This window comes from Diachasmimorpha longicaudata, chromosome 5 (assembly GCF_034640455.1).
Source record: "Diachasmimorpha longicaudata isolate KC_UGA_2023 chromosome 5, iyDiaLong2, whole genome shotgun sequence".
Taxonomy (NCBI): domain Eukaryota; kingdom Metazoa; phylum Arthropoda; class Insecta; order Hymenoptera; family Braconidae; genus Diachasmimorpha; species Diachasmimorpha longicaudata.
Window position 1 is genome coordinate 4,748,929 of NC_087229.1, and position 72,089 is coordinate 4,821,017.

The window sequence follows — 72,089 nt, forward strand, 5'->3', positions numbered from 1 at the left end:
TCGCTGGGGGAGATGGTGGAGGAAGTGCTGGGGAATCGGGAAAACTTGGTTGGGGAAAATTGTTTTACAGCACTTGTGCTGGAGACGGGAGATTACGCAGGATGGAGGGTGGGTTATTCACTCTTTGCTGCAGGGAAGGGAGAAAGAGGGGGAGGGATGGATTGACTAGGGTAACAGCAAATCGGGAAAAATTTTATTGAGGAAGAAATACTTTTGCGATACTCGTGTGGTAAAGATTTGATTGGTGGTTTTTACTGCAGGGGTGGAGGGAATTCTGTACGAAAAAGGGCGGTATTGGGTTTTTGATAAGTGTGATTTAAAATCTCCACACTTGTTGCGTAATTTGATATTTACGTTTGAAATACAAATGATGAGGAGGTGATAATCACTGATTCCTGTGCAGCAAAATTTTCCAAGCGGTGGGGTATTTTTGAGTGGGATGTAGAGGACACTGGGACGATCGAAAGTAAAATTTCAGTTCATTCTTTTGATTATAAAAAATTTTTTGCACTTTTGAATAGTGTAAATAGTGAAGGGTTTCCGGATAGATTTACCCTACCGTTCTAAAAATTAATTTTGTAATGTTATGAGACCAATACAATGCGATGACTTAAAAAACCTTTCTGTGAAGGTGAACTCTCCCATTTAGTAAATTATCCAAAAATATTTTCTCCTTCTCATGGTGGGGTTTGAAAAATTCTAAAATTTTTTAATTTCGCCAGATCAGCACTGCACAGACCATTGAGATATCGACATTGTTTACACCATCAGAATCTCAACATTTCCTGTGGCCAGGATAAAAAAGCTCTCCAGAGACACGTGAAAGATGTCACCCAATGGTCTTCTCTGTTTCTCAAATCGTTTGGCGGTTACGCAGATTCTTTTTTCTTCGCCTTGTCCTCTCCTTCGTGCATTTCGCCCTAGCGACGACAAACGTCAACGAAAATAATTTGCATAGAATAGGACCCGGTGAGTCCACATTAGGAGGAGAGAAAAGACTTTACGTTGTGTCTGTGTATTACTCCTGGTGCCTCCCTCGTAAGTCAGTTAATGCGGAGCGCAGACGCCGAGCAGACGCTGAAAACATCCATCACCCGGGGTTGAGCTGCCCTGGCTCCCTATCTTGCGACGCGGATCGCTGCCTCATAATTACACTCTCTCGCCAGGTTTCTATACTGTTGTTTATACTCTTTTATGGGCCTTTTGTTAATTTTTTTCTGCCTCGATTTTTTTTTTCAGAGGAGGAACGGTTCCACCTCTTCGATGTCTTTTGCGCTCTTGAAATGTCGATGCTGATCCGCACACGATAATGATTGTCACTCGATTCCTACATCATTTGCCTCTACTTGCCTTGTTTTCTTCACTCATCAGTGTTTGTTATTCCAGGGGAGGAGGAGCCAATGCAGGGGGTGGAGGGATGAGGTTTCAAAATTATTTATTGTGGGAAGGGGGAGGACGGGCTCTGCACCGAAGGGGACTGTCAATTTTCTGGTCAAATATTTGGCGAAGATGGAAGAATTATTTTCGGGGTCTTTTATGTTTTGGGGATTTTATAATTCTTTTTAAAAAATTCGTAAATAAATGGGGACTGAATAATCAGTTAATAATTCAATGCAGAAGGCGGGGGCATGAGACTGCAGAATTATTTATTTTGTACTGCGGACCGGAGGGGGAGGGGTGTATCCTTTATCGAAGGGGCATGGCAATTTTCTATGCAAATATTTGGGGATAATGTAAAAGTTATTTTCGGAACGGTTTTGGCGGATGACGTTTTGTTAAATGTTTAAATATTTCTTCAATGGATACGTGTAAACAGCAAAACCTTTGTTATTCTTTGCAATCAACTCGATATAGTCGCACAGTCGAATAACAAAAATCGGTACCATAGTGATCGATTATAAATCGATTAGATCACCATTGTTGATCCCCGTGCAGAATCATCCATCACTCTACGATGTACAAGAGCTTACGATCCATAATCCCCGAGTCATGGTGATTCAACTGCTCACGAATTACCACAGATTGTTATCCCGAATCATTGACTGAAATATCCCCATGATTTCTGAATTTTCCAGACGGTAAAAAATTTCAATATAAATTACCCTAGCGTTCTAGCAATATTTTTTATTGTATTCTAGGTTAGGAACATTTTATTTTAGGTTAGAGAAATTATATCCCCATAAACAAGAAAATGACGGTACCACGAGAGCTGAAATTATTGTACGGATACGAGAAAATTTTCAAGTCATTGGAGAATTTAGTTATCTGGATAAAAATTACTAGGGTGGAAGGGTAAATGTACTGTTCGTTGGAACAATAAATTAATAAAAACAACGAATATAAAATATATCACAGGTAAAGAATAAAAAATCTAAATAAAATTTTTCCAATTTAGAAAAAAAGTTTATCATCATTTATTAATTTTTACTGAGATTTCGAATCGATTATTTTTATCGGAAATTTCTCCTCGTGCGGAATGATTGGACAGATCAAATTGCCACTTGACACCGAGAGAAATATTCAGTAAAAATGACTGAAATCGCAGTTCGTTCAGTGATTACGAACGAAATTACACCTTAGCAGTTTAATTTCAGTTTCGATTTTCAGAAGGTGAGACGTCAGCCATTGCAAAAAGCCAAATATTTCTCGATGGCGGTCTCTACGTTCGAGGCGAACGCCAAATGGCGAGGGGTGCAATTTTTGTATTTACTGGATTATTTATTGCACCGGGGTGGATTACCATAAACAACGCCCCGCGAAAGAAACTCAAAGATTACAGTATTTAAAGCGCGCGAGAGAGCTACATGAAGGGAAGAAGAAGGGGGAGGGGGGGGGAGAATAATTACCAACGCCACGGCTACCAGAACCACCGTAGCCCAAACACTGTTACTGGGCCGGTTGCATTTCACTTCACCATGTTTCTTAAGAAACAGGGATATGAGAGAAAGAAATAAAAATTCATTTTCTGAGTATCAGAATATTTTTCTATTTAACAACATAATTTTAAATTATTTTAAGAGTCAGGACACCATTTAAAGAAATGAAAAAATTGTCATAAACATTCTCATTAATTAGTAAAGCATTGTTGCAATTTTTGTTGTCACTTCGTGGTTAGTTTTGTTTGAATTTAAAAAAGATGGAATGAGCCATTTCAATTGAGCAAAATTATTACTTCAACTATTTCAGTCATGGATGTTAGTGAGTGTAGAGAATTATTCCATGTTTAGAAATTAGAACTAGTGAAGTGGTTCGAAATCAGTTTTCATGAGAAATGTGATTGAAATAAGGGAAAAATATTGACGAAAAGTTTAATTCAATTGAAAACTGTCAGCTCTCGAAATATTCCGAGGATTTAAAATTCATTACTGCTCAATAAAGTTAGTCCCAGTGAATGAAAAATAATTAAAAGGAATTTCCAATGAAATTCGAAATGATGAAAATTATCCCCTAACAATGTAATTTTAATTAAAACTCGTCATACCTCAACAAAACCCTGGTATATCAAGATTAAACATTCACCCTCTCTCCAACATAAATTGAATGCATCAGTGTAAAATTGGAAATGTAGAGCAGCAGCAGCAGAATATAGAATAAAAGAGGCTGTATGTGGGTGGTAGATTTTTTTTTATTCATAAAAGCACTTCTCCATTTCCCATTAGTGTAGACCTATTGTACGGCAAATTGGTCGTAGCGAAAATTTAATTAAAAAAGACAATGGTCAGTGTTGAGTACGATTATTCACGGGCGTTGGGAAAAAATTCAAACGCCCCCTACCATCCAACCGACTGTTATACCATGAACGATACCAATGCCGAGTGCCACATTCGATACAAATACACGAACAATACTGGGGTATGAGTATGTGTTGCACGCGTGCTCGAAATAACTTGATTGTTTATTTTTTGCTCTGGTTGTACGGTATATTCAAATGGAGAAGAGGCTGCAATAAAATGGTAAGTTGAATTGCTTCAAAATTATGAATAATTTTTCAATGTATGGACTGGTGAATTACTCTCAATTTACCATTGTATTTTTCATGATTCATTGGGAAACAACCGAGAGGAAAAATATCTGTATCAGAGTATATAAATATATATATATATATACTTCAGAAATCTTTAAAAGATTATTTCGGAGCTTTTGGCGATTCATCCAGAGAACATTGAATTTTACCGAACTGCTTTTTAATATGTGGAAGCAAAAACATTCTGAAGAGGTTTGTTTAAGGGGGATGAACCTCAAATAATTCAATATAATAAGTAAATTTTGAAACATCAATTATTTTATTGAAATAGTAATTATTTTAGTAAAATACTTTTTTGTTAAAAATGCTTTTCGGTCCATAATTGCTCTACTTGTTCAAAAATACGTGGAGAGATTTCAATGAATTATTTTGGATCGTTACAGAGATCTTCTGACAATTTTTCAGAAGATTTTTAAATGATCTTCGGTGGAGAAAAATTTTCTTACACCGTACAATAACCATTCGAAAGTACGCGAAAACTATTCGAGTATAGACTGTATAAAACGTGTTGGCACTCGAAGAGTTGTTGTAGATGGGTGCACAGTTTGTATAGTAGACGGATTTCGATGCTATGAGAGGCAGGGGAATGGGACCCCAAGTCTCTGGAATGTAATCATAGGGCTCCTCCAGCCATCTCCAACCCACCCACCTCATTCCCCTTTTCCCATTCACTGATGTGCAATCCTTCGGGATATTCTAGTTGGCTACGTTGAATTCTTAGGGACTACAGCAAACTCCCACCCCCTGGCCTGTCTTCGTTCCTTCTCACCGTTCTTATGTATATTGTTCATTAAGAGTTGACAGTGACACTGCACTTTAGCTCGTGAGCCGACCTGAAGCACGATGAGTTGGAGAACTCCAGAACTGGAGATGCAGCATTTCCTTGTTTCCTCGGAATTATTAAATTCTCACGTACCGGAAATGAAAGGCTAGGATTCATGGATGCCCGGGTTGACAGGCTCATTCTTGATTATTATTTGGTAAATACTAAATGTTGACAACACACTGTTAAAATTAAACCACCTCAACAACGACATTTTTTTCTCTCAAAATTTGAGACCTTTTTGGTGTCGCAAGTTAGAACTGAGCAATTTACTCTGGGATCTAGCGTAGAATATTTTTCCACCAGCATTTTTTCATAATTGACGCCACGTCAACTATTTCTCTAAGTCAATGAAAAAACAATCGGTACTCGATATCCCAAAATTCGATATCTCGAGAATACTGGATATTTCTCTTAGCAATAAAACGAGCATAATAAGGCAAACACTCCGGATATGATGTTCATCGATATTTATATATCGATTATTCCCATTAATCGATTAAAAAACAATCGATTCTTCAATCTCGAAATTCAATAATGCGAGAATACCGCACCTTCTCTCTTAGTAATATGGAAAAAAACTGAGCAGGAAGTAACAATAACTAGAATTTTTATTTTTTACGTTCTAGTGGGATTTTTAAAATTATTCAACGAATGGATACGTCATACTGTGAAAAACTTGTAATTACAAAAATTATGCAAATGCATAAACATTCCAATAACAAACAGGAGTGAAAAATCGAGGGAGCTGGGGCAGCACAGACATCCGCACAGTTGAGGGTCCCGGGTTATCCACCAGAAGCAGGCGATTTATAACGTTAATAAGATTACTCAGTCCTCCCACCCCGGCGTATCTGACTCTTATTGTTTACACTCGGCTTCTTACAGCCCATTGCCTGGACCCCAAGCCAATTCCTCTCACCTCTCTTACAAGTGGGTATACCTTTGCCTTGAAGCACTCCTTGGACCTCCCTTCCCCGCACAGGAAGAAAACCTTCGCTCGACCCGCTCGATCCCTTTCGGTGCATGCCTAGCGTTAATTAGTTTCGCCCAAGTTAATGACTTTTTCCCTCCTAATCAGGTAATTCCCTATCTCTTTAAAATAATCTGCGCACACCGCCCTGCTTGGTTTAATGAAATCCCGAAGTCGTTACTTACATCTAGCGCCTCAGTGCTTTTCCCAGATCTTGGGCTCGACGTATTTTATTCGTTTCCGTATTCCTCATGCTTTTTGATTCATGAGTAATTACTTGCATCACAAAATTAGCAATTTCAACGCCAAGAAATAATTCTTTTCCTGCGGTTTATTTCAGTGACTCATCCTGCAGTGGGAAATTATTGTCAGATGTCTTAATTTAAACCATCAGTACAATTGTATTATATTTCAATGACGTAAGAATAAAATGAAAAATATTTTTTCAAGATTCGGAGGTCATTTTTATTCATTTAAATAGAAAACCCTAATCAAAGCAGGTGACAATATTTATCGTCAAATTTTGTCGTTCTGGCTGACGTATTTTATTCATTATTGCATTTCTCATGATTGAAAAATCCAATTCAGGAATAAAATTTCCTGAGTAATTACTCACGTTGGAAATTAACAATTTCAGGCTGCGATTTATTTCAGCAGCTCATCACGCGGGTGGAAATTGATGTCTTTGCGACGTCTGAATTTTAAGAAATGACAATAGTCTTTCAATATCGATAGGATAAAATGAAAATTTTCTCATTGTTTCTGGTCACATCAGTCAGTAATTTGCGATGAAAATTTTCAGGGAAAAAAAAATTCAACGAAATTGACACTATTTATCGCAGAATTTTTCAAATGATTGGATGATTTTTATTATCTCCATTATTCACTGGACTGACCCGTTGGTGTCTTCGTTATCCGAGAAATTTTAAACTCTCTCCATAAACCAGATCCCCGGGCAAAAGGCTTGGGACAAAAATCCCCAAAGTTATGACACACCGAGTCCAGTGAATTTTTCGGTGGGTCGCGCGTGCAGACATGCCGCTGTGCTGTATACCAAAGTGATGTATAGAGACTTTGTACATGTTATTTTGCAGCAAGTAGTGAAAAGGAAAATATAAATGATAACATACGGCCAATTCCCATGCGTATTTTGAATTCTTTACGAGTGTTAATGGCTTTCCTCCCTCTTGTGAAAGAAAAAATAAACTTTTATACTCAGTATTTTTGATGATAATTGCTCAGTTTACTGTAAAGTTAAGTATTACTTACAGGAATACCTTACAACATTTTACGTTGATCGTGTTCTCAATCCTCCCACCAGTGCACATAAGACGAATAGAAACTGAGAAATTTCTACAATTTAACTCAGTAAACACTTTATATTTATCTTTCAATGCAATAATTCGTCAGCATAAATTTTCTAAATTGTTTTCCCTTTATTTGCTGTCCCTTGGCCTTAAATTAAATTATCAATAAAATTCTAAGTTCATTCTATCCCCTATAATCTACTATAATTCTAAGTTTACTTCAGGGAAAATGGATCTTTAATGAAAAAGGTTCCACTGCCTCCTTAGAAAGATTAATTAAAAAAAAGTGTTCCGCGAATTCTCCAGATATTTCCAATAATTTTGTTCATCAATACACTTCTTGAAACAATTACTCATTAATACTTCACTCTTGAGAGACTTCCAGAGCAGTTGCAATAATTAAAATGTAACTGCAAAAATCAGAAACGTTCTGCAATAGAATTAATGCCCATATTCACTCCTCCCCGCGCTTCAAATTCATTCATTCCCTCACACATCCCGACAAACACAATTACCGTCATTTACACTATCTACCCACCTTCACTGAACTAAATTTAATGAGCCCCCTCCCCCGCCGGTCTATGACCAAAGAAAACACGAGAATGTGAATGAAAAGCCGGAAAAAAGTCAGGATAAATAAGCACTTCTGCGCAGTAGGTGTGTCCTCTCCTCGTAATTATTTAACACTAATTGAGCACTGTCTGATAATTACTCCCATTACTCATTACCCTAGTCACCGGGCGGTTGAACTTGAAATAATCAGTTGACTGACATTCACTTATCATCTTGGCAAATTGCACTGATTTATCGGAATTATGTACCGTTAAATCTCCGGTTTTCCCTGTTTTATTGCCATTTCCATGATTTTTTTTTTCATGCGTGCATCACGAAGTAGATATGATAATCTCGGTTGTAAACAGTTGAATTTATCGTGACATTGAATATTTTGTAGCTCATTTGTCGTTGATGGGTGATTATGATGGAGTATGAAAAGACGCGAGGGGAATTCTATTACCATTGGGTTTTTTTTTCGCTGAATGTTACATCGAGATGTGAAGAAAATCGTGGTTCACGCATATCTGCGATTGCAATCGCATAATGAGAATTAATATTGCGTATTGAATAAACATCATTGGAAATATTCTTTAATTGAGGGTGTCCCATTACTCATTGATTTATATTCAATGAATATTCAACGCGATGTTGAATGTCTAATGGATACCGCAACAAAATTTGAATCGGAGGAAAATTGTCATTCAACGTGTACTTTGGTTCCCAGGGAGAATGACAATTTCGTTGCGTTAAAACCTCGGAAGATCTCAAAAAAATTCTGTACAAAATTTTTCAGAGGCAAAAGTCTTCGGCAATTGTCCTCGGAAAATGCGATCCCAAAAATCGTGTCGGTTTGAAAGGGCAAAAAGAAGTTTGATTTCAGTCATTTGATGTCAGGACCCCGAAAAGTGTCTAAAATTGTATTTGTAATCCCTCATTACAAAATCCCCAGACCACTTGTCCAGGAACTTCTGCCAGGATTGGACAGATTTGAAAATATTCCAAAACTGGAAATATTCGCTGTTCTCTCACCGATTACGGTATCGACTGGGGAATTTTCCGCGACAGTATCGTAATTTTTCACAGTCGATTCAGTCAAAACTTAGGAATCTTTCAGGAAAAATTCCGTGACAGTTCCATAAAATTCCCGACAACCGTATTTCTCTCCAGAATTACAGAAAAGATCCGTAATTTTTCCTGAATGTTTCTCTTCGTGGATCCAAGTTCCTTATTGACAAGAATTAACTGAGGAAAATTTAAAAAAAAAATTCTGGCACAACCACGGAAAAGAGGCACGAGAACCAGGCAAAACTATAAAAATAAATTCGAGAAAATAGAAAATAAAAATAAATCTCCAGGGAATGAAAAAAAACGAATCTGGGAGAAACCGGATTGTGCGGACACCGCACGCCGGAAGTCGTCATCAACAAATTGTTCCGTCACTCACGCTTTCGTGAAGATTTTCTGACACCGCATGGTTTCTTTATCCCCCTGAAATACATACGTACATGTCACCAAAGACGTTTACAACCCACTGCACTCCTCATCCCATTTTGCATTTCACCATCACCCTGACACATCCACAGACTGCCACTCCAATCCATCTGCAGTGCAGAGAACCAAAATATTCGTGTCCCTTTCTCTGTTGCTCCTCATTCTTTTCCCCCTGGTCGAGAGGAAAAAAATAACACGAGAGAGAACGGAAAAAAATGAATGGAATAGAGGAAAAAACACACGCCAGGCCGCAAAACGAGCGGTAATAAATACGCGTCCGTCCGGAAAGTGGGTCGTGAAAAAATGAGATTTATACCCACCCGAAACGCTCCGACGAGCGCGGATTCTTCTGTGATGCATGGACAGACGTGAAATCGGCCGAGTTCGGAGAGAAAATGTTGTCATTTTCCCCGCGACTCTCCTATTATTCACATTAACATATTCCTTTGTTTCAACATTGTTCAGGTACAAACGAACTTATATCGGTGCGACGACGAATAAATTTCCGACCAATGACGCCACACCGACGTCGCAAATTCAAAATTCATGATTTAATACGAGATGGTTTAACGAGGGTAAATTCATTAGTAACATTGCCGGGGAATTAACCAAAATTTTCTATTACTTTGAACATTGATCTACGCTGAGAGAAAAATATCACCCACTCACTCACTTTCAATCGCTAATTACAAATTTTAATAATTAATGGATCAGAACGGAAAAATTCTCAATTAGATTTCAGTCAATCACAAGATTGACTACAGAACTACAGAACTACAGAACTTCTGCGTTATTTTTACTGAATCTTTCCCAGCGTGCGATACGTATTCCCAGAAATTCCGGAAAATTTCAGATTTAAGTCACTATAATTTCGCGTGTCAGGGCTGAAATTTTCCACGTGCCATCATTTTCCACAGCTTTTCCTGAGCATAATCAAAAATTATCTGCGAAATTTTTCTCCGCATATTCGGCGGTAAAAGATGCCTGAAGTTGCCCAGAGACAAAGACAGACAGGGAGTGACTCAGTTCCACATGTTGAAAAATGTCCCTGGCGTATGCGTTCGTTAGCGTGCTTCCGACTTGTCAAAGGTATAAGCTTCGGACTCTTAGGTCCTCCGATACAATGGGAGTACCGCGGATATCTTGTCCCCCTGCCCATCCCCCCCGCCACCCCTATTTCACTCCTCACTTCTCCACCCACCCGTTTACTCCAGAGGAGAGGGAGACGACACGCGGACTTTGTGACCGTGTGAAAGATGGCCCACAGTGTCTCGTAAATTTATTGATGTCGGTGAATAGAGAGAAGAGGGGATGCTAAGACGCTTGAAACATTTGCTACAGTTATTCTGGCTTTGTCAAGGTTTGTTTTGACCAAATGGATTTTAACAGAGGGGGCATCGCATTATTTGTTGATCAATTTTGATTTTTAATGACTTAAATTTGATTTTACTTCACAATTTCCCATTTGTCCTTTAATCCATTAAAGGAGAGAAAAATTCCTGAAAAGTTTCGTCCGTAACCTGCCAGTCAAAACAGTATTCAGTAAAATTTATGGAACAACTACGCACTTTTTAGTGAACTTTCAGCAAAACCTAGCGAACCTTCAGTGAAAAAAAGCGGACCTGTTCCGTAATTTTTACTGAAGACTGTTTTGACTGGCAGATTACGGAATCGGCACGTAATTTATAACCAATTAATAATTTATAAACAAATGCTAGAAATTTCCATTCAAAAATACGCTTCAAATTCTCAGAAAAAATCAGAAGAATATTTAATTGCCAAAATTATATTTTTCTCTCAGTGTAGATCGATAATGATAAACGTTATATTGCGTTCGTACTAGAGTATCTTATTTTAAGCCTGGAAGACCAATTTTTACGGCGCTCCAATTGTTCCCAATTGTTTTACGCCATTACCAACTGTATGAATTGTTGGAATAATTAAAAAAATTATTTGCACTTTAAATCGCTGATTTGTACGTTTCCTCCCTTTTCTTGCGTACATTTGTGGCCAGAGGTAAACGACATGCAAGCCCAAGGAGCCACCGTCATTGGACATAAACACAAACCCCTGGGTAGCACCAATCCTCCCCCTTAGCCCTCCTTTCAACCACTTCAAGTGTGTGTGTCGTTTATTTAAACCCAAGGGAGTCTCCTAAACATCGCGTCCCCGTTGAGGGACTGCCTCTTTTCGCTTCGATCCTCTCTTCGAACGACCGAAACCGCCGTTTGCCGGCGTTTCATTTATTCAAAGTAAGTTATTGCGATCAGCCCAAGTACTATATTACATTCTGGAGCGATATAATCCGTACACAAACGCTGGATACGATACTTCGGTGAGTCGAGAGTTTTACTCTCCTGTGAAGATAGATATCAGAATTCCAGGGGCTGCGGTGAAGATAAGCTTTGATGCTCAATATACGGTAAGTTTATTGATTTTCCTGAATAGTCGAACGATTTTATGCAGTGCTTGAATTTATTTATTTAGTGTTTTCTCGAGGTGACGGATCGTCTTGAAAATTTTCGTAGAACCAATTCAAGTCCCAATATATACGTTAAATAATTTTTTTTAACTGACAAACAATTACAAGATGTTATGAAAATAATTGAATTTAACTGGGAATCGCAGATATCGAAAAAAAATTATGATTTTCATTAAATATGCGATGGGGTGAAGAAGTACCAAATTTTATTTTATGAACTGTTGGAATTTATTTATTTGGGGTTTTTCCGAGATAAAGAGTAATTCCGTTAGTTTGGGTTGATAATCAATTCGTCGCAACATTGAAATTAAAACATTTTTTTATCGGGGAAAAAAATGAAAAACATGTCTTCATCATTTGTCTGTAAAGCAGTGGATGGAGGTAATTTGTTATTACAAATTGTTCACTGCCGTTGGTTATTTTGTGTTCAATGGTGCGTCAGCCATTTCACCCGATGATTTTCGTTAATCACGTCTGCATAGAATCACACAGGGGACAGATAAAATTCCCACTAAAGGGGATAAAACTGCGAATATTCAATTTCAATTGCTCCAGGATTTATCGATGGCATCAGCAAAACCGTAAAAAGCTGAATAACAAATGGAGTAATTATCCTGGCCCCATACCAACGTGTACGAATGCCCATATTTTTTTTATCGTCACTCGTATTACCACTGAAAGCGGTTAGTATTCCCACGCGAGGGATTAAGTCACAAATGTTCAGTCGAATTATCGAAAAACTCAGCTAATAAAATGTTCTGCTCACATGAGTCCTTCTGGAGTTGTGCATTTTATTGGTGGCAGGGACACGCTGCGATCGTAAAAATAAATATTGAAGGACTTTTTTCCACGTGATTATTCACTTTAAAAATATGTCATTTAAGGATATCTAAGTATTATTTTGTCACTCTATTTTCAAAGTATTGCCTCCACTTGGGAATTGCTTTAAATGAGTTTACTTTAAACATAACAAGAGGAGAATCAAATTAATATGCCATCAGAAATCTGGAAAGATCAAAAGTAGCAACAGAGTGATACTAACTTGAGAAAGGACATTCCAGGACAAGGAAAAGAAACTTTGAATGATTGAATAAAATTGGCACAAATTAATTATGCCCCAGATTTTTTTAATTGCGTAATTATTAAATATGTAGACATACAAAGCTCGTCAACTTGTTGTAATCAGTCAAATGATGGTGTTAATATTCTCAAGTCACAGATTAGATAATTTAAATGTCGTTAAACGCTTCGTAGGATTTATCCCTTTTGTCTTAGAACTGCAATCGAAACAATATTATAAAAAAAATAATTGTTGCTTTAATAATTGTTACATTGCACAGTAAAAACAATAGCGATTGACTTCTTGGCAGATGAACTTGACACATCGGTGTCGTAAGAACAGGAAATTTTTTACGCCATGGACGACAAAAATTTTCAATGACAATTTTAATACAAGAAATAATCCCAATCCACGTGTAAAATGACCGAATTGCAGAATAATTTGCGAAAAAATTTCCCTCCGTGTGATATTGATCTGTCCATAAACAGTGTTATTCATACATGCGCCATTTTTTTTCTATCTGTAATCGCATTTTTCTCGTTTCGCTCGGTCGCTAATTATTTTAATTGGCCGGCGCACATTCAAAAGAGTATTCCTGAACATAGAATATACTTGAGACTGAGGGAGGGAATGTACAAGCTGGAGTCAGAGAGGGCTAAACGGCTGCCGGCTATATACGATCGCCGATCATATCCCTCGACTTGTTCCCTCTTTTTGTTCTCCACTCGATTCTACCTCCTTTATTTTTATCTCTTTGTAATTTTTCGCCGACTTAAATCGCTCGTTAGCATATTGATTGGCGATGACGGGACCGCACTGGCGTTGGACCTGTTGAGAAAATTAAAACAGACCTTGTGATTTAATATTCTTTTTCAATTCTCATTTCTTGTTCTTTCGCATCTTATCAGCATGAGAATCATTATGCAACTCTCACACTCGTGTTTTCCATTTTAATTCTTTGATTTTTATTGCTGATGTAGGAAGTGAGAAGAATAATCATGTGGATGTTGAATTTAATGAAACGTGCAGTTCGAATTCAGAGGAAAAATAAAAATAATAAGAGCGAAATTAAATAAATGAAGATGGAGGGGCGTTTCTGGGCAAAGACCTCCAACCGAGGAAAACCACAAAAACCACAAATGTGGAGTTTTATCCACTTGGTTTCATAAAAATGCCACTGAATGAGGGGAAACGGACGAATCACCGTCATTAACCTCCATCCTTTAAACTCCCCCTCTCTCTCTCAGAAGAATGTTCTACTGGCGTTATTACAGAGCAATTTAACAGTAGTAAAGGTGAATTAAAAGAGACGTGTTATTTCGTGTCTTAAAAGACTCGTAATTCATCCCTCAATTTTTTTTGCTACAATTTTTTTCAGGGGGAAATAATAGTTCGGAACTTAGGATTTAATGTGGACAGTTGGTTTATTGGTTTATGAGTGCGGAGGATACTGGATTTTTTGTCAATAAACATGATGACTGTCATTGCAAAATTCCCAGACAATGTTCCTCTGAATCACCCCATCTAGATTCATATTTTCCACTCAAATTTTACGATTAACTTTGAGCGAAATTGTGAACGAACGTCTGCTGGAAAAAGTTGGTTCCAACTGCCGCGAGTGTCAACTGGAGCTGATGTTCACAAATTGATTGAGAAGTTACCATCAATATGACTTTCATTGTTTTTTAATATCAACTTAACTAAATTTTTAATTTACACTAACAGACACTGAAATACATCGGTCACAGCGTCTCACGTCGAAAGGTCGTGTATGAAGTGCTTTTAAGCCGAATATGTCATGCTGTTATAATAAATCACCAAAAGCTTGAGATTCAGAGCTTTCTACTTCTCGTGCTACCGCTCATAATGAAAAAATGACGAGAGAAATTTGAAAACAAAGTTTTTGACCACCTCGTATCGCATTCAATCTCTCGTAACGTCTCAACCCCAGTATGAGACACCATAAATCGTGTCCATGGGACTTGGGAGGGCAAGGAAACTTCTCTAAGACCAGTGGACAAACAAAGCGAAATGCATTCACCTTAGGGTCTCTCTTTTGCTGGCACAAAACGATAGGGTTAAGGTAAGTACGAATGACGGAAAGGGACACGAGAGTGAGTGGGGCCCGGGGATTTGAACCAATGACAACGAGGGTGGTGAGGTGGTTGTACCATGGTTAAAGGCTTCTGAGCTCCGCCTTCTGCACTACTCCAGACCATCGTAGTCATCGTCTTCAGGGGCTATCTCATTTTTATTTCCCGTTTCTTGTCAGATATATATATATATATTTATACGTATTACAAAGCTACCACACTTTACCTGAGTTACCTGGGACTTTTTCTCGTCGTATCTGCGCCTTGTTTTGTGCACCGCTCGACGTTCCACACGACTGTGTCAATTAATGTCTCTCTGAATGCTGGCGAGTCGGACCAGTTGGATTGATCGATGGGTTTGGAAACCGACGAATTGGTTCCACGCGTTTATTTTGCCATTTTTTATTTTGCTTTCCAAAGGTAAATTGATTTCATTTCAGTCTTAATAATTATTGAGTATATCGTCGCGTTGATCTGTTGGGGGAATTGATGGTCCAGTATCGATTTAGGAATTGAGGGCTTTTTTCGTTGCTCCCGGATGAAAGCTCTGTGGATATTTAGAATTAGGTTTCTCAATTCCTGTGTTCACTTGTTTTAACACTGTCAATAACAGACAAAATGTAATTTAAAGTTTGGTCAAATAAACGCAGGTACTCTGCTGCTCAATATCGAGGCTCTTTTATCTGGGTGAACTATCAAAACAGTGAAATATGTACACGATTTTATTTAAATAAACACAAGGTAAGAATTCATGGGACGAGTGTGTAGAACATCGATGCTGCCAATAGGGGGAATAGACCCCAATTGCGGTTAAATAAAAAAATGGTGTATCCGAGTGAACGACAATTAACAATTTGAACAAATTTTTAAAGGGTTTGTATGTGGGAATTTTCTTTATGGAAACTTGATGAAATTTCAAGAATTGTTTCCTCCAAAAGGGGTAAAAAGTTTAAGGGTATTCACCTTTAAGAGTTCACCCTCATGACCCTTATCCCACCGAAAAGACCCTGCGAACTCCTTACCAGCGCCAGCTCTAAAGCCAGTCTTATAAATACCATTATGCACCTGTTCTCAGTTAAGGGTCGAATAGCTCGAGGTCCCAAGGCGTAAAACCTTTAAGGGTCATTTGCCCTTCAACAGTTACTGCAACAATACACTTTGGCCTTCAAGGAAACAAATTACCATAAAAACAAACTGAAATTTTTCCGAATTGCTTTACGTCTTTGCTTTTCTTTCTTTTCATTTTATGCCAACAAAAAAAATCAAATAAATTTAGAAAAGTAATAGAAATTCAACCATTTTCCTCCATCACTCACCCTTAAGTGATCTCACCTCTGATACGCATCCATCATCACTTCACCTCCCCAAAAATCTTCATAAATTACGAAAAATACCTTAAACATTGATCAGCCTGCGGCGATTTATCCTCCACGTTACCATCGGGAGATGACGCATTGGTGGCAGGCGGTCCGCACGATTAGCTTCCTCACTTTCTGTCGGAAGTTGAGAGATGAACGAGCGCTATTTTTTTTTTCCAAACTCTTTTCTCTTCCCGTTAAAGTGGGTGGGTGAGAAGAGGATCTCGAAAGTCTCAATTCACAGTCCCACCACCATTCCCAATCTCCATCTCACTCTTACCTCAGCACAGCTTTATTTTATTTTTTTTTTTGCACCTCTCACTCCCTTTTTTCTTGTCCACAACCCGGTGTTCTTCGTGTCGTACTGATTTATATCTCGCTTCGTCCATAAATTCGCTACTTGTGGAAACTCGAGAACTATATACTTCCCCCAGGTATATAATCATAATTCATAGTATTCGTTTAGGTGTCACTATAAATAATTCAAACTTCCCTCAATCCACCGGCATTATTAGGCGCCATCTTGAGGTGAGCATGTGGGGCACTTGTTCAACTCATCACCATTCACTTTTGATGAGTTTTTTGGTACATGGCCGCGCAGTATTATATTTAAATAATTAGAGCGGTACTGCATGATTTGTTTATTACCCCAAACCTTTCCCGGTTTTTTTATTCTGTTATACCCCACCCAAAACGCCTTCTTTTTCATAAATTTACACCGACGAACATTTCAAAACAAGTCACGCCATTGGAGGGCTGTATGAAATTTTTTTTGCGTTGGACATGAATGTCGAACGGAATAAACTACATTTATTTTTTTTAAACATAAAAAATGAACCAACTATGAACAATATAAACAATTAAAAACGTCTCACTCATGACTTCAAATGTAGACATTTTTTTCAATCTCAGTTAGAACTTCCTAATTTTTTAAAAATTTTCGTACTCCTCACTGTTCTACAAAAACTTATGCAGTCCCCACTCACACATTTTGGAGTAGAATACCGATAAAGAATTTTGTACAAAGTCCTAGTACTCAAGCGTTGTATCAAACCGTCTGATGGCGCCACACGAAAATGTCGGATTGCGGTGAGTTGACGTCACAAGTGTTGTGAGCACGTTTAAGAAATTCAATGTTTTAAGATGAATAAACCATTATTAGACAATATTTCAGATGATTCTTCACCGAATATGTAGTTTTGGGAGGTATACTTGAGGGGGGAGGGAGGGAGGGGATAACATCCTCGATAAATCGCGAAGTTAAAAAAGAACATGCGAGTTCCCTATTGATGGGACCAGAGGACAAAAGGGAAGAAGAGAAGAAGAGTTACATGAGCGAATAGCCGTGAGCTAATGAGGCAGCTCGCCCCACGTCACTGACAGTTATATTTCTCTTTGACGCATCCCTCCTGCGTCTGTCACCGGTCTGTCTCCCCATCCGTCGAGTCACCCCTCTCTTTAAGCAGTGGATTTCGAATACAAGTTGAAAAGTTGTAGGTAGTACTGGTGGATTCAGGAGGCGCGCTGGGAACCAGTGGCACATATCACTGGACGGGAGCGTCGGGGAGATTGACGTGGCACGCTGCTTGTGTTGACAAGATTGTGACGAGAAACTAACTGACCTTTCTATCAACTTATTCAACGTTGAGACGAGTGGATCAATAAAGAGAAAAAAAAATGGAAGAAAAAAAAATCTCAAAAATTGAAAAAATCACTAATGCGAGTCAAAAGTACCGTTTTTTAGGTTTTTATTACGATGACTTTTGTTGTGAAGATGTTATAGCTCAGGACGAATACTATAGGCAATTTTAATCGTGTCACATGTCGGTCCGACACGCCCGACATGCCACACGACTAAAAATCCCTAGGGTCACTAATGATAATCGAGACTTTGACGTGGTGATTTTCACTTTTCAAATTCGAGAAAGGGCCAATACCAATCCTTGGGTGAGGAAAAGTCTAGAACGGGGAAAATGTCTGCAGGAATTTTGCAATGCGGGTTTTTCCCCAAAAAAATATCTGGTGACCAGAGAGGGTGAAGAGGGAAAGGAACAAGGGTTAGGGCACACGGAAAAAATACTTTGATCAAGTATATTTGATAATTATTTCAAGTATATACGTTAGCCTTGAAATAAGTATATTAATGTACTTAAAATAAATATATTCTTATAGTAATGTTAAAAGAAAATGAAGGTTTTATCGGTCCAAGGCTGGAAAATACATTTCAGTTCGATATTCTCAGACAATTGATCCTCGTCAAAGATTGGGTATGAAGATCCTTTAAATGATTTGACACTTCTTAACAACGAGAATACCTTCGTCATCGTCCCTGACGGCAACAGGAATTCCAACGAAGGTAACATCTCGATTTCAAAGCTCATTTATCTCCGAAATGGGCATTATGGGTCCACACATGGGGGAGTTCATTGACTTTCTTAAAAAAAACAATTAATCTTTTCCGTAAGAAGACCGAAGTGAAAAATACAAATTATGTAATTTCGGATTGAACGGAAAGTGTCGATGGTTCTGGGATACGATGTGGATTGATCGCCTAGGGTCAGAGTATAAATTCGTATCATCTCAGGGCTCCGGGAATCGCCGGGAAACGTGTTCCGAACAAGCAGGCTGTCACTTCGTCTTCTGTCAGACGTCAAACTACCCATTACGTTTCACTGCGTTGATATGCTCAGCTACTATGTGAATCTTTGTTGCCTGTAATTTTCAAAAATGAGGTAATAGGAATAAAAAAACCCGTTAAATATTAATCGATTATGTTTCAATCATCGGGAGCCCTTCATTCATATTCTTCACTAAAACCCCGAAGTACATTATTAGGGCGTCGGCGAAAATCTTTAAAAAAATGTCAAAAATCAACGAAGAAATGAATGAAAGTTGTATATTCAATATGTTGGAATTGACAAAAATTCGAAATTAAAAATCAATGTTATAAACAACTTTCCGTACGAACTCGAAGAAGAAAAAATGTTTCCCGGTCAAAGTGAACAAAATGAAAGACTGAATTGGACTGCAACGAATGTTTTCTTCACGTGACTTGAGAAAGTTAATGAAACTCAACAATTCCGAAGCTGTTCATAATTGTTCACAAATTACGAACGAAATTGAAGAATCATGAGGAGCATAAATCGACTGGCCAATGAGAGGCGAAACGGCAGGATTGGTGGGATCGCATTCAGTACTCAACAGCCATCCAATCTTGATGGGCCACACAGCTATTACCCTGAGGAACTCGTCCGATCGCTCATGCTAATTTTCGTAACAACAGCCCTTGCGCCAATAGGCGCCTTCGTATTCCTGCCGTGCGAGCCTTACAAAACAGCCCGTCCGGAGATGAGATTTTGGAATAAAAATCGAGAAAAAAAAATGACAAAAGGATAAAAAAGAAAATGATGGAAACGGGCGTCCAGCCATGTTTGTATCCAAAACGATATGGGGAGGGGAAAAAAATAACCAGTCGTAAAAGTTGAGGCGTAATATTTTTTTTCCTTCGATTTTTTTTTGCTTCTAGAGAATGAGAGGCACGCGGGAGAGAGAAATGACCCGATGCGATTCGGAAACAATTATCCACAATTTATAACGATTATGTATCTATTTATTTATAAGACGAGGAAAAAATGAAGCGGATAAAAACAAGTTTAATAATGGGATTAATTAATCGCAGAATTCATTCCTTCGATTTAACTGATGAGTAAAAAGCATTGAAGCGTCTTATTGGAAAACATTATTAGAATTTAGTCCATTGTAATTCAATCGTAATTTTTTTATTTTGAAAAAGCGGCGTGAATATCCCCTAGAGTGCAGCACATCCTCGAGAGAAGGGGTGCTGACATCTTGAAGGATTTATTGGGAGTGAGGGGGAAATAGTCGAGGAGAGGTCGGTACATAACTGCTTAAGGGGAATCGGACGGTGAGGGTCAGACAACAGAAAAAGTGAAAATTTCTGAGGTTAAGTTATCGACGAGGTTATTACCTACAGCAATTCTGGGGGCCCGGAATAATTCTTAAACCTGGAGGCCTGCCTACAGTGGAAATTCTGTTATGGAGGCCATGTCTTAGTTGGAGGAACAAAAAAAAATCATTAATAATTTCAATTGATAAGCTTTCATTAGGTTCTGTGCTATAAATAACAGATATATATGGTAAGTATATAGTATGGGTAGTATTTAGTTATATAAAATTATAACTAGTGTGGCACATGTAATCGATAATATTTCATCAATTAAAGTAAAGCTGTCAACTACATAATTAAATAAATAGCTACAGTCTGATCCTAAAAAATGAAAGAGGAAGGATTCTTTTTTTGTGAACAAAAACTTTTATTCCTAATAATCCCACTGATTTCCGTCATTGACTTTATTCATAAACCTCAGTCATCTCACTGTCCGCAATCACAAGATCCTCCAGCATTTCCTCGAGTGTAACCTGTGGTACACTCGGATCCAAATCATTTGAATCCACCGGTATTTGTTTACTGCTGTCCCTGAAGATATTGATATTCTGGCGCATTTCGGGGTCTTCCTCAAGATCTTCCAAGAAGTCATTGTACTCACTAGAATACAAATGTGCAAATTTCATTCGTAAATTGTAAAATTAGCGATGAATTAAAAAAAATAGGACACAAAAAGGACTCACTTGTTATCAGTGCCCATGGATACCACTTCATCGTGTAAATGCTTCAATTTCCACATTCTCGCCCTTCGCCTCGCAGTCCTTTCTGTTCCGTAGAACTTCTTCACCAGAATTATATCTGGAATGCTGTCCTGTGCCAGTTTATCGTAGTTGGGATCATTGATGTTGCTGTCTCCAACTGCATATCTACAAAGAATACATAATCGGTAGAGCAAATATTATCAATAAAGTCACCTTCATTGAAGGAAATTCCACGCAGATCTATATAGTCTTGCAACATTTTTAACAGCAATAAGTACTCTAATTAAAATTAGAAGAGAAGTTACATTGAGGCACAAAAATGCATAGATTGCAATTCATATTTTTATGAAGAATGAAATATTATTACATTGAGGCTCGGACGTGCTCTTTTTCAAAAGCTATCTACATTGTTTTCAGTTTGATTGTTCAAAACATTGATTACCTCGGCAAATGAACACTGTCAAGTACATTAAGAGATTAATTAATTGAACACAAAGTTCTTACCCCAAGGCCGAGTCTCCGGGCTTCAAAACGTGACCCAAATGCGTTCGTGAATGAATGGGGTTATCATTAACACCCAGGTCCGATGCTTTCACCAACCACACATCAGCCACAACATGCTGAAAATGCAACAATACATTCTGAAAAACTTGAAAAATAAATTCATAGTATTTTTCACAATTATATCACCTTGTACGAAAGGGCCCCCTGGCCAGGGAATATTTTTCTCTCGTGTTCTCTCATGGGCTCTATGTCCATCACGATGTACTCTGTCAACTGCTTTGGATTGCAGATGCTGTTGAAGGGGTGCCTCCAATAAACAGTTGCACTTACCTCAGCAACTGTAATAAAATGAGTGAATGCCGTTCTGGGATTTCTTAAATTTTTAAATCAGAGAATATTAGAAGTGATTCATACTTTGACCCGAAGCGACGTCAATCAAATGCAGTGCACTCGTTGTTTTGTAGACAAGAGCGATCGGATTTATACCTCCCAGTTGGTGCGTTAGTTTCTTGGGAAGGCACACAACACTGTGTTTGGAAATTGGAACGATTTCAACGCTGAAAAAACATAAATCAATGAATTTTCAAAGAATATGAAAAATAAAGGGAAGACTACAATAACTTTCCAACATTTAGGAGTGAAAAAATTCGTGAGTCAAGATTATCGAATATTAAAAGACAAATGAACGTATGAAGAGTATTTCACTTGACATAGTTTAATAACACGGTAATTTCCCAGTAATTCGACAATAAACGTAAATCGACAGGCCCATTCCTGATTCGATTACTCTGATCGATTCCACGTGTTCCTAAAAAATAGCCAAAATTCATGAATAACAACAGTGATTGTATCGATTCATTACCTGTATGTGAACTTATAATTGTAGATATTGCTGTGAATATCATGAGACATGAGTTTCTTGGACTGTTGATAACGACAAGGCAGCACAGCAGTCAGGAAGTCGACCATTTTTCTTGCAGCAGCTTCGTTAGCATAGAAGAAATCTAACCCCTCATGAATGGGCTTGATCCCTAGTGTCTGTTCATGAGCCTTGTGCTTCAGTATCAATTGCTCCAAATAGTAGAACGTCTTCTTGTTGATAGCCTTCTGGCGTACCTGTACTGATGCACGCCAGTAGTCTTTCGCCTCTGTTCTATGACAGTCATCGCACATCTGATGGGTTATAATGAATTCAACGACAAAGATTTGCTGAAGAATGGCTCCACCAGCTACTTCAGCATGAACGGTAAGTTTTACCTAAAAATATTATTGCAAAAACCTGCGTCAATCAATATTACAATATAATGAATTTATCTTGAATTAATTTTCCATATAATTGCCATTTATTATTCAACAAGCAAGAGGTCAGAGAGGTTCGCTGAAAGAGTGATTTCTTTGAGTATTTAGACATTTCATTTTTCATTCTCTTTCTCAGATTTATCTATTGCTCTTCCTTGTCTTCCACTCCTCAACTTTACTCGTTATAATTTTTTCAACACATCAAATTCAAGTAGCTTTTATCTCGCTATTCGTTTCCCTATTAGAGATGGAAAAATTACCCTTATTCTCTTGGAATGTGGCTCAGTCCAAACAAAGCTAGCATCGACGAGTTTGACCCTGTGCAGACCCTTCAACTTCTTCAAACACAACGAGAGAAGCTCCCTGGACTCCAGCGCTGCGGGTATCCATTCATTGGGGGGCTGGAGATACCTCTCACATCCTCTGCAGAAGTGTATTGTTGCTTGTTTTGGTATTCCCTCAGTAATATCCACCTCTGTTCTGAGACATGCTACGCACATGTTCGAGGGATTGGGTTCAATCAATGTGCCACAACGACAGCATAATCTGCATAAAACAAAACAAAAATCATTAGTCCACCAGGTCGAGTTCGTAAACAAAATTTTGGAGGTTAGACAGCAATTTAAGGACATTACACTCGAGCTGTCGATGTCTCAGCGAATTCGGCATCCCCTATGTACTCCATCATACGTGATTTGTTATTTAGTTAACTGGATAACTGTCACAGACCTTTTGGAATTAGTTCAATCACTAGAAACTGTTAGAAACTTCTGACGCATAGAGCTGAACGGCACGTGGTTACGTTATTCATGAACGGACGGACAGGGAATGCACATGCGGGCCATCTACTGGCGGGATATCTACCTCAGTCGGTAAAACAGTTGGGAGGGTTATAAGTAAGGTAAAGTCCTAGCAGGTCCGGTGTTTTTCTACTTAAATTGAGACTGGCAAGTGGAAATTGTAATGTACGGTCAGCCTGGGATTTATCTTCTGGGGAATTCAATATTCCATAAAAATAAGAATAATTCAGGGAAATGTTCATTTGAATTATCCATTTTGTCATTACATTATTCACATGGAGAGGATATGCCTCTAGAAATAATTAGTATTTACTTATCTTTATTGAAGCGTGAGGAATAATAAAATAATGAATATTCAATTCATAATTAATTTAATATTCAGGAAATTAGAGATGAATATCAAACAAAATTTTACGTTGCAAAATGTAATTGGCCATCGCCCGAAGGCATTCAGCCAGTAAATTACATGTGATCGTTTATAATATACAATTAGTGTTTGTTTCTTTATTTTATTGATTTCATTATATTTGTTTATTTCACTTATCTATTTGAAGTGTTAGAGCCCGCATTGTGGGTTATTTACACTACCATTGTGTTCGAAGGGCTCTAGGATACAACACACCACAGTCGCACGTTAGAAGTCTTATCAAAGAATGGATTGTGACAACACGAAGTCTTTTAAAAAACTAGTTCAAATTCATAACTGACTAAGGTCTCAATATATTGTAAAGACGAATAAAATTCTCATGCTTTAATTATATCAATATGGTATTCACTTAAGTTTAGCCATACCTATATTTATGTATACTGTATATATATATTTTGTAGCTTTATCAACTTATAGATTCGAACAAGCTTTGATTTGAACTATAGTATATATTATAATGGTTATTTTTTTATAAATTTGGACTTATCGTACATGAAAATAAAATTCAGAGTCAACAAACTTCAATTAACAAATTAAATTCTCTTGGATTATTTTTTATTTAATTGAACATTGTATGAAACTTGTGCGCATTTTGCCAAATTGGAGAGATGGTATGTTTTTTAAATTTATTTCCTGCTTATAAAGAAAAAATAACAACAATTCATTGGGTAGAACTTGAACAAATTCAGGCGAGAAATTACGGTGTGATGAATGTTCGTGAGAGAACTTATTTTCAATACAATAATCAGGAGTGGAGCGGTGAAATGTGTTGATACATTTGGCAAAAACAAACACATTATCTCCATGAAAACGTGATTTAAATAATTTCTACTGTTTTGGCAGTAAAAATTTTTCTGTGGCCTTGTTCTGCTACTGATATCTCATGTTTAATGACCACAAAAATTATTTTCAGGTGACGATAACAGATAAAGCTAAAATGAAAAAAACCACGATCTGACGGGTGGAAGTGGTGGTCTTGCGTATCAAACCGCGCAGTCGCACATTTTATGGATTTTCCACGGCACAAACTTGAGTGAAATCGCGTGCGTTGGTGGTAAAAGGGAGGGGTCAGGAGCGTAACGGGGCGCCAGAGGTGCGGCGATTTTCGGTTGAGAGCACGAGGAAAAATAGTGGGTGAAAGCTGCCCTATTGCAAAGTGCAGACTCGGTTGACTGTGAAAATTAAGGAAATTATCGAGTTTGAAACAGTTTGGAATTATTGTTGCGATGAAATGAGGTGTCCTGTGGGTGCCACTGGCTCATGTGGTGTATCAATGGTCGTGTGATTACTCACAGAGCGTGATACCCTATCTGACGCGTGGATCCTGAGGTTATTTTTTTTTCTTCTGCCAGACTGAGGGTGAGTCTCACTATCATTCCTACATTTGGATTAATTATATTCAATTCGACGGAGATAATTCATTTTTCATGTTCTACGGTATTGTTCACTCTATGAGAAGCCAATTTCCGATGAAAGTAGGTCTGAAGATTGGAAATAAACAAACCGGTGTTTTTTTAAATCATTAAATCGGGTTTCAATTGGTATGAAATCGGTCAAACGATTACCTTAATGATTGTCCGCTGATTTTTGTGGAATTGAATAATGACAGTGTCTGGAGTGTTGGAGTGAGTCGAGGGCTTACTTAGGGTTTTTGCTGTTTATTAATTTTTGTGAATGTGAAATTGCGATTTGTCGGAGCCGTTCTGCCAATTATTCAGTAGTCACTGCGTTGTTCTCATTATTTTCACGGTCACAGTGTAAATATTTGAAGTTTATCGATCCTCCACGTCCGCGGAATGAAAGGAATGTATCTGCGATAGATTACCGGTGAATATCGAGGTATCGATTTTTTTTCTCACTCGAGGGAGGGAATATGCGGGAGTGATTTCCGGGGTAGAGTATTTCAATAACAGGATGACTATCGGAATTCAAAATTTCGGAATTATGGTGGCGACGAGACACGCATATTCCTCTAGTTCAATGAGAACGGTTTTTGGGTTTTCTCAATAAATTGATATCAATACCAATAGTCTCCTAATTAAAAACCAACTCAGTTAGAATTTTATCAGTCGAATTAAATCTTATTTATATTTATTTTGAAAATGTATCTTTAAAGATTTTTAAATTTATACATTTTTTAAAATTTAATTAAAAATTTAATCCCTGGCTGAAAGTTTCTTTGCAAATTATCAGGGACAATGATTTTCCTCAGCTATGAAGAATGCAATTACCCTCTTATTGGGAGTTTTATGGACGTGTTAAGTGGACTCGTTGGTATTACCTCGAGAATTTTAGCGGATGTTAGTGACCGCAGTGATAATTGTCACATCCGAGGTGATTATTAGAAGGTATTGCCACTGTCGTAACGAAACCGTTGGGAGTCTATAGTCGTTTGAGAGTAAATATCGCGATTCTGCTATTTATTCTCAACTCAACACAATATTCTATAGATTTTGAACCTTTTTTATTTGTTTCTAAAAATTCCGGTCGGTATATTAGATGAAGAAGGCATAATTTTTCTTACAAATTACTCTCCTCGCATTCGCACACATTCTCCGGGATGATTAACTCAGAAAAATATTTGTCTTTGGAATCTTCTTCCCAAATTTCTGGAAATAACTTCTAAAGATTATTGCGAACAGCTTCAAACGAACAAAAGCTTTTCGAAAATACATGAAAAAAAAATGACTTCCGAAGATCTTTTGATGAATGAAGTGTCTCTGGACGAACTTGTTGTCTTCTGGAGATCTTTGTAGGTCATCAAAAAGCTCCTCGGAATAATCCTTGGACGATTCCCCCAATAGGACGCTGGCAAGGACTTTTATCAGCTAGAATTCCTCGTATACATTTACTTGTGATAAATAAATAACCTTGACAAAATCTATTTTTTGTCTTTATTTGCTTGTTTTATTGCTGCTTGGAATACTCAATCGTTTATCTGTTATCGTGAATAAGGCGGGGTATCTGGTGCTTACGAAACACGAAATGAAGTTGATGACCTCAGGTCGTATATCAACGATCTCCGCAATTCCCTTGTTTTGGGGATATTTATTTTCATTTTGGGAGGTAGGAAACTATGGTAACGGTGGGTAACTGCGGATTAAGGGGAGATCGATAGGTTCTGTTGGTACCATATAGACCAAGCACTGCAAGATCTCTCCCATAATAATGGCCAAGAGGATCTTCAGAAAACATTCTTTCGGTGACAGTTCAGTGGATAAGTGGAAAAACAAGATGAGTCGCTTGTGACGATCGACCAGTTTTTGATGAATATCTCGAAATCTAGGAAAGATAGGGAAAATTTAATTACGACGTTTTTTGTGGAGCAAAGTGAGCACTACAACAACTAAAGTTACAGAAATTTTTCTATTTCTCTTAGATTCCAAGATATTCCGCAAAAACTCGACTCAAAGTAGATCGATGATGTAGTCACTTTTGTTTCTTTGCTCTTTAAATAGTTTTTGTCATTAATAAATTTGTTTGTAAACCATTAGTATAGTATGTAAAATAGATCATCTGAAGATCTTTTTGGTTCACCAATAAATTGTTCGGAATAATCTTCGGGAAATTCTTTTAAAGATTTCTGTGGGATATTCGCAAGACAGATATTTTTCTACACGAATATTTATCGCAAAAATACGGGAAAAGTTAACGCTATCATTGCAAAATATTTCTCCAAACTCCTAAAATCCCCCTGATAATCGGAGTAGCACAGAAGACTAGAATAAAACTGAATACCAATTTCTAAAAATCACTTCCATTGGTTGCGAGAGTTCAGACGTTTACGAGACATCGTTAAACTTTATGGGTGTTGACAGTCGTCAATGCATTCCAAGTGAACTTGAGAGGTCATAATTCTGCCAGTTCCTCCCCCTGCACCAAGCAATCGAGACGCGAAGAAAAAAATAAAGTGAAGTTGATGGAAATAAAATACATAAGCGTCATTTAAGTGTTCGTTACACGAAGAGAAATATTCAATAAAAATTGCGGAAATGAAGTTCGTTTGCCGATGACGTAAGTACTTCAGAAAATTAAAGTTTCGGTATGGTAATTTTCCCGGAAAAGTCAGATAAAAATGACAGAACATTTCGCAGGAACTCTACGACTTATGGGGAAAGTAATTCGGAAAAGTAACTGGTATTTTACGGTAAAATGGTGCCATTTGGAATGAACCAGAAAGATCTACGTGCTATCTAACATCGAACTTTTTATGACGGGCTGTGGCAATTTTTCTCGTGAGGTTTTCCTCGTTGAGGGGATGGGAACAAAGCATAAAGACTTGAAATGGTCTACCAGGCGGAAATAATTAAAAAATTTATTTTAGATAGATCCAATTACTTTTAATTCACAATCAGTAATAGTTTTCACTCAACCGTTTGTTTCACCTAAATGTTTCGAATATTGGTACAAAAAAACCTCTGCAAACAAATTGGAAGCGTTCAAATAAAACCGAAATTGTATTCGATGGAATCGATTTTCCCAAAGACAAAACATATTTACGAAATGTTGAAACTTTTTTTTCTCTGTTTATAATTTTCATTAAATATTCCTTTCCATCTATTCCACCAGTAATTTCCTTTGATCAATCTATTGCTGATATATTTTCACTTTAATGGTAGCCCCCATGTTTCGCTTAATGAAATCCGTCACGTGTATTCACTGGGCGTTGAACACAACTGAAAACATAATGAAATGGAGAAAAAACGACACAGTTATGTTAATGTTTATGTGCACAGTGATTTGCACGCAACCATTTGTCCACTTATTACATCCCCTCAGACGTGAATTATTCGCGTACGTATGGTACCATTATGTACGATCATAAAACTCGTGGACACGAGTAAGATGGTGATCTGTTCTGATTATTTCACATTGTTTCCTATATAGGCGGAACTATGGGTTTTAAATTGCGCGGGAAAAAAGTGGTGACAATTGAAAAATTGTTGAATTGATTGGAATTTCGTTCCGTCCCACTCCGCCAATATTTCTCCAGCCTTCCTATCCATGAGACGTTGGAAAAAAATGAATTTACGCCTGTGCAAGTTTATCCAACTCATCGGCATAAATCCTCCAGATAAATAAACCCGAAAAGACTTCACCTATGGAATTCCCCAGAATTAGCATAATTATTATTCACGTTTCTCCATATGTTAATCCATCAATACGTGCACTGCAGTCGTTTACGTGGATGCTACTTATTCAGAGGCATCATCAGCACACCCCCTCTTCTAATCACTCAGTCACACGATAAGATAGAGCGCAGACTGCTATCCACCGGTCAGTCGAATCTAGTCCATTAGATGAATCCAGATAGCCACATCGATTCCCCGCAGTTTGTGTGTGAGAAATTGGTGACGTTTTTCTCTTTTATCAGGTGGGAGTACCACACAAACTGTCACACAAAAAACAGCGGAGTCTGCTGATGTGGCCTGTTTATCAACGTCTGGTATAAATTTTTAAATCATTTCAGTTGCGAATAAGTTGGCGAATAACCGTGAAAATATTTTCCTTGGGGATAATTTTGTTGAGTGGCTTCATCATCTATATTGTGGCATTGACGTTTCGCATGACAATTAATCGAATGAACACGCAATTATCTTCTGCAGGTGGGGGAGAGTGAGTGAGGAATGTTGAATGAATTATCGAATGGGTCGGGCTTGCTTTTGATTATGTAAGCGTATTGAATATTTATCAATGCAATTAAACGTCTTTGATATTTCTTCTGTTTTTGTTTGTAAGGAGATGCGTATTTACGCGGCGGTATAGTTTGTTTTGATCCATTTTTTACGTTCGATATTATTATTTGGGGGTAGTAATTAGAAAAAAGAGACATTTTATTTCATTCTGTATTTTTTTTTATGTTCCAACAATCTTGGTAGAAAAATATTTTTACAATTCAGCTCAGAGATAAGATTTTTTCGGTTCGATCAACTTCTTCATGGGAAAAATCTATTATCATCGAATGATTAGATTAAACCCAGGAAAATCAACTTGCTTTAACCCTCTTCAAGATTAAATACTCAAAAAGTTTAAAATGTTTAATTCACAGGCAACGGAATAATTTGAATAACTTTTCAAGTTTTTTTAGCCTTGCAATGTTGAGGTAGAACTTGAATTCGTAATGTGTAACGACGCACATGCGTATTCATTGCCACACAACTCATCTATTTAAAGAACAAACTTCGGTCATAGTACATCTTACCGCATCCCAGATAATTGTTGCAATTTGTTCAGGGCTACTGGCACCAACCTCCCAATTGATCCATCACTTGTCCCTTGAAATTTCGCTAAGTGACATAACAAACATCGGCGGGAGTTTACTGCGCGATGAAGCCGTTGATGAATGACCATTTTTCCAACTCGTTAATGCATCGTCACAAGATTTTTATGACTGAGTTTTTAAAGAATAACGGGGAGAAATTTCTTATAAAAAATACAGGCTGAGTCATGAAAACAGCACAATCCCTCGGATGCGAAAGAATCTAAAGCTGTAAAAATAAATTTTCCCGGAATTTCCGGTAAAAATTCTGCGGATTTATGGAAAATTTCCACAGGTCGGTAACAGGTCACGTTCAACCCTGTCAAATTTCTACTGACAGCACTGGAGTGTTTTACTGGCCATAATTTTGCGTCTCGTTTGCCATCACAGCGTCAGAATTTTTCTTAAAAAATTCGTTCCCGAAACGACCACATGATTTTCTGAAATAATTAATCGTCGTGCATATTTTATAATCGACAAATTGACTGACTTTATCACTATTGCCTGACACAATTGATACCTTACATGGCAGGTCTTCTGGCAAATATAATGGATCAATATCCTCTGCCTGTTGCTGATAAGAGGCACCAAAATGCTGGGGGATATTTATTCCAATAAAAACGGATAAATTATTAAAATTTTTACTGTATGCATCATTATCAATTCCACTTCGCCATCTGTGCAAATAGTCGATACCATCCTTGTTCTTCGAACGACAATTTTTTTGCGAATATTTTTGTATTCACCTGTTTTATTTTTTTATATTGCGAGCACTTTCCGAGAAAATGGTCTTTCGAGCATATTTCGAAAACCAAACTAAATTATCTCCGAAAGAATTGTTCTTCTAAAAGTCTTTGGGGTACGAAAAAATTGTCTAGAATAATTTTTCGGAGATTCTTCTAATTTATGGAGATATGCAAAGGAAAAATAATTGACCATGTGCGTGATTTCCTTATAGTTAATATTTCTTCCTCTGCAAGATTATCTGTCGCAGTAAATGTCCAGTGTTTCGCTTCACCGACCCGAAATTATAAATTTCAAAGGAATCCCTTTTCGATGAATTGAAAGATATTCACGTGGAAATTGAATCCACATCTTCAGAAGTCCGGTCTGTCTCCCTTGAGCTACCGGATGTCTTTAATATTTTCCCCCGATTTCTCATCCTTTCAAAACCATCAGGCAAATGTGCCACCATCAGGCAAATCAATTCCCATTTACTGGTGGTGCACCTATTCCAAACAATTACCTCAATTGCTAATAAATTTGATGTAGACCATAATTCCTTTCACAAAAAAGTTCCAATAAGAGTTTTCCCCTAGATTTTCCCCAGATTCGTAGATATTCACCAAAGCTCATCAATCGTCTGAGTGACTTATGTAGGTTTATCACTTCGCTACTGACTTATATAATTGAAAAGGTCGTTTACGATTTATTTCAGACTCTGCTCCGGATGTCGACACGGAAGAGCCAGTGGGGCATGCGAATGCGTTGATCGCAGCAGCGGGAGTCGACGATTGAGAAAAACAGATCGGAAAAATTGATTATTAATACCGGACGAGTTGCGGCATGGGCTTGCTGAGAATTTCGTTGAAGAGATGCTTCATCTACATTTTTTGCGCTACCGGGATGGTGCTGGTGGTGATGAATGTCCGTCAGAAGGAGCTGTGGCATGCCCTCAGGCCGGATCCTGGACCGGCGCAGGCCATTCGGACGATGCCAGATGTTGGCAAGGTAAATCGTTGAATAATACAATACGATACATTTTCTCGGTGATAACTTAAAAATTCTGACATCAAGGGATGGATTTTAAAGCAGTCATGCAGAGAGAAAGTGACGTCAGATGAATGACTTATTTATATATCAAAGAACTCCCTCAGACGCTCTGATAATTCCTAACTTCAGGTTTTTCATGTTCATCTCGATAATTAGAAATTATAGGAAAAAAAATCAAGAAATGATCGGTTTTACCCTACTCCCCTATTCACTGGGGGACTATTTCCCTCAATCGTAGAATTCCAGTTCAATTTTTATTCGCTTATTTTTGCATGACCTATCGAAATGAAAATTGAGATTCGATAATAGGTCATAAGTAGTGCCCCACTGACTGCATTTTCTCTCTGTATATTTTCAAAGAAAGCTCACCGTGCAAAAGCTCTTTATAAACCCAACGTTTGGCACTTACCCATGTATTCTCCCAACCAAGTGCCTCGAGAATCACTCGAGACCAACAATGCCCCTTTGCTCTAATCCATTCACGACCCCCAATGATCCCAGAGGAGCGCCAGTGGCACTGAGAAACAAAAATAGAAAGAAAAAAAAAACCTTTCCCTCGCAGATGAAACACTTGGTGCCCGTAAAAGCCAAGGGCCTACCTGGGATGAGGGTCGCGCGTGTCAGGCAGAGTGTCAAGAGTAAATCAGCAGTTGAAAAATTTGAGGTAAAGAGGAGCGAGCCCTCATATCAGTCGATCAAACTAGTGCTTTAGAGAAATTAGATATCACGAAAAATAGAATCTTAACTTGCTCCGTTTTCTAATGCATTTTACATATTTTTTATTGAAGTCTTATCGAGTTACAGTTGAATAAATTGAAATTATTATTTTTTAAAATTAATTCAGAAAATTAGAACTTGAGAAAATTAAAAATAAATGTAATCAATTTGGGTTCAATTATTTCAAAAAATTAGAAAAATGCAGAGCATTATTTTTCAGAATCTTTAGTTTACTGAAAATGCAAGTGATTTTCGAAATTGATGGCTTCCTAAGTCTGAAAAATTCGAAAGTTGACATTTTATAAAATCTTTGATATGTTAGTCCACTAAGAGAATAATTTTAAATACTTCAAGATAAGAAAGGTTAATCTCAAAACTGGAATAAATAAAGAAGTTTGTTTTTTGGTTACTTTCTGGCAAATTGATGATATGTCCCTTCAACTAAAAGTTCTCCACTGGCACCACAAAACTGCAAAGTCCCATCAGCTGATGAACTCCGCAAATTAGCCACAAATATTTGCTTAATAGCCGCGTACGTAGCCTGTCGACTAGGTCGTCATAGTCGCTAACCGGTGTGCAATAAATACACATGCAGTAACTGGCATTTTCTAAATAACCAGTTCTCGTCTTCATGCAACACATTCACGAATGGCAAGCACATGAAACACACGAGAAGTACAATCGAACTCGCTAAATCGAGCAGGCAAACATGCGCTAAAACGTCGGCACCGCATAATCACAACTGTTTGTCAGTAGTTGTGGCGATGATGTCAATTTCATTCGATTGATCATTGATTTGTATTACTGGTGATGAGGCAATTTAATTAGTAATTTTTTATCTGACAGCCCTCAAATTTGACGGGAACACTCAATCCGGTGGATCATATTGCGGAGATGACGGATCCGAGCAAGAGACCGTGGTATATGAAGGGCGGAACCAAACGACCACGTCCGGTTGCCAGGTCCAAGAGAACTGGCCGGAGAATTGCAAGACTGTGGCCTGATGAGGATTCTAATGACGACAGAGTCACAAATCAGGTAATTATGAGATTGAACTGTGAAGATGTGGGTTTCAGTGGTGCGTGTGGCCTGCGCTGAAAGAAAAATATAATTTCGCCAATCACATTTGTTTGGGAAAAATACCCGAAACTTTCATTGGAAAATCCGGATTAGATTTTGATCAGAAGAATATTTAATTTGCAAAATTATATTTCTCTTCAAGGGTGAAAGGTTACAAATTCTTGACTGAAATTTTCGGTACATTCACCGGAAAGTTTTAACGTACTAGAAAATAGCGCGCGCTTTGCTGCGTGCGTTAATAAAGTAATTAGACGTACACAATTCCTCAATTTGTAGGCTTGTTTAACATTATTTATACTGAATATGAAATTAATGTACCTTCAAACTGTTTCTATGACAAAATCAACATATTTTTTAATTAATAGATGTATATTTGTGTAGGAAATTATTTGGATAAATCGAAAAATTGGAGAGAATTTCTTTCTACGCATGGAAAAGCGTAGAAGACAAATATATATATATATATATACATATGTGGAATGATTTTCAGTTGATGTTCGTTCCACCTGATTACAACAGAACGAGTATCGAGCGTCGGCCCAAAAGAATAATGATACCACATGGCATGGGCGAGGCAGAGACGGGGAGCGAATTGTTTCATCATCTTGGGTGTCCTGTCAATACTTGTGTCATCACTCGCGATAATCCCGATCTCGCGGACTTGATAATCTTCAAGGATTACGTTACTCACGTGGGTCGCAGACTTCCAAATCAAGTAAACAACTCATAATGTGATAATTTAATGGGGTAAACGTGAATTCTTGTCTGAACTTCTCGGAAAACTTTCCATAAATTCTAACAAAAATCCTGAGAAATAATACCTCAACAAGATTGCACTTTCAACACCCTCAGGATCGAGATTTTTCCCAGTATTTGCCCTAGAATTCCTCTAGTAATTTTTCTCCATGCACTGAAATTGTCTCCAACGCTTTCATTATTAAAAATATCAAACGTTTTCCCTTGAAATTTCGCGCTGAATTTTCCAACGCTATTGAACCTCCATCCCCAGGTGGTATGATCCTACCATAATTATCAAAATCCTCAACTTAAATGTACAACTGTCCAATTGCCTACTCCACAACTGTCCCCTCGAACTTTGAAGATGAAACGAGTATGAAATTCCGGATCGAAAGTTCCCGTTCCATTTTGCCCACCAGCGCACGCCTACCGAGTCATTCAAGTTTGAATTCGACGAATCACAGCACAGCTCTAGCTCCTGACCCAGGGGTTCCCAACCCTTTCCCCACTGAACAGGAGCAATGATGACCATGAAATGCTAAACTGACCCAAACAAACAAATTGATCAACACAATTTTCCTCATTCAAAAGCGCTAGGGTTGAGAATCCCTGACCCAGTGAGTGCACTGATGCTGTGATTGGTTGAAGTTAAACTTGAAAAATTGCCCCCGGGTACGTCCCACACCAATGTCAATGTCCATCCTGGAACCTTCGTCTCCAATTATGGGACATCTTGTACCAATCACATCAATGAATTTCATTTTCACAGGTTTGGATGCTGTATTTTCTTGAGTGTCCGTATCACACTCAAGCCGTGAAAAATGCTCTCGTAAATTGGACAGCTACGTACAGACGTGACAGTGACATCGTAGCCCCATACGAAAGATGGCAGTACTACGATGCTCGAGTTACACAGATACCCCAGACATTCAACTACGCTGCTAACAAAACAAAAAAAGTTGCCTGGTTTGTCTCCAATTGTCACCCACGCAATCAGAGAATGCAGTATGCCAAAGAACTTGCCAAGCACATTCAAGTGGATATTTATGGTGCCTGTGGCAGCCTCAGATGTCCACGATCTCAGGCACAAACGTGCTTCGAAATGCTCGATGCTGATTATAAGTTTTACCTTGCTTTTGAAAATTCTAATTGCCGGGATTACATAACGGAGAAGTTCTTCGTTAACGGTCTTGGGTCAGTTGATTATTCAAGGGTAGTTCATTAGTGAATAAGGAAGTTGCGAGAATTGATAGGCACTTCTTCGGCTCAACTTTCGATCATAAATGATTAATTGTTTGATAGACACCAGGGGAGGGAGGATGGGGCAAAATGAAACAGTTTAAAGTACTTATATTTCTGAGTTGACGTGAAATTATTATTATTAAAATTTCATTAAATAATAGCTTTCAGGCACTTTTAAGTGCTTTCAGTCACATGCACTGATCGAGTTTAGTTATTTGAAACAACTTTTCATTACTCATTAATCATTGATCCATCCAATGAATTTAATTAAAATTTCGATCGAATGACGATTTTTGAGCTGAAATTTGGTGAAAAGAAAAAATTCCCGCAATTTCTCTTTACTCATTTGTCGGTACCGCATACCTCATTCTTCATTAATTATATCTCTGTTCCTGTCATTTTAGGCACAATGTGTTGCCAATCGTAATGGGTGCACACCCCACCGACTACGCGAAGAGTGCGCCCTACAGATCCTACATTCACGTAGACGAGTTTGAATCACCGCGAGAGCTTGCGGACTACCTCCACCGCCTAGACCACGACGACGAGCTTTATAACTCCTATTTCAAGTGGAAAGGCACCGGTGAATTTATCAACACGTACTTTTGGTGTCGTGTGTGCGCAATGCTCCACGATCCACGATCACCCAAATACTACAAAGACGTCAACGAATGGTGGCGTGGGGACGACGTCTGTACTCAAAACTCTTGGAGGGTGCACGATACTAATGAGATAACTTTCAAAAATTCATGAACATACTCAGAGTAATTAGCGAGAGAAAAATTTGACCCTTCGATTTTGAAAAATTGAAGGTAATTCATTTTACGTACAACCACTTTAGCGACTGCACTGCTTGGTAGTCGCAGTTATAAAGAAAACACAAAAATACTTCCAAAAATGCAGTGAACGGTAATTTCACTATTAACTATGAATGATAACGGAAAATGATAAAAGACTGCGCGTACGTAATTTAAGCCTCAAAAATAATCGTCATTTTTAATGTTGTACGAAAAGAAAAATATAATTTTGCCAATTAAATATTCTTCTGAGAAGAATTTAAAGCGAATTTTCTGATGGAAATTTCGGGCATTTGTTTATCCTAAATAAATATCATTGGCAACATTATATTTTCTTATCAGTGTTCCGGGAGGAAATCGATTAGAATTTAGTGGTGATTTGGTGAGACGAAAGGATTAAGGATGTTTGACATCCTTTTAGCTAAAATTCACGTCTTTCAATTAATCTGGAAAATTATCGATCACATGGACACGAAAAGATATTTTATCACGATAAAATTCATAATTATTTAATAGCTCACGCATTTTCATAGTGATGCGATCATTTTTGAATGTTTTTTTCTAGTTTTGTAATTCTTCTCAAAAGCTTAGAAAAAACATACAAATGTTTGCAGCCTCCTTGAAACTTTGTGAGCCATTAAATAAAAATACACAAAAGCGTTCCATTTTTTCGACATAAAAATTGTCAGAAAAATTGGAGAAACAGGAATTTTGGCGGAAATGGTGTCGCACATCCTTAAAGTCAACTTGAACTCTAAATTCAATAGCAATTGGAATTGTTTGAATTTACTTGCAAGTTGAGCTGTTGCGTCTCGTGTTTCCATTTCATCGCTAGACTATTTCCCCCAATTTTTGTTATATTGAAAACTATGAAGTATTATTGCAAGCCCCTGTTAGAGGTCAGAATACCCACAAATTACTATAGAATTTTGAAATGAAAGTGCTAAACGCTATAAAAAAGATAAAATCCCAAATTCTTCTGGAAACTTCGGATGAACAAAGAGTTGTTCTGTCCAGCGATAGAACGGATTCGTCAACGTTAACGAATGTATTTTGGCTAAAACTTTGAGCCGATTTGGTGTCACCAAAGATTCATTCATTAATAGTCAACGAGTCTGTATTCGTAGAGTCTTGTTTAACTTGGTATTTCACAGTTCCAGTTAACCATTTGTTAACTATCAACGGATAATGACTGGGTCATATTCCGCTCGACCATTCGTTAATAGTCAACGAATCTCGTTTGGAATGAATGAATCATTGTACCAAAGGGATCGTCAAATGATTTATCGTTAAAAAAATGTTTATAAAGTAAAATTCTTTCAATTAATTCACTCTGTCAACTACCTGAAGATGGAGTTATGTTAAAATCCTGACGATTGTTGATTTTTTGTTGAATTTTAGTCCCTTCGTCATTTCCATACCAAGTGATGAAACAGCAGGCCTCATTGATCCTCTTAATGGAAAAACCCTGAAGTATCTAACTCTCTGAAATTAATTTCATGTAATGAATATAGTTCCTAGTTCCTATTATTTTATAGTTTAAGATAGATTAGCGGGCAAGACTCTGTGATACGTTCGCGACACCCAATGAAACTCGCCCGACGAATCATTTGATTTCATTGTGATGATCCGTTTTGTATGAGAACCGGCTTAATTTGCTTCAAGACTTGGTGCGCACACTGCCAAATAGAGAAGTTCCGATTGATTGGGTTGTTGTGTGATTTTTTTTATTGAAAAAGTTGATGAAATGCAAAAATTTGATGAGAAACACTAAATACGGATTTTTTCATTGTAAAAAGATAACGAAAAATGAACAAGTTCTAACCGTCTGTAAATTGACGTCACGATGCTATGAATATGGACACTTTGGGGTGACGTCATGACTCAGAGTCCATAAGGACTCGATTATAAATCATTCGATCATTTTTCATTGATTTTTTTAATAAAAAAATACGTGTTTTATTTTTTTTATCTGACTTTGATATTCAATAAGAAAAGTTATCATGCAAAATCCCAATTCTCTTCGATTGTATATTTCTGAAGATCATACAAGATGCACTTGCGAATGACGCACAATTTGTACAAATTTTCATGATTTCATTGGAATTAATTTTGTTATTTACAGAAAGCCTGTGTTTCTCAGTATATTTTTCATCAATGTATTAGTTCCGTACTCGTTGTAGTATTAGGTTGGAATGAAATCGAAGTGCACAAATCAAATGGCGATGCTGGAACAACGAATTATGGGAGAGAGTCATTTATAGTTGATTCTTTATTTATAGGTCCGTATTGAATTAGGTCACTCAGTTATTTGAAATTAAACGAGGGAAACCCTTTCATACTGTCGAATCTTCATTCCCAGTGATTCATTTTATTGGATGAATTAAGGTATTTATGGTGTGGTTAGCGAGAATTAAAAGAAGTCAAGAAACTGATAATTTTTTGTAAGGACATTGATACTTTTAAATAGTTTTTTGGTATTTAAAAATAGTTAGTTGCAAAAGATTATCAAAATCTCGACGTTTTGAGGCTCCGCAATGAAAAATCATGCAACAAAATGTAACACTAAAAAATATCAACAGTAAAAAATGTCTGAAAAAAATTACAATAAAAATATCATATTGATAACTCACAATCAATTCTTCCAAAGCACGAACATTCACCATTATCGGTTCAATCTGATTTTGCTCCGATTTGAAGGCTTCGATGAATCACTCCACCGAATTGTGAAAGATAATTGTGATAAAATTGGACGTGATATTTTAATATCACGATATTTTTACGTGTAATTTGTTACCGATGATATTTCATCCGTGATATTTCAACGAGGCGTTCTTTTTCGCATTTCTAACGACATCAGAAATACCTTAATTAAGGAAAATAGATGACAATGAACATTTTTTGCGACGCACAAGTGAGAATATTAAGAATTATTGAGAGATTGGTAGTATCGATTAACTGAACATAAAACCCAACGAATAAAAATTATAAATCATGCCTACGGAGAAAAATATTCGATAAAAACGACGGACCTCAAGTTCGCTTACCGATTACCAAAGTGATTAAGATAATTTAAGTGGCGATGTCGTAATATTTCACAGACACTTACCATCACAAATGAAGAGCGAAAAAATTTCCGTAAGAGTTCCGTAAAATTTCTGTCGCCACATTTAGCTCGGAAATTACAGCAAAGGTGGGTAATTTAAAATGAATATTTCTTTCTCTTGACGAGACCGAATGCTGTTTTACAGAATTGTGAGATTTCTGGCGAATGATTTTCGTTAGCTGAGAGCACAGAATTTATATCGATAATTTTATGCTGATCATTGAGATCTGATTACTACAGAGTCATTGGCAAGAACAATAGTATTAATCTCATACCATGTGATGGGAGTTAATTTAATGGTCGCATCAACCATTTCAATATGTGGATAGAAGGTGAGAATAATGGGTGATCCGATGACGTTGTAAACGTCTCGCATGTCCTCTAGTCCCAATATAAATCGATTTGTAATTGTAATCACAGGATCATAGATTAATGGAGAAACTGCGATAATCATAACCAATATGATTTTCAAAGTTTTAACTATTTGTTTTCTAGAATCATATTTGTTGACTGGATTGCGAGGAAATTTTAATGAAGAATTAGAAATTATTATTAATGATAATACACGATTACTGTAAAATGAGTAATTGGTTATCTGTACAGTGAAATTATTTGAGATATTTATTTGGAAGGAGTCAAAGGAGTCGTACATAGAGGAAAAAACATCACAACTAGTTTGTGTGAAACATTCCAACATTTTCAATTGTAATTGGGTTTAACGGTGCTGTGTGTTGTAAAATTAAAGGATAATAATGAATAAATAAATAAAGTCATTGTATTAGGCGTAAATAAACATCGATGGATGATGAATACGACGACGAAACAATAAATGAAATTTTTTGCATTGCGATGTTATTGAGGAATAATTATAAATTAATGCGATGATTTTGTATATAATAGCTTGTAATGTCAACGTTATTAATATTGATAATTGAAAGAATGAGTATTCATCATTAATTACCAATTTCGTGTAATATACCACGCATATCGATCGCAGAAATACATTATGATAAATTTCTAGTGATATTTAATTGTTGGTCATTTCTTGTTGTCAATAGGACAGAGCGCGCCTTTTGCTCTTCACAGGGAGAGAAAAGTTCAATTAAAATTGTCGAAAAAGTTTAATAACTGGGCAGCAAAGTGGCATTCTGGCAAAATTTACTAAAGAAACTTCATCTTTTGCGTAACATTACTGAATTTTTACCGAGCGCCGAAGTTTTTCTTTAATATCATGCCAAAATTAAGGTTAATTTCGTAATTTTCCCCTGAACGACACTCGACTCCAGAATTATTAAACTTTTAAGGTAATTTTTATTGAAGTTTTCTCTTCGTGCATGAGCATCAGAACTGTAAATCCAGACAATTTTTCACTTTATTATTTTATTTTTTCAATAATAATGTAGACATAATTATGGAAAGGGTTCGGTAGTTTGTCAATATCCTGATGATGAAATTTTTTTCTAGTAATTTTCCGAAAAAATGTCCTCAGAATCACCGACACTTCCACATATTTCCAGAACTTTTCCTGGAAAATGGTTTTTTTTCTCTGTCTGCGATGTGATCTCTATTTTTATAGACTTATGTGAAAAAAAACATGCTTTCAAGTGTTACATCACACCATTTTTTGCAAAGCCAACCCAAGCGACAATTAATTTGCCCTCGGTACAGTAGTAAGCCTTGCCATTTTTTGTCGTATACTACAGACAGTTAATGCGGCATGTTGAGCACTCCAAAGGCAATTGCCCGAACGGTCGATTGGCTTCACAAGCTAAACTTTTTTTTTTGTACCCTGAAAAAGAAGATAATCACGCGCCACAGAACGAGAGTGGGGTCGGACCAGTTTTAACCTGTGCCAATGGTCTTTTTTTAAGACCCTTCGTCGGAGCCGAAAGGGAAACTCCGTCGGGATCTCGGTGATCGGTTCACCAGTTCACTCAAGTGTAATCTGGGGGACACTAGGAACGGAGAATTGGACAGAGGATTCCGGGGATTTCCCTTTTTACGTTTGTCATCGTTATGTGGTGTTCATTCATAGAAACTCGTGGTAGGTAGACCGAATGATTTTGTGGTGGAAGAAATGATTTAATCAGGCGGAGGATCGTTTCGAGAATTTATTATATTGAGGTTCTTCATGAGACAAGAAATCCATTTTCCTACTCAAGGAAAATATGAAATTGAGAAGAGAAATTTTGTAGAAACGCACCGCCTCCATTAAAGTGGAATTTATGATCAATAAAATTTTTATTTAACTAGCGCTGTGTTTTTCAACTTTAAAGGGATTTTTTTATTCTCAATTTCCATTAAACAACTCTCAATATAATGTTAGAAAAACAAAAAATTTCATGACCAACTGACCATTAATTTTTCGGACAGCGACACTGATTGTCATTCACGGGTTAGAAAGTCATGAAATTCCAGATTTCATGGAAAATTTTGCAATTTTGTAGTTGCAGAGTTAAAAGGCATGATCATGATGATTCCTGAACTTATTTAAATTTAATGTTTTTTCCCCCAAATTGCATTCAGTGCTGCTGTCCTCCAAATTCAAAAATACATTTTCCAGAATTTGCAAGTTTTCTTTTCATTTTGAAAGAAAAATACAACAGAAATAATTATTCGATTTTTCATTCCCTCACAGCTATATTTTTTCTTCATCTCAATGTTTTTGTTACGGGCCCGATTGATCCAATGCCATCTGTAGTTAGGCAAATAAATAAATAAATAAATGAATAAATAACTGCATAAAATCTCTCGGTTGACCGTCCAATTAAAAAACAAGTAAAATTCTGTCCCACTGAGCAAACGACAGTGTAAAATCTCGTCAGAGGAATCATATGCACATCAGCTCTCTTTATTCAACACTTTGAGTATACGAAGTTACTCAGTGTGAGTGATTGGCACGTAGAGTGTATACGTCGAGGGTAAGAAGTGTCTGTACAACCCCGAGTTCCCCTCGACAGGTTCAAACGAGGATTCTGCCAATGAATAGAGAAGAGAGGGTTGGGCGCTTGTTGCATGGGTCACGTGATAAGGTCAGGTGGCCCTCTTATTTATCGTTCCTTTGCCACCTTGGGCCTTTCATCATCAGGCGTTAATAATTCCCTTGCTAATTTATCAAACCGAGTGAAAAAATTTCCACGGCGAGACACCCGGGATTTTCTCGAGCTAATGCGAACTAGTCCACTGGAAGAAAACGATCGAGCGAGCCTTTACAATGGCACAGTGGTTGCTCATGGTGTAATGCCTTTGTTTACGATCAAGAATAATTATATTTATTTATAAATATGGGGAGAATTAACAGTACAGTGGATAATAGGGGCAAGGGAATTGTGATGTGCACTAGTAGGCTATTTCAATTTTAGCTTCAGATTATTGGAGAAAATGGTGACATGTTCAAGGCCTTGAGAAATCTCATTAAAACTTTTCATTAATTTTTGGTTGAACGGTTGTCCAACATTTTTAAATCCTAAAATTATTTAGAAATTTTATGTTCGAAAGAAAAGGAAAGAGGAGGGATTTCAAAAGGCCAGATGGTTTTAATTATTTATTTCTATTTGAGGAATTCAATCGATAAATTTTCGATGCAGAAGAAATAGAGGCTGTGAAGCTGAATTTAGAGAGAGGGGAATCAGCGGATAATAATTTTTGTTATTAAAAAATAATAATAGTGCAAATGAAATTTTCCTCGAGGATTTTGGAAGGTCTTTGGTACCACATTAAACCGTCTCGGGTATTCAATTTACATTTTCAATTTTCCAGGACATTAATAGGGGTACCTATCCGTGGACCTTTGAATATCACGAGTTACGTATATTTCCTTTCACTGGGAACTGAGCAATGAGTGGAGGGACTATGCATTCATGCATATTGGGCCAAGGTGGAGATGAACAGAATTGTTCCTGCACCTTCTACCGAAAATCGATGCAGCTCGTTTGAATGCATCTCTGCTATTTAGGGCTCAGTGGCGAGTCCACTCAGATAGGCCAATGACGGCTAATATTCAGTAATCGTTCATCAATATTTTCAATGTCAAAAATTCAAATGGATAAATATTTGTCCACAGGGAGATTAATTTTTCAGAAAAAGTCTAGTACAAGTACTAGAAGAAAATTGCAAATCCTCGGTTGTGAAAAATTTAATGCTGCTAATGTCAAAATTCTCGAGATTTCTGGTCAATTTTCGAGGGATTTTTGAGGAATTCTTCCAGAAGTTTGGGAATTACACAATTAATTAAATATTTGTTTCTGGTCACGACTTTACGTTTTCTTTTCCATGCTAGTATCAGAATTTTTTGCAGAAATTTGACTCTGGGAAATTAGTTGTTTTTCTAGACATTTTATTCGCATAAATAAAAGTTAGAGTGGCGTTAGAGTAAAAATTGCATTACTGTTCCGATAAGGTCAAATTTACCAACCAGTCCGGCTAGAAATCACTGAACTGGACTTAATTATCATACATTAATCAATTCATTTTATTATTATTGATTAATTTTCATGAGAAACTCCTCCTCATGTACGTTGTAATAAATATTAAAAGGCGATGGGCTATTTACATCAAAAAATGGTTAAAAATCCGGTTACGGATAATTCACCGCATGTCCACGTTATCATTCTGAGAATTTATCAAATGTGCTGTGATTCGAATGATATTTTTGACGTAACATAAAATGTAATTTTTACGTACATTGATAAACATCAATGCTGGCCCAAATAGTAGTTAAATCAATTCCAGGCACCGTTACAATTCGCATTATAATTTCTATCCGTTTTTGGGGGGTGATATTGTGAAATATTTACTTTGCCAATATTTAATTGAACATTCTGCCCTAGTTTTTCATTCCAAGAAAACTAAAACTTGAAATTACGTTCAATGCGAGAGTAAAAAAAATTCGTCCTCAGTTTGTGCATCTGAGAGTGAAAATTCCTTGCATACATATTTGAAATCTCATAAGGAATGCACGAGGGCATGTTTCTTTATGGGAAAGTTCGCCGTATACTGTGTGTATCGTTAGTTCTTGGATGCTGAATACGAATGCTGTGGTATCTGTATTCCACAGTTGCACAATACTTTCGTTTCACATTATCAGAATTCATCCATTTGGAAATATTGCCCTCAGCTGAGGTATTGGGTGATTTTAGAAATCGACTTTAGGTTTTTTCGCGAAGAATTTTGATAAATTCATTCTGAATTCATTTCAAAATTTCCATCGAAACGAAAATGTCATTGAGATTGCAAATAATATCAGAATTAACTGAATAATTAAAACACTAATTGTTTAATTCGATTGTTATCACATTAAGAAAGTTACTAAACTCCTCGATCCTGAAAATATTGATGTGTAAATAATTATATACTATTATTGTGATTTAAATTGCCTTATATATTTTTCTCCCTTCTTCATCCCCTTGATAATATACGTTAGCAGTGTTATATCAATTTTCCATAAAGGTGATAGTTTTATTCATTTAGAAAACAAACACAAGGCACATAGAACATATTGATTTTGATGTATAAGTTCTATGACCTGAGCTGTGCAGCTTAAATTTGGCACAGGGACTAATGTTAGTACAAAAGTAGAGAAAGTAGTGAACTATAACTAGTGCCCCAGCTGGAAGCCTTTCTCCTTTCATGAAAATAATTAAATACGTTTCGAATAGAATTCATGTTCCGGAAATTTAAATTTTATTAAGATTAAAATCAATTTATTTGAACTTAATAACTAATTAATTTTTATTATTTCCACCTTATTTGTTGATCACGTTTTTTTCACATTATCAACTGCGAAATAAACTCAGTATGACCTAATAAATAAGTAAATGGTTATTTTGTCAGCGTCATTTTAGACGTTTTTTTCGAAAATGCACACATTGTTTTTATCTGGTTATTGAAAAGACCATAAATATTCTGAATTCGCCTTTAACAGCTTATCAGCAAGTATTATACTGAAAAATCGACTCCATAAACTCCGTTATCGGTGCGTTGTTTTAAAAATAGAACAAAATTTTCAATTTTCCACATGCGGGAAAAGAAAAGTTGGGCAACAGTGGTCTATACGGAAAGACATTTTGGATTAAAATTAGACCTATAGAGGACCAAACATGGATCGAAATGACAATCAACCACTTTTTAGGTCAAGTTTTGTTGGAAAAATTGGACCTGGAAGGTTAACTTTTGTGATAAAACTAACCTTCGTCCCGAGGTGCTCTAATTTTTACTTAAAATTCCTTTCCATGTAGATAAACGTAGTAAATTTTATGCTAAAAAATAATTTAAAAAAAAAAAAGCCTATTCGCGGTGAATATTTATGCCGTAATTATTCAAGTGCTCTTACCGCAAAAACAACCACTGAGAAACACTGAATTATTATTTTTTTCCTTCAATTAATTGCAATCTACTTGATCCCAGCACATGTTCATTCTTTCAACACTGAGAATAAATTGTAACACATTAACTCAGACGCAAGAAAAATATGAACCGACAAACAGACCCGGAAAGCCTAGATTTTCAAAGGAAAACCAAAAACACTCCCCGACATTGTTTACAAGCGCCGTCGACTGTTATGAAGAACACCGAGCGATAATATTGACGGTCACCTGGTCACCTCAGGTTGTCTCAGTCGAACTCGATAACACCGAAAGAGGCATTACAAGCCGTGTGCAGACCTGTGACTCTTGTGCAATTCGTCGTTTTTGCGAATCATCTAATAGGGAGACTGGTGTATCTCACGTGTGCTGCATTCGAATTGATATCCCCACGCGTTGGGTCTGTCTTGCCTCTCACTTGACGACTTGATCGTATTTACGGACTGAGGATCATGGCTACGGTTCATCAATCACAGATGCTACTGCATCACAATCACCAATTTTACCGTGTTCTCGTGATTTAGGGATTCAGTGGACAGTGATATTATATGTGAGAGTGGAGAAAGTGATACGCGGATTGTGAACGTGTTTTATGGTGTTGTTTCTGCCATTTTTGCTGATTCATCTAGGTGAGTGACTCATTTGTAATAACGTACTGGTGTTTTGGATATTCTAGAGTGTTAAAAATTTTTCTCTGAATTTTCCCGTACACTACCCAGAAATTTTTTGCATATTTAGTTTCCAGTCAATGTTCAATTTTTTTGGTATGAGAAATTCAAAAATTTCAGGAACACTCTGGAATATATGTGCTTGAATTGTTAGAGCAGCGTGGATGCTGGGTCGGGGAAGGGGGGGGGGCTAATTAAAAATTCAGTAAAACTCGCCTCTGCAAATATTGAAATGCTCCCGGAAATTTAAACGGGAGTTTCCTGCATTCTACTCAACATTCTGGAATTTCCCCAAATTTTCAATGAAATCTGACTTTTCATGATTTTTCCCCCTAAGTGGCATTTAGTGTTACGTTCCGGAAAATTGATGGCCAATTATCCATGACAATTAATTTTTTTTAACAGTTGAAGGCGGAATAAAAACTCTTCTTCAACTATTCTCAATTGTTATTCTTGAAATTGTGATTTTTAAGATCAACAATTCTTATTTTTTAAATTAGTTGTTTAACTGTCAAATTATGAAACTCTAAATTTTAGTTAAAACACGGGATCCTCAACATTTAGTCTCTGGAAAAGTTCTGGGGCGTTAGGAAATTTATTTCTGAGAAACGACTGTCATAGGGGAAAACTGATGATTGATAAATTATCTATGAAACACCCGTAATTCTAAAGAATTACAATTTTTCAATATTTCTCGAAACTTTCCGGAGAGAAACTTAACTAACGGGTCGACATCGACATTCTAATTGACAGTCTGATATACGACTGCAAAAGTAGAAAAGCATTTCACTGGGGAAACAATGACCAAAGTACCTGAATATCTTTAAATCGAACACTACTGTCGTAATGAAAGAAATATTATCAATATTTACTTTTTTTACATTCAGTGACTGTTGACTGTAAAAATATTCAGGAACAAAAGCGAGTTAATGGCTTTTTGTACCCGGATATTCATTGTCACTGGTCTCGATTGGTGGCCGAGAGCCATCGCTGCCCTTTCAGCCATTAGAATTGTTGAAATTAAATTTCCAGGATTCTAGAGGCATTGAATGCCGATGAATGGAGATTATTTTGGAGATTAAAATGCGAATTATAAGTTCTCACATTGTCAAATCGATTGAAAATGGCATCATGAATCATTCAAAACTTCTGATTAATTACCACGATCAATTTTTAATTAGTTATTGTTGAATCCATGGGGAGAGCGACAGATGTACAATTGAAACACAATATTTTTACCGATGCTCGTTGACTCTGGACAGCCAAATTTGGTCTATGTTATGTAAAATAGCCCGGTAACGCAAAACGCAAATTGGTTTTCCAAAAATTTCAAAAGAACATTCCGATTATTTTCTCCTGAGAATTTCTGAAAAATCTTCAACGAACTCTTTTCTATCATTTAAGAAAAAAATTGTCATTTTTCTTCACGGGATATTACCACTTCAATAGTGCACTTTTGACTATCGATCAGTGTTTGATAAATATTTCAGAATCCAAGAAAGGAAACTGAATGTTTATTACAAATTTTATATAAATCGAATTGAGTACTACAGCAAATGTTATCACAATAAATGCTCTGTCCCCCTCTCAGATTCGGATTTATTATTCAAAAAATCCACTAAGAGATACTTCAACTGATCTCTCGTTACTCAAAATTATTACATTAAAAAAATTAATAAATTACAATTAAAACCGCATTAATTTAAATTGAAAATCCAAAAACAATTTCCCATCTCAAGATTTTCTCACTCAATGAATTCCAAGGAGCCCCCGCGTGCGTTCCCAATAAATCCCTTCGCGAATGAAACAAATAAGTAGATTATCCCGTCGTATTATCAGACAAGTGGAGTTTCCTATACCCCACCATGAAAGACGACGAGACGAAGTAGTATTAGTATGATCGAGTCACACCACTGGCTGTTTGGTAGCTGTCGACTCTCCTTTGAGGCTCTTCTCATCTCACCGTTCGATTTTCCCTTATCTCTTTACATTCTCAACCCTTCGCCGCACCCTTTTCACAACACCGGCTCATCCTCGCGTACTGCAGCTCCCCCTCTCGTACTTCGACACCGAGTACACGGTTCGTTCGACAGGCAGCGACACGAGCGATGCATGCCCGGTTACCCTCGTAAAAAAAGCTTAACGCCTCGTTTCATACCGTAACCCCCCGAGCTACCCTTCCCTCATCCCCTCCCCCACCAGCCCTTCACCCTCGACGTTCGTTTATGCCAACTCCTTGCCGTGTTTTTTTTTCCTCCATCGTTGTTCAACACCTCTTGTTATTTTTTTCATCTCTATTTTTCGTTCGTGACACGAGTTGAGCCTGTGACCCTATATTAGCATGGCCGATTGAGTCAAGATGTGATCGTTCAGCCGAGATCGCACTCGATATGCCTCGATAGATCGCTGGGCATGATACAGGGATGCCGTGTAAACGCTAGATTTAACCCACTCGTTCACTGTAGCTTGTGCCGACGCTTAGTTACCCATTGAGTGCGATGCGTTCTTTGCCGGGATTAACGAGATATTGTGATGGAGTTTTTTATTATATTTAACGGACGCACTAGGGTGCACGAGGAGAATTTTTAATTGATGGCGATACTCGGTTCTAAATTATGATGCGACTCAAAGGGGCAAATTTTTTTTTACGGGGAAAAAATTTTTTAAGGAAATTCTGGGATGAGAGGGTAGGAAATTTTTGTCTGTCGATTATTTTTCCCATCCAAATCTTGGCCAATAGGATTGCACCATTCGACGTTATTTTGTATAGTCAACACGGTATTTCAGCGGATATTCTTGGAAATTTCACTGGAAATTTTGCATGTTGATATATATAAAAAAAAACAAATGTTGAAGTAACCCTCAATTGTATCTGACAGATTAAATGGCAATTTGTTGAAAATTATGTCTCATGGTGCAATTCTATCGGCCAAGATTTGGATGCAAAAAATAATCTCCCGAATACCACTCGAACTTCGAAATTATCTGATATTTCCCTCAAGGTTCCCTGCAAACAAATAAGCTCGTCAAGTTTTCCAGAAAAATCACTCGCGCTTCGCGCTCGTGATTTTTAAACTGGAAAACTTGACACGTTCATTTGTTTGCAACGAACCTATCGGGAAATATCCGATAATTTCGGAGCTCTTGTGGTATTACATGCGAATATTTTTCTCCCTGGAAAGCTCATGATAATAAAATAAATATTCGCTTCCAAATTGCGATGAATTAAGATAAACTAAAAATTCAAAAATATAATCGCTCCCAAAATTTAGCCGCACAATCTAAAATAATATGATAATAATATGATAGACAAGTTCCTGCGTATTTAACACTCTCTCATTTTATTATGAGCCCCTAAATATGTAGACAGTGAAAGCGTTCCCATAATTCAAAATTTGTTGAGATGAACAAGAATTTTCAATGGACGGGAGCCCGATGAAATCGACTGGAGGGACCTACATAGATACCAGCTGTCGGATCGTATTACGTAATAGCTGTCAATCTGTCGTTGAGACAGGTTCAGATGCCGGAATTGAGTGACCGATATTCAATATACATTCACCCAAAGGATTCAATAATCCCGCGGGTGTCTTTGATAGCCAAGAAGAAAGTGTTTGTGTCTACTGAAATTTGAGAATTGATCGGCTGTCATAATTCTCATTTTAGCACTCATCACCGTTCAGGGAAATGCGGTGAATGAGGAAAAACCGGTTGGACATTTGAGTGGAATCGGTGCCTGTGTGGTCGGACGTGGGGGTATTGAATAAGTTTCTGTTGATACATGCAGGACGTGACATTCATTGACATCACAAAGGGAGAAGTGTACAATTAATTTTCATTTCGTCGTGGTGAGGGATGAGGGAGGGGAGGGAGAGAAAATTCGCTCCACCTGTTGCACCATTAATCTACGATGAATGTTATTTACATCAATTGGCTGGCATGAATGGTAATTGATATTCTTCATGGGTGTCGTTGGAATAATGACGTTTTGACAGAATGGAAATTGATTTCTTGTGTTATTGAAGTCGATTATTCAATGGTAATTCATTAGGGATTATCGGGGGAGAAAAGTACATGAAGAGAAATAGTTTAACAAAGATAACACGAAATATCGGGGGATAGAATTAAATACTTCACCAGGGTGATCTTTTCAAAAACTTCTTTGATGATTTTTAAACGATCTTTGACAAAGTGGTAAAACGAGATAAATTAAATTATTTTCGAATTGAATTTTCGCGAAATGTATTCGGATCTAGGAGATGTAGCAGAATGTTCGCAATCACATTTGTTGTAGTACTTAATTTTGCTGACTTCTTCAGAACTCGAGATTTTCGTCAAAAACTGGTCAATAGTCAAGGGTGATTTATCCCATTTCACCACTTCGGTCTTGATTTATATCCACGTTATTAACGGCTTTAAACCCTTTGAGATTAACTACGAAAGTAATTGAGCATTTACCGAATGCCATTTTAACACTCCATAGACCCATAAAAAATTATTTGAATATTTAATTAAAATATTTCCAGGGTTCTGAAAAATTTCCCGTTCCCCAATACTCCCTCCCCCAGTCACTCATCAAAAACAAGGAAAATGGAATGAATAAAATTCGAACATAACTTTTTTCATTCAACTCCAAAACAATGCAACGAATATCGTACAACATTTCCCAATGCTATTTGTTGTATTGTACATTGGTGGTACATAAAATTGTTTTTTTTCCTGCATTTTATTCAGCTTCATCCCAGGGAAATCATTTGGTTTTGTACATGAACTACTCCCTTCCCCCTTCGACTCCTCACCCATTGGGTATATGGATTTCTCTGGTATCCTCTCAAGTGTGATCAATTCAAACGCAGAGGCTGGTGAGTTACCCTGGACCTCTATCCCCACACCATCGAATGTTATGTGCAATGAAAAAGGGAGATGGACTAGTCCATGCCTCCCATTTCCCTACACAAGATTGTTTGATTGACTTTTTTTCATCCCCTCTAAACTCAACTCTCCTCACTGTGGCTTTTTTCACTGTACGTTGCATTTTTTTTTCTGCATGCACATGCCGTTGACTGACCTCACGAAAAAAATCCAATAACGCCAATACAGAATGGCCCCCGGGTGCACACAGAAAAGTCTGATTTAATGAAAGAAGGGATTTTTCTCATTTTTTTTCCCGTCAAATTTTAGGGTGGAGAGAAGGGGGCGGGGATTTTGAGTTTATTAAAAATATTCGGGCAATGCTAGTCCTCGGAGAAATATTTTGTCGGGTTGAAATCATTAATTTCTGGACAAAAAATAATTTTGTTGGCAAAATATGATTATTTAAGAACTATTGTAATCGTGAGAACGCGGAAGAAAATTTTAGGTAATAATTGGACCTCCAGGGAGTGAAACAAGGGACGAAGGTGAGTTTTATCGCTAAAATTACCCTCCTAAGCCTGATTTTTCCAACAAAACTTGACCTAAAAAATCGATTGTCATTTAGTCCCACAGTTCGCCCTCTAGAGGTCTGATTTTTATCCAAAATTTCATTCCGTATAGTTGATAATAGTCGAAAACTGAATTTTCTCTGAGAGCCTTTGTCTTCTGAAGATTATCCTGGATCACTGAAAAATTCTCGAGAATAATCTCTGGAAGATTGTTCAATAAATTTTCAAAAATATTCCAAACGCCGACGAGAAAAAGTATGAAAAAATCCTCAAACATCGTGGGATAATTTTTTAATCCCATTAAAAGTTGATAATTGAATATCCGAAAGAATTTTGTTCCTCTTCAGTCTGTGAACAAAAAGTCCGAAATTGATGATAGATGATGATGTCTCCCGTAGTCTGGAACGAATGATGAATCAAAAGATAACAATGAAATTGTGATAGATTGGAGTACATGATCACTCGGGGCTCTTCACGTGGTGATGCATCGGTTTTGCAAGCTTCACCGAGCCTAGTTTGGATTGATTTCCATGGCGCTTGGCATCTACGACCGGACTTTTGCGGTGGCCATCCCTCCGTGTATACCACCTGACACGGAATTTATACGGACCTACTCGAGGAAGCCTTTCCATCCCCATTCCCATCTATTTTATGATTCTCAGAGTGTCAGACGTGCTTGAAAAATTGCCACTGGGCTTTTGCAAGGGGAGTTGATGCAATGCCTTCTCCATTTACATATCTTCGTGTTGGTTAGCACCACATCTACATGAGTATTTCCCCTTTTCTTTTCACTGTCCAGTTAATAAGAAATACCTGACATTATTATTTTCAATTATACTCCACCCTAGATTACTCATCGGAATCATCTCCACTGTTCTATCTTCTGCGTTATCATTTATTGGGGACATTAAAAAGTGTCCCCAATGAACCTTCAACTCTCGTATTCATAGCACTAAACGCTGGCACGCCTCAATTAAAATGAAAAAGTATTTTAAAAAATAAACTGAAAAAATGTAAATGTTGGAAAAATGGTGGAGTGCCAAAAAAACTGTCAATTCGTGTCCAACAGTTGCAAAAAAAGGGGAGCCATGCAGTTGGCACGTATTCCAATGTAAAAAATGGGATGAAAACAAGATAAAAGAAGAGGATGGAAAAAAAGCTCTCGCAGTCGGCTGTGACTGACCCGCGGCGATATATTCAACTACGAATAAATCGAGTTTTTCCGCGTCGAGGAGCGCTATTTTCAATTTCTTGGATTTAAAGATTTCTTTTGAGGGGTGGAATATTAACGTGAATCGAAGCGTCTCCAATTGCCCCTGCAGGAGCGAGGGAAGTAGAAGCGGCTTTGGTCAGACAAATATCTTGGGCGCCTCCTCATTCTGTATTATCATTTCTTTCAGTTCTCCCAGCTACATCAATTTTTTCTCTGAATTTCCTTTCTCGCGGAATTTATTCGGAAATCATTATGGGAGCTGGAGTGGAATTGGAAGGGAAATATTCAGTTTTAATTTCGCGAATTTTAATGAATTTGGAGGTTGTTAAGAAGAATTCTGTTATCGTAGGACTTGGAGACAGTTCCTTTCATGTTTCGATTTTTTGGTTAGTCCTTGGATGATCCACAAATGAAGAAGGTCATTTAGTTCACGTTATTAACTACAGGGAATGGAACGATTTCCGCCTGTCACATCTGTGGGCCTCATAAACCCACAAAATAGGACCCTCTAGGTACTTCTATCGTACAGCCTTGCACCGTTGTACCAATCCATGTCGATTTGTGGGGAAACCCCGCAAATAGGACCTACGCTACGACTACATATAATCTTATAGTCCTACATCTTATCCTAGTACTATCTTAATAAAATACGGAGGACATCGGTCTGTCATATTCGACAGATTATCATTTTTACACTCGGGATTTCCCCAGAATTTTTCCTGATACTACACAAGCAACTGCCATAATGATAAATTCAAGATGAGGACATTCATCACATACCTGATGAAAGTCTGATATCAGGTCCTGATCGGCGCCTGAGTGTGCTCCAAACAGAATTTTCACTCGGGCATTGGATTAAAAACTTTTCCCGACTATTTCTCTCCTCCCAGCACTTTCTGCAGTGGAAAGACTCAAGCGCGTGCTGTGAGACTGTTACCACTCCTGGATTCAACCCCATAACGGCAACACGCAATGTCTTCTCCGTAAAAGCACTGGAAAAATAGTGAAGGTATGTCTTCGACTTGAAACTGTCCGACCATTGTGCTCCCTCTTTTGTCGGAAATTGAACGCTCTCTTTCTCGCTCTCTCTCTAGTCGAATAAAAATAAGAACTACGACGAGTCTCAAATGTCTCGTGTGGCCATGTCGTTATATCTCGGGTATGTTTCTTGTAAGTTTCAGTTCTCGAAATACTTTTTTCGGGCTTCTTGGTGGTGATAAAAAAACACCGAGGGAGTGATTCCGCGGTTATCGCTGAATTCTAGGGTAAAATTGTTAAAATTTGATGGCGAAAAAAATTGACAAATCGGAGATTCTCGATTATTTTTCGCATAAATAATTTCAATGGGGTTGAATTTATGATAGTGACGGTGGGGGGGGGGGGGAGGTCGTTCAGTGTTGAAGGAGTTTTTACCATTTTCATCGAAAAAGTTTTAAGGGATTTTGTTATTTAAAATTCATAATTTAATGCCTAAATCATTTTGAAAAATTATGTTCAGAGATATTATCAACTTCAATGAGAGATAAATCGACTTATCTCGTTTTATCACTTCAGTACTGGATCCTCAGTCGTTTGAATACTCAAAGTACTCATTCATATCTATCCCCATAATCCAATAGAAATTTACTATCGGTTTTGTGGAAATATTATTTACGTCGGTCTAGTGAATTAATCGATTATAGGGTATACTATCATCTCATTTATTATTCTAATGTTAATATAAAATATCGATTTTTACGAACTTTGGATGTAATGTTGTAAAAAATACATCTTCGATTATTCTTATGCAAAAAAGGTGTTGACGGTGTGATGCCAATCTTGCCCCGTAAACACGCAACGTTATCACCTTTACCAGTGGTCCCAGAATAAAGGCAGGAAATGTCTACTTGAATCGGCAATAAAACTTTCAGGGGGGTCTTAAAGATGAAGATCTTGAGTAGAGTGGAGAACCCATTCGAACAACGGGAGCACTGGAGAAAAGGCTATGAATAGGAGTTCAGAAATGGTTTTTCAATAATTCGATTGTTTTCGAAAGAAAAAATTACCTGACCACAGTGAAGACCACTGGCCATTTGATGATTCACCAAAAAGAGAGGTTTATGTTATGGAGGAATAAAATAACATTGGCATGCAACTACCAGGGCATAAGAAAATACACTGAACTCAAATAAAATTACATTATATTTAATTATTCGGAAGGGTTGAGGTAACATTAACTCCTTCGAGTAACTCCTCTTGTCCCTTTGATGGTCTATTCGCAACTGACTTCTTTGATGCCCTTCCGACGTCACCCTGGGCCCCAACAACTACCCCCACTCAGGACTGGGGACACGTTGTGGGGAGGAAATCCGGGGTCTTTTCGTACACATCGTCAGCATGGATAATCCGCCAGTATAAAGACAAATTGGTAATTTTTTCCTACAAATGCGCGTCAGACTCGTCATCCAAGACCAACCAGATAAAACAGTCGATGAGTAAATTGCTTTACTTCGCTTAGGTCTCTTAAAATATTTCCAAAACTCTAAATTCTTTACTTTATAACTTAATACTAAGTGGACAATTTTCCTGTCCGTATTAGGAAGGAGAGAGAAAAATACGAGAAAAATTATCGTGTTTGCAAATTGCGGGTAGGGGGGGGGAGGAGCTACAGAGAGGCTTTGCAGGCGAAATGAATTGAGAAGTGGAGGAAAAACTACTAAAACATCTTATTTAAAAAATCGCTGTCGTCTGGAATTTTCCGAAAAATTGTTTCGGATCACCGGAGGGATTTTTGGAATTTCTAAGAGAGATAAAAATATTATATTTTCTATTACGATTTCATTTAATATACAATTGAATTGCAGTGGCGTTACTTTATTCGATTCATTTTCTCCCTCAATTTCATTTGGAGGATCAATTTGGGAAAACTGGGGAATATTTCCGCAATTAAATTGAGAATTCGTGGAACTGTGATGAGGAACTAGTGTCAATATACTGGATAAATATGTTTTACGGTTGAAACGGAATTCTTTATCAATCCGGAGATCTACCAATATTTATATTGGTGAATACTTTATTGGAATTAATGGGGGCAGTAATCAATCAACGGTAAAAGCTCTGATCGGTGTGAATGATTTTAAAAAATATTCAATGAGATAAGCTGGTATTTTCTTTTCAGAAAGTATTTTTTCGGAGTAAAATATAAATAGTATATGCGGTGGTATCTTTTTATTGAGAATACGTCGGAATAGTCCCCAATTAAGGTAATTGTTTGGTTCAGTGAGACGTCAAAGGGGAGAATAATATTCGCATAATTTTCTAACAATCAAATAATGATTCTGCGTGGCTCCAATTATTATTCTGCTCTAATAATCTCAATCAATTATTACGGATGAGCTGGTGGTTTGTTAATAATGACCAGTTAATTGAAAATAAGGGAAGGGCGTATACTCTGAGACATAAAAATTCGAGGGATTATTATTTCAACGAAAGAATGGGAAGAAAAATCGCTTATGTTTGACTCACTTGGATTTTTTTATGCAATTTGTCGGAGTTGATCGCCAATTATTACAAATCTACCTGAATTTTTAAAATGCCTATTCAAATTAATTAATGTTAGTTTAAACTTCAATTTGGAATCACATAAAGTTCAACAACTCATCAAACAATTTTTAAAAAATGTAATATTTCAAAAGCCCAAACATTTTTTCAATAAATAATTGATAAAAGATCAATTTTTTGGGATGAAAATTATTCACTCGGACTCACAGTCCACATTATATATTTAGATTAAAAATTTTACCAGACTTTTTACCTTACCTCATTCATTTATTTATTTGAACGAAATTCACTGCAATTTCTCATGAGAATTCGCAACTGGTTATCACCCAAAGGCTCTCAGCCAATTATTTTCCTCATTTATCTAAAAAAAGTACGAATCTCTAAAACAATAATAAGTCTATACTAAACATAAGTCTAATAATAATTCATTAAATATTCAGAGATTTTCCCATATTCAAGAATTTTCCACTGACGGCTTTTCCGTACTTCACAATAAACACAATAATAATTTTCAGAATAATTACCAATTCACAATTCGCATTGTAATTATTCCTTTTTATCGAGGTAATTATTAATTATCTTACACCCTGTAACATCCAACAACAAATGTTTTGTTATTCACTAACAATTTCACTCCCCAATTACCTTTCCCACATCCTTCACCCCTTTTCCATTCTCCCCCCTTTCCTCACAATGACTGTTTTCAGGCTGTAAATAAACCAATTAAACAAGTAAATTCTCCGTCTCGCGCACCGTTGCCTCCGTGTGCCCCCTCACATCAGAAAAAAAAAAATTCTTTTATAAAATTAAGTCTCGCATAACCAAGGAGATGGGTTCATCCGTCCACGCCTAGGGTTCACTGCTCATCCGCGCTCAGCTGCATGCCATCAGCACCCGAGATGGGTCTGTCCTTTGCACACGAGTGTCTAACATGGAATGAGAGAGAAAAATGAGTGTGTTCCCCGCTTCGTCCAACTGATAAAGGCCCCCTGATAGGTGCACACTGTGGCTGGTCAAGGGGTTCGAGGAGGGGAGGTACTGGTGGTGAAGAAAAGGCGAGGGCTAAAAAGGGGGTTTTCAAGTCAGTGACGCGAGACAGTTGGGGCGCTGGCGCGGTGTAAAAAATACACACGAGCTAAAGGAAATAACTGGAGAAGAAAAAATATGATCGAGAGGGGGTGAACTGCGAGGGGGATGGAGGATGGCACTGTTAAACTCTCTCCCTCTCGTGGCACTGCCAGCAGTAAAGTTAGGGTGGGGAGTTCGTATATTTGCGCAAGGCCGTCCAATAGGGCGCAGTATCGTCGCGACTACCGTCGCGCCAATATGACCCTCTCAGAGTCATTTTCGATTGAAATTAATATAAAAAAAAGGGTTAATACAACGGGAATGAGTTATTCAAGGGGGTGAATTTAATATTTCATGAGAGTAAAATTTTTTTTCCATCGCATTGTTTATGATATTTGTCCGTTGCTTAACGTTTTACACCGCTGTTTTTTTTCAAAGTGTTTATGACTTGTGGGAGAAATTTTATCTGTGGGCACGATCGACGTGATATTCTGGTGGGATTAGAAGTTGTTTGAGTTAACGTGGCATTTGTTTACATTTATTTTTCTTTCGTTTGAATTGTTTTGGTTACGTCGGGCTTTGGTTATTATTCTTTGGAGATTCAGTGATGATTTGAGGTGGTGGAGAGAAAAAACTAGCGAGTGAAACCGGAGTTTAGGAGCTGCTTGAACTGGTAAGATTATTCAGAAGTTTTGGGTGATGGTGGAATTGTTTTAATGTTGAGATTATGATTTTTTTTGGGGGGGGGGGGATTTTAATTGTTTGTTGAGAAATGGAGGGGAAATTCTTTTGGTCTGGTGTGTGTCTGCTGTCGCAGTTTACCGCCTGCAGATCGCTCAACGAGCTGCTGGGGCGGTCAATTGGCGATTGGGGTGAGGGGGAACGGAGGGTAAACAGAAAAATAGAGGAGGAAAAATAAACCGAGATTGGGTATTCATTGACTTTTAATTTATTGAATCGTGGATTATGCGCTGCTTGATGTTGGCGTCCGCTCGTGTGTGGGTGAGAACTTTGAGGAGCGGCTACTGGGGAATATAAAAATACCCCGGAGTTTCGGGGATTGTGGAATTTAAGGGAGGGAGGAGGAGGGAGAGGGGGGAGAGTGGAGGAGAATGGGCAGATATGCGGCCTGGAAGTTGAGTTTCGCGCTTCCGGAAAATATTTTTGGATTGGAGGAAGAGGAACTCATCATTGCGGTAGGATTTTTTTATTGGGTATTTGTGATGGGGTGAATCATGAGAGTGGCGAATGGATTGACGATGTGTGGGATTTTTTTGAGATATGACTTGATCGCTAAGTTTTCGGGAAACCAATTCTTTCAGAGAAAGTTTATTTTTTAATTCGCCGGACGATATTTTTTTGAGGAGATTTTCGAATGATAATTTTGATCTGAAAAGCTTAGAGAATTGATTTTTGAAAATAGTTGAAAAATAAATTGTGTTTGGAGGAATTTTTCGGTGGAGGATTCTTTTGGGTCAGTGAAAAGCTCTGTGGAATACTGTCTGGAAGATTCTGATAAAGGTTTCTGGGAGATATTGGAAAGACAGGGTTTTTTTCACTGGATAGTTCATTAGTGGATTATTTATGGTGAGAGGAGGCTGATAGCGGCGGAATAATAGGAATTGGATCGTCAAGTTCTTTTATTTAATTTTTTATTATCGTTGGTATGGATTTTGTTGCCAAAATTGACATCTGGTGAACCTGTAAGATGAGAAATGAAATTTTATTTTTTTTTAATTTATAGTGGAGGTTTCATTATTTGTTATTTTTGATGTTGCGGATCACTAAAGTCAGGATTAGATTGATGATGCGACAATTTTCTGATAGAGTTCAGGGGAAAGTATTTTGTGGTTACATTATTAAATTATTCATGATTGAGGGAGTTTGATGTTGACGAAGTACCATATGGTAACTCGATACGTTCTATAATTCAACTATATATTGTCGTTAGGATTCTATTTCTGTTAAATTATCGTTGTCAATTTTACTATGGTGCGTTGTCATTAGTGGGCACTCTCTGGGAAGAGAAATGCAATTAAAACTTGTCATCCAGAAACTATGAGTTTTGTTTATCAATTTTTGTGACGCTTAGGTCATTTTCCAAAGGTCAGTGGAAATCGAATTATCATTCACTATTGAAGAATTGATATCTGATGAGGAATTGGAATATAAAAAGTGCAAATTTTCGGTTGTGGATTTATTATCAATTAGTCTTGATGCTGAGGATCACAAAACTCCAGATTAAATTGAGGATGTGATCAATTTTTTGTAGAGTAACGATATTCGATGGAAAATCCTTGAATATTTCATTACTAAATTACTAATGATTTAATTATTAAGTAGTCATGGTAGTTCGCTAGTGATGAAACGTCATGTGTTGACTTGAGATATTCTATAATTGAAATATATGTCATTAGGAGTCTATTTTTATTGAATCTCTAGAGTCAATTTTCCTGTGGAAAATTGCTCTTCTTGGACAGTTGAGACGTGAAAAACTCAAATTTTTATTTTTCATGTTTATTTTATTTGCTTTTGTTATTTTATTTGATTGATATGTGCGTAGATCCCTCGTCTCTCACTAAATGCCCCTCTTTGAATTTCTTGCGTTAGAGTAGATTTTTTGGGTGCGATTACAATAATTTTTTGTTCAGTCTTTCCCTCCCATTTTCTTTCGTTTCAAAGGAAACCAAAATTTTTTTCGTGTTATACTGAAGTCCTACACGCAGTGGGGTGGGGGTATTGAAGGAATGGTAACTGAAATGCTTGATGGACAACCTAGTCACACGCGTCGCTCGCTCTAGGGGGAGTTCACTAGGGGTTGTTTCGAGTGAGTGTACATTATTACCGATTCAGTCAATAAAAGCATGTGGTTAGTTCATAAAAAAGTCCATTTATTTATTCATTTTCGATTCATTTATTCATTCAGATTCAACGGAGATAAAATAAATTTGTCAAGCCAACTTCACTGTTGGAAAGTTTGTTTATTTTTTCAACGGTGTCGTTTGTTAATTTATTATTTATTTACATTATATTAAAGTGTCATTTTATAATCCTAGTTGTGTAGAAAAATATCTGTCTTCTGAATAGGTTGCCGTAATGATTGGAAGAGAGTTCTAAGAAATTATTCCAACGAGCTTTTCGGTGACCCAAAAAAACCCTGAGAAGAAAAAATCTTTGAGGAAAAATTTATTTTTAGACTATTATCGAAAAACTCCTGTTTTTAATCTTTAAACTAAGAATAATCTGTCGAAGCTGGTCGAAAAAATATTGTCTTCTGAGAATTTTCTTCAGGAAAAGTTACTTTTCCTAAGATTATCCCGAAGAGCTTTTTGGGGACCCAAGATCCAGTTAATGGTCAATTATCACAGGGCACTTGGGAATTCAAGCTTTCGGGGGAATATTACTGATTGTGGGAAGGGAAGATCAACCTCGGAGAAATACTTTTACGTTTTTCAAGATCTAAATTCACAAATTCTATTTTTTCGTACCATTTTTTATAACTGAAAAGCTGGAAATTAGAAAATAATTCGTTGAAGATCTTTGCTAATTTCATTGTTCACTGTATAACAATATAATTCTGTATTGTTCATACAAAATCAGATTTTTGAGGAAAAGTTGGGCAGAAATTTTCTTCAGAGCGAGCCCCTCAACTCATAATTTTTTATAATTTATATTTAAATACGCAATAAATGGGCTTAAAATTTCGATCATTTTGTTTTACTCTGTAAAGAATTGAACTCTCAGGTTTCCAGACCTGATTATGGGAGCCTTGAAATCGATTTTCGGGGTTTAACTTTCTCCCTCTGGAATGAAAAGTTAAAAATGAATAAAACGCATTTGGGAGGTTCCTCCATTCATCAGACCTGGGTGGAGTGGATATTTGGGGGATATCCCCTGGAGTGAACCTAAGACGTGGAATTTTCGTATTAAAGTATCGAGTGAGAGACGCTCGCTCTTTATCTCGTGGGACTATCGATTTTTCACAATACGCCCACTTCGCCCATTTCCCAGCCCTCGTGTCCTACTGGTACACTTAAAGTTGGATGGTCATTACTCCTTTTTTCACGATGAGCTCCAGTTATTTTTTTCTCATAATGAGGAATAATTATAATTATCATTATAAATTCAATAGCACCTTGCAATTATTTGCTGCTTCTTTATTATTTTTTTAATCGTGACTTTCAATGGTATTCGTTACATTTCCGGGTAAAAAAATATCGGTTTGGAATATTTTTCAAAAAATCTTGGGAAGAATCTTTCCATGATTATTCCGCAGAGCTTTTTGATGACTTCAAAGACCTTTAGAAGACATATTCTTCCAGAGATAATTTATTTTTTAATTATTTTCGATACATAATTTTGGTAAAAGATTTTTAAACCAGAATTGGTCTTTTGGAAGTATTAACAAAAGTTTTCGAAAGATCTTTTGAAAATTAAGTTTGTAGAATAATTAGTCTTCTGAAGAGCTTTTGGAATAACTTTTAGAAGATTGTGCGAAAGATTTATGGAAATTGTAGAAATCCCTTAGAGCGATATAACGTTTCAGCTTTTAACAAAAATCGATCGTTACATTTTTCATAAATATCGTTTCTTTTATAAAATACAATATTATATACTTTTAGCTGCTAGAGGGGAACGATCCTACTACTTTAATATGGCACAGGGTGATGGCTTGATTAGAGGAATTTTCGTGCTTTTTTGGGGTCATAGCTGGAGAGAAAAGTTCATCCTTGTGTAATCAAGGGAGGAAGCTGAATGAGATGAAGCAAGTAGTGTATTTGGGGTGGAAATATTAGCGAATAAGGAGAAAAAGCTGTTTCAGTTTGCCAGAAATTGGATGGGATATTTTTTTTAATTTCAAGATTACATTCATCAACTTCTATAGAAAATCTTAAACACTATTGAAATGTGCAGTATAACAAAACAAATAATTGTTATAGTTCGTCAGAGAATACATGCTCGTTCCTGGGAAATAGTTGATAAATTTCGATCCCATTAAATATTTAAGCTCATTTGTATTGCACACACAATACAACTTTATATTTAAATATTCTAAATAACGGTCAACGTTTGGTGAAGTCTACAATTTAACCATTTTCTTCCGTCTAAATTAAATTTAATGTAGTTCTCCTACGATTATATTTTCTAAAAAAAATATATATTTCGAACATCCATTTTCAATAAAAAAAATACTACTACTCTGAAAAATTTCCATCGTCCAAAATAATCCACAATTATCTCATTACGTCGTGCACCGCGTGCCCCACCTCTCGAACACTTTTACTCCACCTGCTACCATCAATATTTTCTCCCCCCAGCCCTCGTCACTGGGAAAATGGAGGGCAAAAGGTTTTGATGGAGGGGAAAATATTTCCAGAGTGCGAGCAATTTTCTTCTCAATTTTTTCCCATTTTTTGTCTTTTAACTCATAACCTTATTGTGAATTTCCAAGCACTCCCTATTGGCTAGAGCGTTGGATATTTATATAAAAAAAACTATCCGAAAGGGTCACATGAACGGTGGAAAAAAAATGTTTGCTGTTATTCCATCGAGAAATATATTCCAACCTTATAGCACAGAGAACCCCAGGGGTTGTAGGTGTGGTGGTAGATACGAAATACGTGGAAACGGGATAGCGATATGTAGACCAGGATATTCCATTCTCCATTGTGCATTCTGGAGAAAATGCTAGGATTTATGGACAATGCAGCCTCCCTCCCCGCGACCCCCATTTGAGCTTTTTTTTGTTCGTTTCTCCCTTTTTTTTTTCTTCATTCTTTGTCAACTGTTTTCTTCTTAGTCAAAGTCCCTCCGCCACATCTTCGCTCGTTTTGTAGCTCATCTCCGAGAGCTTTTCAATTGCTCTTTTCCATATAAGATCCTTTGTCACACGATAACCCTATTCCATCCAGTTAGGAGTAATCTATCGTTTATTGTAACGCATGGAGATTTTTATTGACTTTTGCACTTGGAGGCGTTTATTGCAATGTAATCTACGGGGAAGGGATGATGGATCCTATTCGTGGGAGAGATTTTCAAAGGTAGAAGTGAAAATCGATAGGATGAAAATTATGATGTCTCACGTGTAGACAAATCTCTGTCTGTCGAAGATCTGGAGGAATTCTTCATACTGAGAGAAAAATATAATTTTGCCAATTAAATATTGTTCTGACAAGAACTCAGAGCGGATTGTCCGATGAAAATTTTGGGTATTTATTTGTTCGAAATAAATATGATTGGCAAAATTATATTTTTCTCCAAGTGCAGAAGAATCATCCAAAGATAATGCCAAACATCATGCCAACAAATCTTTCAGAGAAAATTTAACTTTCGTCAATTTTTCAAAAATCTTTTTTGTCAGCTCTTTGGAATTGTATTTCGAAGATTCTTCCAAAGGTTTTCAAACGATATTACAAAGAGATTTTTTTACCCGCAAAATTATGGCAAAATTTTGAAATTTCCGGATTTATGTTGGGAGAATTCTGGTGTCCACCTTGAATGTGAGAAAAAACAACTGTGTACTTAGTTTCAAAGACATTCAAAAGTAATTGAAACTCAGAACTGAAAGAGCATTCTCGTATTTGTCTTATTCTTGACTTTAGTAAATTTACAGCAAAACTCTGATTTATTTGCATTCTCCATAAAGTAAACTGACAATTAATGTAAGAAACATTTGAAACAACTTGTTAATCTGTCTCACAAACATCCGGACGTCATTAAATATTGGCAAATGAAAAAACATCCACATATTTTCACTCCAATTTTTAAAATGTGAAGTCATTGCCAATGTTTTCCTTGTCGACGCATATTTATGGAGAGATAAAATGTGAACACGCGTTTAGGATGCATGGTGATACCGAAATAGCATCGAATGGGTATTAGTTCTCGATTTCAAACGTGAGATAGCGCCATTCAATGGAGAGTGAGTGCTCACTCACACTTTTTATCTCCCTCTCACTCTCTCTCTCTCTCTCTCTTTCTCTCTCCTACACTCGCTCCCAGCGCGTTGTGCACTCCATTGTGGGAGAAAAGTCATTTTGTTGATAGCGTATCAATGAAAATGTGTCGTTGGACATTTTTGTGAATTAAATTTTCCAGAATTTCATGTTGTTTTTTTCAATTTTCGAAAAATAATTAGATTTGTTAATTTTACATTTTGTTGATGTTCTGTGGTATTATGTGCTTTCATTGTGTATTGTAAAAGCCTTTTTCGTTGGAGGGCCTTTCGTTACGATAACGATGCTCTCTCGCATCTGACGATGCTCCATTGTCCAGGGTTTACAACGCCAGGTGAAATGATGATTCTTTCTTTCGAACGTATCTTTAAAGGAGTTTCACTGAGAGAAAAATATAATTTTGCCAATTAAATATTTTCCTTCCAAGAATTTCAAGCAAATTTTCCAATAAAAATTTGGGCCTTTTTTACCAAAACAAATATCATTGGCAAAATTATATTTTTCTCTGGGTGAAGAATGCTGTCTGCCATATACTGGACTTTACTACTGGATGATTTTATCTCAAAAATATTCCAGTATTTTCATTGTTACGATGAAAAATTATGAAAATTTTCTGACAAATCACCGATTTTCATGTGATTTCATGGACAAGAGTAGAATTTTTGAGGAATGTGTGGTTTGTCATTTCCTTTTCTCTTCGTCATTCTTCAGCTTCCAATAACGAACGCTTTCATCAAGCCAGAGGTGATTCTGTTAATGAGAGTCCTTCCCTCCAGTTACAACTGAAATTCTCCCCCTTAGACTTCAATAATGACATACACCACATGCACAACATGTTCAAGGTGATTTGAATCATCAGTTATTCATCATTTCTACCACCAGAAACGATCATCCCTAGATAATTAATGTCGGAGTAATGTCACAATGTCGTGGGACCCGAGTGTCCATTCTCCCATGGAAACGTCTAGTGGTACCAAGGGGGTTTGTCAATCATGACAATTGTACAGAAATATATTACCAGTTACCCCCTTTCACTCTATCATCAACCCCTGGTATTTGTGCACTTGGAGAACGGGTAATGAAGCAGCATATGGGGCTGGAGTTACGCACATACACTGGAGGTATATTTGTGTCTGGATATTTGGTTGTGCGGGTTGAATGGCTTCGGCTACTTTGCAAATACGTTCAAATAGCGATATATGTTCATTTGTGTACTGATAACAATTCAATGCGGGAGGGTGAGGGGTGATAATGGCGGAGAGCTATGGGTAGCATGACGTTAAATTTTTTAGAAACATATTTTTTATAGGAATAGATTGTTTGTCGAGCTTCGGGTGCCCAAAACATCCCTTTTCCACATATTGTGATGAAAAAATCGTCCAAAACTCGTGAAAAAAGGAGTTTTCTACCCCGGGAGATTTTATTATTTCCTTTTGACTTGTGTTATGACCCTCCTACGAGCCAAAAAATCTATCACTATCTATATATTTATTCCATAAATATTCTTGTTATTTAAATTTAATGAAAGTATGAAGATCTTTACTCTCCACTTATTGGAATTTAATTGTTTAAATGACCTAATTCATTGAGCGACGATGTCATAATTATTCAGAGCTAATTCAGATAAAAATTATGGCATTGAATAGCCTGGAAAAAATTACTTGATAATTTCGTAAATTACTTGGTGATGAACCCGAGAATTGTCTGAACATTTAAAATTGTTTTTCTCAAAAAATTTCTCGAATAATGAGAATTATTTACCAATTTTGACAGAATATTCTTCTCTCGTTCCCTCTCTCTGTCATTCAACACGTCATTACGACTTTCCCTGATTACACAAGGTTAGACAAGTTGATAATAGTCTCGTATTTCTTTGGCAGATTGACTGTGGTAAAAACTCAACTCGCCTTGAAGTTGTGAACGACTCTTTGATGTTTCCACAATGCGAATGTTGTACGACGAAAGCGTCATACATCCTCTTTGCTTCGTGTTTAGACTGCACCATGCAGGTTTATAGTTTAAATTTCAGTGAAAATGTCCAGGCTGAGGATTCTCGGAATATACCATAATATTTTCCGAGAATTTGGGAATTTGAAATGTTTGTAAATTCGGGGAGTGCTTTAATGCACTCTGCAATAGTTCTAGAATAATTCCATTATCTGATGGTTATAAAAAGGAGGAACAAATGTCAAAATACGCATATATACCTGAACACCACGAAAAAAGTGAGGTTTTATGGTTATCAGGATCATTTATAATAATTTTTTTTGAACCAAATATTTTTTGTAGCTTTCGAGATCTTCACTGAATATTATTCCCTTTGTTGTTGTTAAAATTACATTCTTTGAAGCCTTGATTTTGGTGTCTCTTAAACTATTTGACTCTCAAATTTTCGATCCTCAACTATCTTCAGATAATTTCAAAAAATTCCCCAAAATTATCTTCCGAAGACCTTTCAATATTGTCTCCAGAATAGTCAATCTTCTGAAGATCCTTTTGGTCCATCAGACAGCTCCTCGGAATAGCCCTCGTGCAAATTCTTCCAGTAATTTCTTAAAGTCATTCCAAAAATATAACTTTCCATGCAGAAGGTTCATCAATATTTTTTCGTACGACTCCAGTTATTTCAGAATTAATTTTTCACACACTCAGAAGCACTAAAGCTGACGACTCAATTCACCAGCTTTATGCCCTCCATCAGCATAAACTACCCACACAAATTCATCTCAAACTCCATTCTGCCCCACTCACTTCTCACATTTCCCATTGACGTAACTCCCTACCTGTTTCCAGTGAGAAGCTTAGTGTAATCAAATCCGGGTGCATTATGGTATACAATGCGGTCACGTTATAATACAGTTGAGTTTGACAAACACGTTGTTTACAGGCTGCACGTGGGTGTGTTTACAAATGCCTATATATACTCGTTAACTGTCGTCTTAGCACCAGTGGCTGTACAAGAAAAAAAAAATCCCAGGATAAGAGAGTAAAGCTCAGTGGCGGGTAGAAATATCTCTATCTTTTCTGTTTTCACCAATTGGCGAGGGGTAGAAACCCCTGATTGAGACTAATGATCCAATCAATATTGCCATCCAATCAGGTGATTTATGTCTTTATTCGACGAGAGGATTTTTTTTTTCTGAGTAGTTCTGGGGAAAATTGGGTGGATAGGGGAACGAAGAGGACAGAGTATTGAAGAATTAATTGCATTAGTTATGACTATTGTCCAATTAGCGAACTTTCTTTATATATAAATGAAGGTGGGTCTAATTAGTTGGCAATTTTTACCTATTTCAACGTTTTACCTCTAGTCCAACTCATTTTGATATTTATTTTTCACAAATCCGTAATGAAGTGGTAAAACAAGGTAAATCACTATTTACCATCGATCAGTTTTCGATGAATATCTCGTAATCTGAGAAAGTCAGGTAAATGTTGATCATAACCTTTTTTCTGGAGCAAGTTGAGCTCTACAACAAATGTCATAACCAAAATTCTGCTATCTCCCTTAGATTTGGAGATATTGTTCAAAAACTCGGATGAAAGATGAGGTAATTTATCTCGGTTTACCAGTTAGTTACTGAAATGTACATTTTTTCTCTGGCCCCCTTTAATTAATTCCGCACAATGTCTCTAGCTTCTCTAAAAAACCTATGGAGATGATTAAAATGTTGCACGTGGCAGCAATAATTTTTCCAGAATAATTTTATTGTGAAAATAATTTCTCATTAATGATGAAATGAGAGCAATCAACTCAGTCACTTAAATTTCTGAACCCTCACGCATTACTTCCCATAAACCTAATTTTTTCCATCGCATCGTCAGTTTGTTCCCCACTCAAGTACAGAAAAAAAAAATTCCTTGCCATGATAATTCAAGTGGAATGTTGTAATGAAAACTACCGAGCGCAGCAATATTCCAGCAATTTGCGTGAGAAAATATCCTCCGAAGTCCTGAGATATTCTGAGAACAATGGGGACAGTCCTGGTAAGGGCAGACCAAGAGCATCAGTGGGGAGACAAGTGAAAGAAATTATTCTGAATAATTTTAGTTCCTTGACTCAGACATTGCCAGAGTGTATCAATGATGTTGACGATTATAGCATGAGGATTTCCTCCCTTCTTCAGATCTCCAAATCCTCCCTCGTGTTGAGGGATGTCGCAATTAATGGCCCCATCCCCTTGAGAAATGGACACTTGGTAATTTCTGATGTATACGTGACTGTTTCAAGAGGGCTAGAGGTAGAGGGTAAAAAAAAATTTATGTTACTCTTTATGTTTTCGGGTCTCGCAATATACCGTATATAACACATCAGACACTGGTGAAAAGAGAAATACAATTTCGGGGATAAATTGGTGGCGGTTTCGAGGGATGACATTTCATTTGATTTGTGAGAAATTCAGTTGTAAAATTTCATGTTTCAAGACTCACTTCAATTTTCAACGTGAGTTAACTTCTGCCTTTCAAATATCTTTCATAAAATTATATTTAACTTATATTATGGGATAAATATAGTGTGAATATATATTTTACTTGAGAAATTTGTCTTTCGACGAGCTTTGAGAGTTAATTGTTTAAAGCGATCTTTGAAAAACAATTTTTTGAGATATTTCTTTCCTTCAAAAGATTTAATACTTTTCAAGGCTGGAATTACGAGTTGTGAAATATTATGAAGCGTAAAAAATTGGCGATCCAAAAATAAAGGGTCAATACAATACAGTGCTAATGAAATTGGTAGAAATCGAAACAGAAAAATATTATTTTACTTAAAGCAACAATTAAATAGCGCCTACACGGAGGAAAAACCCAGCAAAAATTACTATGTTAGCACCGTAAAATGGATTTATTTGAATTACCCCACGAAAATTTACGCGCTGGCATCGGAATTTTTACTGGAGTCTAGAAATTGTCGACCACCACGAAAAATTCCTGTAGAGCGCAGTGAAAATTCCGGTGCAGAAGGAAAGTTTCTGAGAAAATTTGTTAATATAGCAGTGGCACGTTTTGGTTACATAAATCATTAATCCAATACGACCTCGGTATGAGCAATAAGCAGGTTTAATGGATTATAACACGTGTAAATTCCAATATCTGCATCCAAACGGAGCAGACACGAGAAGCCCAGACGTAGGGGTTAGGCCTGACCTTATCGTTAAAAATAATTCCCATCGATATAACTGGACAATCGGTAAAATAGATTGCTATACATAACTGAACAAAATTCTCATACGAATACGGTAAAAAGGGAAACTCTGCTGGTCCTTAAAAAATCGCCTACGGACGAAGGTAAAATCCTAGGGATTTCTGAAGAGGATCGGAAATTTTCCCGGTAAACCCAACACAAATTGCGGGGTTGGTATGTGAAACGAACCAGTGCGGTAATTATTATCGGATTTTTATCCTCCTGACTGATAGACTTTGTTATTTCTCCTGCAAATTTCATGATTCTCCGAGGAAATTCTGTCATTCAAACGAGAAAATGTATCGCTCACTCAGAATGTCACCCTCAGTTGATTCATAAACATAAAAATTAACTCTACCCCGTGCACTCGACTATTCGTCTTTACCGGTGGCATCAATTTCGTGGGAAAATAGTCGGCGAGCATTGCAATATGTCTTCCACTAGAGAAACGACGGTGTTACAAACGTGATTGATGTTCTTCACTGGTGTAAGTTCAACTTCTCTATCTCTCTCAGACTCACTCCTTCTTTTTATCGACTTACAGCGTGTTGACTTGGCAAAGTCATATCCATTGTGCTCACTTACCGGCATTACAAAGTTTTCTCACCCCCTCAGCGTGAATCTACAAATTTTTTTTTTCCGGTACTGCAGTTGAGAGATTCATTTCCATCAGTGAAATTTAACTGTTTCAGAATTTATCTGTCTCGTAATTGAATTCCCGGGGGAATTTATTTCGGAATGTAAAAAGTGGTGGGCACAGTTTTATCGTTCGATCGCGAAGTTGTGACACAATTCATGTATTTATAGTCGGGTTTATAAATGCGTTTTTTTTTGTCTATTCTATTTATTTGGGGGAATTGGGGATTTGTTGAGGGACAGAATTTTTTCTGAAAAATTAGTCGATTGTTCTACAAAAGCGGATCATGATCTTTTGTTATCTCATTTTCATCCTGACGGGGGGTAAACATTTATAGATTATTTATTTATGTGGTTCGATGGTAGATAGCATATTTTCCTTACGTTCTAAGTTGACATTTCTGCACAAGAAAAAAAATTCAGGAGAAATTACCGTACCGTTCGGTAATGGTCTCTTTTCATTGGTCTACAATTTGTTAACTAGTTGGTAGCAATTGTTTAGCCATTCGAGAAAAATTAACCGACTGCGAGGTCATTTTCACCGCACGGATAGATATAGTTTAGGGAAAATTACGAAGGGTCCAATAAAAAGTACGGAGGGTTTCGTAAAAATTACGTAACTCTTTACGGTACGTTCCGTTATTTTTATTGGACTGTTGTTCCCACTTGGGAACTACGGAATTTCTACGAAATTTTTACCAAGTATTTCTAATTTTTAATAAATTCAAAAGACCATTACCTCTTATTATTGACAAATCGTCATCATCCGAAATAGTGAAATCCCACCGCTTTACAATTTATCTGTCTCGTGATTGAAGTCCTGGGGAAATTTATTTCGTAATATAAAACCTGGAGGAGGAGTATTCGGATTTCACCGTTCGATCTCGAAATTTAGCCGCAGTTGGCACATTTATGGCTGCATTGATATCCTTTTCTCTTATCAATTCTATTCCCCACAAGAATTAGAATATTTCGGGGTGACCTGAATTTTACGTCGATGAATAGTTGAGGTTATTGGATTAATCATAACTCTATCAAATATTAATCTAGGTAATATAATAGCTAATATCAGTCTGAGTGCACTGGGTAATGCATCATTTTCATCAGAGATATTGTTACAGTCAGGAGTATTTTATTCATTTTTTTATGAATACAAATTTCATCACTTTGAAGAGTTCTATAAATTTTCGTGACAGCTGACTATTCCACTGAAAGTTCATTGAATTTTTAATGAAGTAAAGAATCCTGATGTCTTAAAGTAGGGAAATTGCGGTCTTCCTTTTTATCAGTGAAACTCAACAGTTTTCAAATTTATTTGTCGTGCAATTGAATTTCTAGGAAAATTTATTTCCGAATATAAAAACTTCAAGGCATTCGAGTTTCATGATTCGATCTCGGAATTGTAACACATTTCGTGTATTTATAGCCGAGTTTATATATTCTTTTTCTCTTGTCAATTCCATTC

General features: G+C 36.9%; 2 protein-coding genes and 1 long non-coding RNA gene across 10 annotated transcripts; 1 reads left to right on the forward strand and 2 right to left on the reverse strand.

Annotated features, from left to right (window-relative positions):
* Positions 1 to 5,439: 5,439 nt before the first annotated feature.
* On the reverse strand, positions 5,440 to 8,015 carry LOC135162139 (uncharacterized). The gene is made up of 3 exons (XR_010298905.1): positions 7,666 to 8,015; positions 6,006 to 6,169; positions 5,440 to 5,877 (listed from the first exon to the last, which is right to left on the reverse strand). It is a non-coding gene; the product is annotated as an uncharacterized LOC135162139 (long non-coding RNA).
* Positions 8,016 to 20,476: 12,461 nt separating this feature from the next.
* LOC135162346 (60S ribosomal export protein NMD3) lies at positions 20,477 to 46,135 on the reverse strand. Of its 4 annotated transcripts, XM_064120697.1 has the most exons (9): positions 45,908 to 46,135; positions 37,815 to 37,955; positions 22,898 to 23,183; positions 22,201 to 22,595; positions 21,753 to 21,895; positions 21,525 to 21,676; positions 21,339 to 21,454; positions 20,817 to 20,999; positions 20,477 to 20,733 (listed from the first exon to the last, which is right to left on the reverse strand). In XM_064120697.1, the coding sequence occupies exons 3-9, from the start codon at positions 23,135 to 23,137 to the stop codon at positions 20,538 to 20,540; spliced, it is 1,425 nt and encodes a 474-aa protein (XP_063976767.1). In that variant the 5' UTR covers positions 23,138 to 23,183; positions 37,815 to 37,955; positions 45,908 to 46,135; the 3' UTR covers positions 20,477 to 20,537. The 4 variants fall into 4 exon arrangements, with proteins under 4 accessions (XP_063976767.1, XP_063976768.1, XP_063976766.1 ...); XM_064120698.1 differs by lacking the exon at positions 37,815 to 37,955; XM_064120696.1 differs by lacking the exon at positions 45,908 to 46,135 and having other exon boundaries at positions 37,815 to 38,434.
* On the forward strand, positions 24,855 to 39,098 carry LOC135162348 (glycoprotein 3-alpha-L-fucosyltransferase A). 5 transcript variants are annotated; one of them, XM_064120701.1, is made up of 7 exons: positions 24,855 to 25,223; positions 31,562 to 31,854; positions 32,459 to 32,560; positions 33,460 to 33,651; positions 34,184 to 34,408; positions 35,201 to 35,625; positions 36,078 to 39,098. In XM_064120701.1, the coding sequence occupies exons 2-7, from the start codon at positions 31,690 to 31,692 to the stop codon at positions 36,424 to 36,426; spliced, it is 1,458 nt and encodes a 485-aa protein (XP_063976771.1). In that variant the 5' UTR covers positions 24,855 to 25,223; positions 31,562 to 31,689; the 3' UTR covers positions 36,427 to 39,098. The 5 variants fall into 5 exon arrangements, with proteins under 5 accessions (XP_063976771.1, XP_063976776.1, XP_063976773.1 ...); XM_064120703.1 differs by lacking the exon at positions 24,855 to 25,223 and adding an exon at positions 27,723 to 27,878; XM_064120702.1 differs by lacking the exon at positions 24,855 to 25,223 and adding an exon at positions 29,129 to 29,310.
* Positions 46,136 to 72,089: the final 25,954 nt, after the last annotated feature.

What these genes read in the sequence shown, in the direction of transcription:
- LOC135162346 (XM_064120694.1), bottom strand. Translation starts at nt 23,325, where the DNA reads ATGATGGAGTACATAGGGGATGCCGAATTCGCTGAGACATCGACAGCT. An exon ending in CACATTCCAAGAGAATAAGG is followed by an intron (nt 22,596 to 22,897) that starts GTAATTTTTCCA and finishes TAATATTTTTAG; the next exon opens with GTAAAACTTACCGTTCATGC. An exon ending in TCCATGGGCACTGATAACAA is followed by an intron (nt 20,734 to 20,816) that starts GTGAGTCCTTTT and finishes TTTGTATTCTAG; the next exon opens with TGAGTACAATGACTTCTTGG.
- LOC135162348 (XM_064120701.1), top strand. Translation starts at nt 31,690, where the DNA reads ATGGGCTTGCTGAGAATTTCGTTGAAGAGATGCTTCATCTACATTTTT. An exon ending in CGATGCCAGATGTTGGCAAG is followed by an intron (nt 31,855 to 32,458) that starts GTAAATCGTTGA and finishes TTTCCCTCGCAG; the next exon opens with ATGAAACACTTGGTGCCCGT. An exon ending in CAGCAGTTGAAAAATTTGAG is followed by an intron (nt 32,561 to 33,459) that starts GTAAAGAGGAGC and finishes TTTATCTGACAG; the next exon opens with CCCTCAAATTTGACGGGAAC.